Source organism: Solanum verrucosum, unplaced genomic scaffold, assembly GCF_900185275.1.
Source record: "Solanum verrucosum unplaced genomic scaffold, falcon-dt-bn FXZP01000101.1, whole genome shotgun sequence".
NCBI classification, from domain to species: Eukaryota; Viridiplantae; Streptophyta; class Magnoliopsida; order Solanales; family Solanaceae; genus Solanum; species Solanum verrucosum.
The window spans coordinates 2985628-3057716 of NW_026020111.1; the positions used below are offsets into that span (position 1 = coordinate 2985628).

The 72089-nt window shown below is 35.6% G+C and overlaps 3 protein-coding genes across 3 annotated transcripts; all 3 read left to right on the top strand.

The window, feature by feature from the left end:
* The first annotated feature begins 11983 nt into the window (after positions 1 to 11983).
* LOC125825542 (chloroplast envelope quinone oxidoreductase homolog) lies at positions 11984 to 17143 on the top strand. Its single transcript, XM_049504872.1, has 4 exons — positions 11984 to 12049; positions 14980 to 15121; positions 15950 to 16041; positions 16463 to 17143. The coding sequence occupies exons 1-4, from the start codon at positions 11984 to 11986 to the stop codon at positions 17141 to 17143; spliced, it is 981 nt and encodes a 326-aa protein (XP_049360829.1).
* An 8721-nt stretch (positions 17144 to 25864) lies between these two features.
* LOC125825543 (chloroplast envelope quinone oxidoreductase homolog) lies at positions 25865 to 26937 on the top strand. Its single transcript, XM_049504874.1, has 3 exons — positions 25865 to 25870; positions 26196 to 26383; positions 26475 to 26937. Exons 1-3 carry the CDS (start codon positions 25865 to 25867, stop codon positions 26935 to 26937), a joined length of 657 nt encoding a protein of 218 aa, XP_049360831.1.
* A 9552-nt stretch (positions 26938 to 36489) lies between these two features.
* Positions 36490 to 36999, top strand: LOC125825544 (ethylene-responsive transcription factor 4-like). Its single transcript, XM_049504875.1, has one exon. It carries the CDS (start codon positions 36490 to 36492, stop codon positions 36997 to 36999), a length of 510 nt encoding a protein of 169 aa, XP_049360832.1.
* The last annotated feature ends 35090 nt before the right edge of the window (positions 37000 to 72089 follow it).

The window sequence follows — 72089 nt, forward strand, 5'->3', positions numbered from 1 at the left end:
CCTAATGTTTGTAGTCTCTCGAAAAAAGTACAAACGTCTTCATACTGATCCGCAATACTCCACTAGACTCATTTTGGTACAACGAGATCAACAAACCTATGGCTATGATACTAACTTTGTCAAGACCCAATCCACCGTGATTTGCACCCACAGTAACCCTCCGATGGGAGAACCATTATTACAACTGAGCTAAACAATACTAACCAAAAGACAGACATTTAGAGATGTGGAAACGAGTTTAAATATCAATTTAAAAGTTGAGTTCCCATAAAATCAGTAAGTTACCAAAAACAAATATACACAAGCGGAAATTCAACCCTAAGAACCTAAAAGTCGTTGCACCAAAACATCAAACTAAACGGTCTAAGATAAGGGGATGCAACCCCAGAAAAACTAAACATAAAGTAAGAGTCTGAAAGTCTAAGCCCAAAGGAAATGAACTAAGATCCTAGATGAATCCATGGTAGCCTGAAGGAACTGACTCACCCTTGAACTCAACAAGTTAGTGATCTCCTAACTGAGGTCTCTTAACAGCAACCTGAAAATGCCCTATACTCAACAAAGAAAAAACAAGTGCAGTATCAGTACACAAACAATGGTGTACTGGTAGGATCACGCGACTATTCTAGTAAGTGAGACATTCACAAGTTAGTACAACATAGTAACCCACACATATACAAAAAGAATAACAATTTACCAGTTCATGCCTAATATATTAGTTTCACAATATCAATATCAAATATAACAATCAATGATAGTCCTCTCATGGAACCCACATTCAAACTGTTAGTGTGTCGAAATGTGACACCCGATCCAATAATGTGTCAGAACGTGACACCCAATCTAATATGTGTTGGAACGTGACACCCGATCCAATTATGTGTCGAAATGTGACACCCCATCCAAACAGCCACAATCACAAACACAATAAGCATCATAATGAATAATTTACACATGTGTATCGTATAATCAGGTAACAAGTTCATTGCATTTTATGAAATTACAATAAGTCTTTTCATTAGATTCATTTCATATTTCTCTATTCACATACAAGCATGAATACAATGGAGCAATTAACAGGCATATATAACAGAAACGGGAAATCAAACCATCACCTACCTCGAAACTACGCTTGAACACTCTAAAGAAACTTTAGCTTTCCCTATCCGGAGTCTCTCAGCTTGTTCTTGATCTAAAAAAAGTAATTAATGCAAAGGATCAATAATAGTGGCCTAGATTACCCGGATTATATCCAAGCACTAATCCTTGGACAATCCCATGATCCTAACACCCAACTAGGGCATTTCTACCATTAAATTCAAGCCAAAACCCTCCCCCAATGATAAATAACAAGGATTCTAAGTTCTAAGAATCAATTTATGAATTAAAGGAGTAATTAATTTACCTTTTGCATGAGAATTAGTGAAAAACCAGAAGAAATATCCCTAGATCATCCTTTTGCTCTCCAAGAATGAAGTTTGTAGAATAATAATGTTTTTGGGACTTTTCCCTTCTTTACTCACAATTGGCCTGCCATAGAGGCCCTGCCATGGAGGAAATAATCCCGCCGTGGCGGGTTTCATGGAGACATAGACTCGAAATTTGTGTTCTAAGTCCCAACTTCACAACACACCCTCAAACCTCGATGTTCTAAAACCACCATTTCATGCTAAGATCAATTATGAGAGTTCTACCCACCCAAATTCGATTTGGTAAAGCTGTACATGCTTCTGATCATCTTGACTATCCACTCAAATCATTAAATTCATAATAAAATCCTCCATCAATTACCAGATTATCCTAGACCTCACCTAACTCAGATTTTGTCAAAGTCTGGCCTAGACTTGAAATTTTTAAGTTACTAGTCAGAAGTTTTTTGGCCCAAATTCCTTCCCCATTGCCTTATCTATAACATCGGGAAAAGGTCATTACATTTTTATGTGATAGAAAGAGTGGGAACATGTGATTTTTTGACACTTATGCAACTAAACTTAAGATATGGTTCTAAGCGCCTACGTACCTCAGTGAAGAGGATCAAGTCATAACGTAGTTCACCGAGATTTTTTTTAGGTGTATCATACACAATTTATACTCTTGCGGCCTAGGTTTGACATGAAGTTTAGGCTCATACCTTAAGGAGCATTTTAACTTGGAGATCTAGCTCAAATTTGAAGAGATTTGTGACATACAGTTTAAGCTCGTGTTTCAAGGAGCATTTATGTAACTCTTCGGAATCAAGAAATCTAGAAAAGGAATGAAGTGAGAGGTCACCAGCCCATAACTGAACCATGACACCTCTCATGGAGACCTTCACGGGCCGTGAAGGGCACCACAACTCGTGGACCCTTCCAGTACTTGGCCAAGTAAAGCTCCCCTCCCACAAACCCTTAAACGACTCGTGGTGAGGCTCATGCCCCATGGTGGTGGCCATGAAGAGGAGGCAGAATCCACCCAAAGGCTAGTCTTCTCCCCTAGACGGGTCGTGGAGAGCCATACAACTTGCTAGGGTGGTCATAGAAGGGTAAAGCCACAAGGGACCCCTCCCCAAGCCACTGTTCCAGGGTCACGACTGCCCAGACGGCTCGTGACAGACTCCATCCGGAGGTTCACGTCAGCTGTAAGTCAAGGTCAGTTGGTCTTTTCCTAGTTATTTTATCTTGACACTATGTCGTTTTGCCCTTACCTAGGACCCCTTTATAAGTACTTTTAACCCTAATATTCCCCAATTAAAATCATTCTATCAAATTTACAAAAGAAGATCAAGTTTTTTCCTCCCAAATATTTCTCTCTCTAGAAAGCTTGAAGAAGAAGGGTTCAACCTAGGGTTTCAAGTCAAGTCTCCAATTCCTCCATTGAATTTGAGCAATTGGCATTGAGGTATGATAGTTTTCATCCATGGATTCCTTCCATCTATGAAGTGTCACGACCTAGGTTTACCCCCTAGATGTAACAAGGTGTACAAGACCCCCGAGAGGCCTCATACTAGCCACTTAGCATATCATAACATAAAGTAATAGAAGAGTGAGGAAATTTAAAATATATTCCAATACAATCAAAGTCTCTTAAGAAGAATACCTAGTACATACACATCATTTTTTTCATACCTCACTTATGGGAATGAAAGTAAAGTGGATATGTTATTAGTGTCGTATAATTAATGTAGTTTTTCGTCTATCAAATAAAAAAACTCATTAACGCATTAGTTGACATAACTAAATAAATAAGTCAGCAATATAAGTTAAAATAATCGTTAAGTTGTACGTACTTTGCCGTCAAATTGTTGTCGAAACCCTAGTACCTATTTTCCGATGGTAATGGCCATCTCGGCCGGTTCCCAACCTCCTACTGAGGTTGGTCAACCAGCTTTGTTTGCAAAACCTGTGATGTCGTATGCGGGGTCATTGAAACCAACTGCCATTAGTGTTAAACCATTATCTTTGAAGCCAATATCTTATCTACATGGGGAACCAATAGTGATGTGGGAACAAGATGAAATAGATCAGATGATTGTTAATGAAAATTTGGAATATGCAGTAGTGGGCAAATTCTCTTATGGATGGCCTAATATTCAAGATCTAAGGAAATTGATTCCTAAGCAATGTGAACTCAAGGGAGAATGCAAGATTGGATTGCTCAGCAATAGACATGTCCTCATTAGAGAAACTTTATTAGGAGATTATGTGCATCTTTTTATCTAAACCAGCTTTCTACATTACACAGAGAAATTGGTCTTTTCCTATGAGGACATTGAAGTGGGATCCAATGTTTGATCCAGAAGAAGAGACGACTACAACAATTGCATGGATATCCTTTCTATCGCTCCCACCTAATTTATTTGTAAAGGAATTAGTATTTTCATTAGCAACGGTAGTGGGTAAACCTTTATAGGTTGACATGGCAACAAGAAACTAGACGAGACCAAGTTGCGCTAGAGTCAAGGTAAAGGTGGACTTGCTAGGTGAATTCCCTAAAAGAATCAATATAGGCATGAAAAAAACTAATGGGGAGATAATGGAGAAGTGGGTAAGAACAAAATATGACTACGTGCCAAAATATTGTAAGACATGTATGCTACAAGGACATGATGAGCAACAATGTTTTGTGGAACATCCAGAATTATACCAAAAGAAGGAGAAGTTTAATATGGAGGTAGACATCGGAAAAGATAAAGGTAGCACACAAAGAGAATTGGGCTAAGCTAGATAAAGGTAGGGACAAGCTGGAAGAAAGAAATACCTTTCATCAAAAGGAGAAGAGGAATATGATTGATGAATATAAAAATAAAAAGGGGGGATGGCGGAAGCAGTCAGAGAAAGTATGGGCAAAAGTGGATATCCCTACGGGGAATAAATTTGGGGCGTTGGAGAATGAAGCTAATGAAGAGGAAGTGATTGAGAGCCCTGAAGAAAGAGAAGGTCAGGTCAGATTGCTGACAAGCAAATTGCACAAGTAGAAAAAGAATTAGTATTAAAGGGGGTTGAAGGTTCCTCGAGGAAACAATATAAAGGGACATCATCAGGAGAACATGGTAGTCATACGACCAAAGTGATAGTGAAATCTATGCATACACCATTACATATTGGGGACCATATAGAAGGATCTAGCAGGGGTGTTGACTCCAACTATGTTGACAGAGTTAATGTGCAGGAGAATGGATTAGAGGAACAACAAGTGAAGACAAGTGTAGCAAGGAGTGATGAGGTAATGAAGGAAAAAGAAGTAGAACCAAGATTAAAAAAAACCCTAGATATAGAGATCCAACATAGAAGGGAAACAAAAGAGTAGGATACCATGGAGTATAATATTCAGCAAATCAGAAAGGCAGGGGATTTATCTCCAAGGTACACAAATAGTTTGAAGACTAAAAGAGGAAGACAGATTGTTCCTCTCCAAGTCAAAACAAGGAGCAGTAAAGACAAATACTCACTCAGTGATCAATGATTGAAAAGGCATTATTTTGGAACATTAGATCAGTCAACACTCAAAATTCTTTTGGGAGATTGATGGATCTCAATAGAAGACATCAATATGCATTTGTAGCTCTAATGGAACCATTTCAGGATCCTTCGGAGCTAGATCAATACAAAAGGAACTTAGGTTTTAATAATGCTTTGGACAACTGTTCAGGGAAGATTTGGATTTTTTGGAGGGATGACTAGGAAGACACATTGGTTATGACTCTATACAACACATATCTATGAGATTCTGTAAGAACGATAATTTTTTCAAAATCTCATCAGTATATGCTAGATTTAATGCATTGGATATGCTGGAGCTATGGGACGAGTTAGAAAGTATTGCGGATGATTGTCAAGTACCCTGGATGGTTGGGGTGATTTTAATGTTGTGCTTAATGAGGAGGAAAAATTGGGGGGGGGGGGGGGGTTAGATTTCACTCAATTGGAGGCTACTATTAGCAATTGTGCCTTGACAGAGGTAAAATTTTTTGGAAGTAAATACATTTGGTGGAATGGACGAATAGAAGAAGCATGCATTTTTAAGAGATTGGATAGAATTCTTGTGAATGCGTATTTTTGCGGTGGAATTTCCAGCTAGTGAAGTTCATCATTTAATTAGACAGGGTTCAGATCATGCTCCGCTTCATATGATTTGTGATATTAAAGAAGAATCTATTGTCAAACCATTTCGATTTCTGAATTTTTGGACTAAACACCATCAATTCAAGGAGATTGTACAATAACATTGGAAGGCGGACTTTGTAGGCAGCCCATTTTTGGAAGTTCATGCCAAAATGAAACGGGTAAAGAGAGCTCTAGCTAATTGGAGTAGGGAGGCCTTTGGTAATATTTTCCAGTAAATTTTTACCATTGAGGATTTTTATTAGGGTTAAGGAAGCTCAATTAGAGATTTTTCCTACAACTAATAATAGGGAAGAACTGAACAAGACGGAGGCAGATTTGAGGAGGTATCTCAAGACTGAAGAAAATTATTGAAAGAAGAAAGCAGGGATAAAATGGTTGGTGGATGGAGATGGAAACACCAAAGTTTTTCATGCTTATGTTAAAGGAAGAAGGAAGAAATTATTATTGACACAAATATGTAATGAGCAAGGGGAGGTGGTGAAGACAAAACATCAAATAGGGGATGCAACCGTGCATTTCTTCTCTGAGCAGTTTAAGGCAGAGGAGACGTCTCAAGAATACTCAATGTTGAAGCATATTCCAAAACTGATCACAGAAGAGGAAAATCATGAGACGAGGAAACTTCCAACTCAAGAGGAGACAAAAAGAATGGTATTTGAACTAAATAGAGATAGTGTGAGTGGACCAGACGGCTTTTCAGGATTGTTCTTCCAATCTTGTTGAGAAATCATAGGGGTTGATATTACTAGATTAGTAACTGCATTCTTTTGTGGGCATACAATGAAATTTTTTATCACTCATACTAATCTAATTTTACTACCCAAGAAGGAGGACGTTGACAATTTTTTAGACATGAGGACAATAAGTTTGAGTTCCTTTATCAACAAGATTATATCAATAATGGTGCATGACAGAATAATGGAGGTGTTACCTAAATTTATATCTCCTACCCAATTGGGATTTGTTAAGGGTAGGAATATAACTAAAAATGTACTATTGGCACAAGAAATAATCAGGGATATTCAAAGGAGGAATCAACATATTAATGTGGTGGTAAAGCTAGACATGGCTAAGGCATATGATAGAGTGTATTGGGTCTTCCTAACTAAGGTTTTGCAAAAAAATTGGTTTCTTGAAGGTTGTTATTGAAATGGTGTAGAGACTCATCTCTAGTAATTGGTATTCAGTTCTCATTAATGGTCAGTCGAATGGATTTTTTCAGTCTTCTAGGGGTCTTAAACAAGGAGATCCTTTGTCCCCCTACATTATTTATTATTACAACAAAAGTCCTGGCTAGAGGCATAGACACATTGCACAGTGATAGAAAGTATAAAGGGTATGGTATGCCAAAATGGAGTCCAGAAATAAACCATTTATCCTATGCAGATAACACCATATTATTTTGTTCAGGAGACATAACATCAGTGATTAAGATGATGACAATGCTTAGAGATTATGAAAAGGTTTCTGGTCAAATGATAAACAAGGCTAAGAGTTCTTTCTATCTCCATGACAAGACCCCACTAATAGTAGCTATCCGGATGAGAAAACTGACCGAAATAAGACAAGGAAATTTCCCTTTCACTTACTTGGGGTGCCTTGTGTTTTATGGAAGAAAGGTCAATAACTACTTCAAAGAGTTTGTAAGGAAAGCTCCTTAATGTGGTAGAATAGACTCTTATCCTTTGGAGGTAAATACATTTTGATTAGTCATGTTCTTTAATCATTACCTGTGTACCTTCTCTCTACTATGAATCTCCTCAAGAAGGTGATCGAATAGTTGCATCATATTTTTGTAAGGTTTTTTTAGGGAAATACTGGCCAGACTAAGGGTAAACATTGGGTGTCATGGGATGACATGTGTTTTCCTAAGGCAGAAGGAGACTTGGAATTTCGATACATGATGTTAATAATGCCCTTTTTGCTAAATTAAGGTGGAAGTTCAGGGTATCTACGTCTTTATGGAGTAACTACATGTCCAATAAATACTGTAAAAAACTTCACCCTACAGTAGTTAGGAATTCAGGTTCCTCTCATGTTTGGAGGAAATTATTGAAAGTAAGAGAAGCGGTGGAGCATGACATTTGGTGGCAATTAAAAGCAGGGAACTCGAGTTTTTGGTATGACAACTGGACAAAACAAGGAGCACTACTTTTCACAGAAGAAGAAACAGCGAGAGAGCAGGAAATAGAGGTGAAGGAATATATGGATAATGGAAGCTGGAAGATGGAGAAACTACAAGAACATGTTTCAGAGGAAATGCTAGATCACATCGTGAAGAACATCCAGCCTAACACTGATGCCCTAAATGATAAGCCATGGTGGATGGGGAATTCAACCGGAGTTTTTTCTGTCAAGTCAGCCTATCACATTTTAAGGAAGAAAAGGGAATCTTTAGAATGGATGAGCGACATTTAGTTGTTTCGCCCGTCAAGGAGAATGAGAACAAGCTCAGTCCGATTTCTTCTTCGAAGATACCTAGTAGCTTGTAAGCTAAACATACCCATATAAAGTCTTTAAGATGTTCATTCTGATTTTCAAGAGATAGATCATCGAATAAACCCTTCATATCCAGTAAATGCAACATCGTGCTGCTGATGTTGAAAGTAGCATTTTCCATCATGGTGGAGGTCTAACGGCCCCATCATGGCCCATTTGAAAAGTAGCCTCAGCTACTAACTCATGATCTTGTTTGTCACCCATTTCAAAGTTCAACATTTATCGCCTGAATGTTCTTTCTACTTTGGGATCAAGGGAGATTCATGGCTTTTAGTATAAACCATAAATTGTGTAAAATCCTACAATGCACAAAAATAACAATCAATGTAATTTAAAAAAATAAATGTTTTCTAATGAATTTCTACAAGTTATAAGACTCTAAACTGCACTCTCTCACAACAGAGTCAGAATTTTAATATTACCCAAATTACACTTTTTATGGAGTTAAAAAGACCGATGCAAAATACATTAACCTAAATAGGTTAAGGTCAAATTCCAAAAAGAGTATACTAGAGTTTACTTATAATTTGCTATTGAGATTCAAGAAAGTAACTATTTTGAGAGAATTAGGGGTTTGTAATTATGACTAATTAACTAACTATTTAGTTTTTATCAATAAAGAAGATGAACTAGGGTTACAGTTCTTAGATATCAAAACTCTAATTGATGTTTTACTATCCATTCATTTAGGTGTGTTCATTATGCAAAACAGAAGAATCTATCAGTCTTATAAAGCCTCTTGTCCCAATTAAGAGAATATCGCCCTAAGTCTTTCTCAGACACTTGCTTGTCGAATTAATTTGTTCATTCGCCAAAATTCCCACGTTAACTATCTTATCTCGGTCTCAAATTATTAGATGGTGGTTGGTAATATTGAATCTATGTTATTGAACATTTTTATCTAATATGTACCTCTATGGTCAAACACGTCAGAATATTGATGATTTTCTTTATTAATGATTGTCAATCATATTTTAAGAAATTGTTAAGTATGAAAGGATCTTAATACACAATGATCACCTCGTTATGACTATATATTTTATTATACGACATTAATCATCATCATCCCTAATCTAAGTTTCATAACCTTAGTTATGAATTTATCTACTCATAACTAGTGTAAAATAATAAATAGAATAAATTAAACTACTAGAATTCATGAGTATAAAAAAGAATAAAAGAAACATTTGATTAAAACAACATTTGCAACCGAATCTTATTCTTTCCACAATAATTGTATTACTTATAAAACAAATCCTAAAAACTAAGAACAATAAGCTCTATTCTATAATTCTAAGTCCTAATAGTTATTCTAAATTTATTCCCCTTAAAAACGTCACACACACTGGCACGCACACACACAAGGAAAAAATATAATCTCGATTGGACTTTGCATTGAATGGGTCAGACCCAATTGGACAGACAAGGGGGTCGTGATGTGAGAGGCATTGTGAGGAGCCTAGCCCCGTGTTCTAAATTTTCCCTCTTTTTATTGCTTCTCTGAAGTTAAGTTCACAAAAGATGCAGCGTGAGACTCATCTCATGGTCTATTCTAGAGCTATTTTTCCTCCATTTTAGTCTGATTTACTTCGGCTTATGTTTCAATCCATCATATAGGTCTTTTCTTGCTGTCATTGACCTCAAATCAACCTAATTATCCCCATTAGCTAATAAAATCATATCATTAATAAACACAAGGATATTCACAAAAGTATACTAGAAACTAAGCTAAAATATGAATAAAGTATGGTGCTTGAATACGTCAATACACCCCAGATCATTGCCATTAATTTATTAGTAGTGATATAGTAGATGATAAAATATATAGAGTTTCGTTTATGGTGCTTGTTTACTTATACAGTAGATGATTTAGTGTATAGAGTTTAAGCTTATACACAAAGGATTAAATCATCGATTCTTATAAGTATAAAGTTTTTTTGTTCACAATATAAGATGGAAATTGGACATGTCATCGGTACGATTGTAGCACAAGATTATATGTAGTTTATCTTGATTATGGGAATGGTATAGTTCCAACTTCTTGTGCTAGTGCATTTTGTATGTATTGAACGGGACCGAGAGAGATAGTTGTTTTAGACTGACTGACAAAAGCAATTCTCTAAACTATTAAATGTACTTATAGTCTTAATCTTGATATAACTATTATGATCTGTATATGTTAATCATCGTTTTGATTTATTAAAAGGTGAGATTCTAAGATGGGTCAATATTCTTGGTAGATTGGATGATGATAATATATATTGGAGAAATAATAAGTTAGTTGATGGAATCCATGTCTCGATATAGAGATTGATGATATGCCTTTTTGAGAAGCTTAAAAGTTTTCATCGTGTCAAACCTTGCAAGTGGATTTAAGAATCTGACACATGAAATAAGTTAAGCAATGCTCTAAAGGAAATTGATCATTGAATTAAGTTCGTCAATAATTTAATTTATTGATTAGTATCTGTAATCTTAACATTGGGAATTACATATGTGTCTAATGGGGAATTTCGAAATATAAATAGAGGAGTGCAATTACAAATTTCTAGTGGAATGATTTGTAATATAAATTCAAATTAATTATGGTAAGAATAATTCAAATTAATTATTTGGAATTATTTTCATAATAGGAGGCCTCGGTAATTAATTTTGTGGTCCCTACCGTACCCATATTTATCTAGAACTCAGAATTTATTGTAAAGGGAAAAATGAGAAGTATGTGTCTTTCTCTATTCTAAGGAAAGGGAGAAGTATGTATCTTTCTATGTTCTAAGGCAAGGGAGAAGTATATCACTTTTTCTATTTTAAGGAAAGGAAGAAGGACATGACTTTTTCTTTTCTAAGGAAAGAGAGATGTACATGTCTTTCTATTCTAAGGAAAGACATGGTATTCCTTTTCCTTGGACTAAGAAGAAATCTCTATAAATAGGGATTCTTCTAACCCTTGAAGAAAAATGTTTTTTTCCATAAAATACTTGTCCACCCAAGTATTGAGAGGGTTCGGAAGTGAACTTAGGATCACTGTAGAAGACCGTAGAACTGTGGTCTAGTTTGTGGACTAGCTTATGAATTTGCTTGAAGTTTCTAGCATGTCGACTAGCTTGTGGATTCACTTGAAGGTATCGGTTCACGCTTCAAGAGGTAATTCTGAAATTAAATTCAGAAAGTTTATATGCCCTAACATGATTGTACTTGTTCTAGTATAAACAATGTGTTGTCTATTATTCATGTAAGTTGTATGATTATGGAATGATTCCGCTGTGCATATAGTTTTCCATCACATAATCTAAGAAAAAAATTGGACAAGTCATTGATATGATGTAGTACAAGATTAAATATAATTTGTTTTGATTATGAAAACAATATAGTTCCAAATCATAAATATACTCTTTAATAATTACTAAAATAAAATTTTAATTACAATATTATTTTGTATTAAATTATATTTATTTATTTTGTCTTATATTTATCATATTTAGAGAGTTGAAACAGAGTGTACTTTAATTTTTTTTTTAAATAATAATTTTTATTATTTTTTTCTCAATTTATATGATTTAAATTTTCTTAATTAATTATATAAAAAAAAAAGACACATTACTGAATTAGATAACAAAAGTTCTAACTTTGTATAAGTCGAACTTTACGGTGTTACGGAAATAGTATTTACTAATGATGTTGATGGACAAACGGGTTCAGTAGACGACCACTCATCTTGGATTTTGCATTATTATTAGGAGAATAGTCATGGATAGGCCGCGTTTGCCCCAATAGATACACTCTATGCTACCGCCGATTCACATGTATTTCTTCCAATCTTATCTAGCAGCCTCGACCGTTTTTCTCCAATTTCAGAGAGACTTAAAATTGGCGAATCTTATATGGCTGGGAAAGTTATGCATGTTGTTCAATACGACTCTTATGGCAGCGGAGCCGCGGGATTGAAGGTATTTTCACCTTTCGCTTTGCAAAACAACTTGCTTCCCTTTTTTTGTTCTTTATTTCATATCATTCTTTGGGACGTCATTGCGGAGAGAGCTTATTGTAATTGGTTCATTTCTCATTAGAAGAAAATTGCAGAAATAGTTGTTTGAAGATCAGTCTCTCTAACCTATTTTAGTGGCCGTTTCCCATTGTACTGTTGAATCATACGTATGTCATTAGAAATCAGAATTCTTCTATTGTATTCTTCAAACTGAAATACTATATAAAATTGGCTGGAGGCTTGAATTTATCTGATGTCATGAAAAATAATACTAATTTGATCATTTAACTAGCAATACGAAACTTTTTTATTTTGGGGAGGGGTATGTGAAGGTCACAATTAGGACATAGTTGATAAGCGAAGATGATATTAGCCATGAATTAAAAATTATAAAATTTTAAGGAAAAATTACAGAAATCCCACTTTTAGTTTACTTATTACCATTATCCCCTATAAGTTTTGCAAATCTCCAAAATTCCTCATTTTCGCGCATCAGATTAATGTATCAACGCTTATATTATTGTATCTCGCGCATCAGATTAGTGTATCATGTATAAAATGTAATGTATCTTACTTAGCGATTAATGTATCTCGCGCATCAGATTAATGTATCAACGCTTATATTATTGTATCCGTTTGAGGAATTTCTGTAATTATAAACTTTTAAGGAATATATTGTAATTTTGCCTTAAAAGTATGTCATTTTACCCTCTCTTTTTTTTACCGTGGTCTAATTCACAGGATACTGACACCTCCTACCAACCATTTTCTTGTTTGGAAATTAAGCATTTGCTTCAAATGTTTAGATAATATAGTTTTGGGAAAAGGTGGTTAAAAATACCCCTTATTGGTTGACTATGTCCTTATCATTAAAATGAAGTTATTCTTACCCACCCCGTTACTAATTTCATCATTTGTGCCCCTCAATTGGATGAAAAGCTCCAAATCAACAAAAATTACCCAATTTTAACCCAACCCGACCCACTTAATCATAAAACTCATTTCTTTTACCCAAATCAACTTTGTTTTCCACCACCAACACCTCCACTTAAACCACCACAAAAGCGACCACCAGCACCTCCACTTAAACCACCACAAAAGTGACCACTTATGCCATTATGGTCCATTAAGAGGTTGACCAAGTCAAAAACAAGAATAACCAAGTCTATTTTCTGCTTCACTTGTATATAGTTGAACATCATAATGTGAAGGTACAAGAGTTAACGGAAAAGGCATAAGTCTTAAAAGCTCTTGATTTTCCAGCTTACCATAATTCTTAAGCAGATAAAAAAGCAATGAGAAAAGAAATAGGATTATGGTAATTGGCAGTTTGGTAAAGCTGGAAGAAATCTCTATAACAAATGTTACTAGTATCTCTTAGATGATAGTGATCCCTTCCGAGCAATTTGAGATACAACTTTTCATTTGAATGTGTTTGTTTACACGTCTCTATCCTGGTAAAACAGTATAATCAACTACTTCTGTGCCTCAACACTAAACTAGTTGAAGTTTCCCATGTGAGACATCTGCTGCTATTCTACTCACACAGTTAAATCACTCCTCTGTAAATATCAGCTCTCTCTTTTATCAAGTTAAGGTGTAACAGGCTACTCATATGCTGAACTTCTACTGTTGCTAAGGCAGTCATTAGGAAATAGTAAAGTTTGGCTAGTTTTTGGCTTAAAACATCCTTTAAGTATGACAACACATTAAAGTACATCCTCAGAATACTTTTGTGAACAAAAAACATCCTTCTTGTTTGCTAAATTAAACAATTTTCACCCCGCTGTTACTCAACACCTACTAAACTAATGGAACCAAATATTCCCGTGAGACCCACATGACTTCGTAAGCCTCCCCAAAACTTTTCTTCTTCTTTTGTTGTTTGATTGTTGCCATTGGAAATAAACAGATCCAGCCCAGACTCCCTCCCAAATTAAGAAACTTTCACTTTCTTTATTTGGAGGTAGAAGCTTTCCTAAGAACCCTTCAAGAACAACATTGAGAAAGACTACATATATTATCTAAAAACCAGTAAGTATGAGCTTAATAGTACTGTTTAATAACATAAACCAGAAGGGAGATGTAGCTTATGAAAGATTTTGAATTTTTTCTAGTCTTTTCCAATGTACCACAAAAAAATAATAGAAGGAAGGTTGATGTTACAAAGCCAAACCTTAAGGTAGGTCTCTGAAAATGTGTCATAACTACAATTTAATTTTGAAAAGTCTTTCATGACATTTTTGTTTAGGTAGCGTGTCTTGTAGCGTTGAGAGTATCATTATTTCTAGAAGAGAGCTTGCTTGGAAATAACTTTTAAATTGAGCACTAGCAAGGTGCTAGCTTGGAAGTAAATTTTAAATTGAGCGTTAGTTTGAGGAAAAAGAAGATAAAGAAAAAAAAAAGAACAACTCCACAAATCATGGGAGGTCTTTCTCCTAGGTGATTACCCATATTTAAGTAATTATTATCCTCAAATTGGTCATCTGAGTAGAAAAACTTAGTGTAGTACATAAAATTTTTATTTAATGTTCAGTGAGTAAAGTGTTTCTTTGTGACCATTTGGTTTTGATTCTTAAACGTAAATATAGCTCTTGATTTTTACATTATGATTCCACGAAATTGAACTTTCAAAGACTTGTCTATGTCTGTAAAAGAGAAGAAGGCTTATACTATGTGATCAGATGGACGTTATTGCTTTTATTTAGGATACTGAAAATTTATGTTTGAGTTATTATTGCAGTTATTTGTCATATTATCTTGTGTTATTCCTTTTTGCTGTAATTTGTTTTAAACACTTCCGCTAATGAGGCTGCTCTATACTCAGTAGTAGAAACAGTTCTTCTAATATTAAAACCTTTTTGATTGTGTGCACGTCTTTGCTTTTTGCAGTATGTGGAAGTTCCTGTGCCTACTCCGAAGAAGGACGAGGTCTTGCTAAAACTGGAGGCAACAAACACAAATCCTATTGACTGGAAAATTCAGAAGGGCATGCTTCGTCCACTTCTTCCTACCAAGTTTCCTTTTATTCCTAGTAAGTTAAATCATCAATTACATCTAGACATTTTGTTAGAATTTCCTTGCGTGCTTTTTGGTTTTGGTTGCAGTCGCCTTGTGTTCCATGTTTTCAAAATGTTTTCCGCATCTGCCTTAGTATGAGGATCTCTGTCTAAGTATTCTCAAATACTGTATTATGTATACTACCTATCAAAATCATCTCCTTTGACAAGTTAATATAGTTTCTTCTTCTTGTTTCTTTTTCTAGACTCTAGGCTGATATAATAGAAAATTTCTTTTGGGTGGGGCATGGATATTCCTACATTGAGAAATTCTTTCTGGCTCTTTAGGTTATGCAAGGCTGACACACACATCTAGAATCCCTATTAACTTAGGGAACTGATAGAGTTGGTAAAAAGGAATATATAGAAGCTATTCTGCTATACTAATATAAATTTGTAAACTGGAATAGGAGATGGCATCAGTGTAAAGTATCTGAGAGATCGAGAATGGTAACATATCAAGGTGAATAATTTAATTGGCAAAGGATTTGTGGCCATAAAGTTGTTAGAAATGGAATTTAATTTGCTTGTGTGGCATTTAATGAGTGAGTGGATTTGAACTTGTTTTTTGAAAATTAAAAGGAACTTAAGTTTGAGACTACCAGTAAGATCAACTTCGCTCAATAACATCAACTGTTGTTAATGGTAATTTACTCAAATAGGAAGTTAATTAACAGACGAAGACATCAAGAGTTCAAGAAAGCTTGGCCATTATCTTTATGGAGTAATTGCCCAAATGCATTGTAATATGCATTTTATTCTTGTTGGTTTACGGTTCTCTAAACTGATTTTGGTTGTAACAGCTATCGACGTGGGAGGAGAGGTTGTAGAGGTAGGATCTAATGTAAAAAGTTTCAAGGCCGGTGACAAGGTTGTGGCTATGCTCAATGCCCTGGTTGGTCCAATTCTTTTCAAATATTTTATTTTCGCTACATCTCTCTTACATTTTGGAGCTTGGTTGAAACTTAATAGGTGAGGGACCTGCTCAGGGTTAGCATTCGTTTTCCATGGATGTTGTTTTTGTTTCTATTCGCTATCTGTATGGTTCAATGCTACTTAGTTTTGTTTTTAGCTTACTTTTGGGGGCCAAGTCTCCTCATTCAAACCCTCCTCTCCATGGGACTACAGTAGTTTTCCAACTGACTTGAATCCTAACCGTTTGGTTGGAAGTGGAGGCACCATGGGTAGAGCAACCTGCTCATCTTAACTTCGTAGTATTCCTCCTCATTAACTAAATCATTTTACTTTGAATAGTCATGTGGTAATATTGTGTTCTATACTTTACGATTGATGGATTTTCATGAGCTTTGATACAGAATGGAGGTGGATTGGCTGAATATGCGGTGGCTAATGAGAGTTTGACTGTTCCAAGACCTGCGGAAGTATCAACTGCAGAAGGTGCAGGTCTTACAGCTCTTCAGGCCCTTGTCAATCCTGCTGAGGTTAAGCTCGATGGAATTGGACCACGAAAGAACATTTTAGTTACGGCTGCCTCGGGTGGTGTCGGTCACTATGCTGTTCAATTGGCAAAACTTGGTAACACCCATGTTACTGCCACCTGTGGAGCGTGCAACATTGATTTTGTGAAGAGCTTAGGAGCAGATGAGGTTCTTGATTACAAGACCCCAGAGGGAGCAACGCTTAAGAGTCCATCAGGCCCAAAATATGATGCAGTGATTCACTACACAATAGGCATCCCTTGGTCTACCTTTGAGCCTAATTTAAGTTCTAGCGGAAAGGTCATCGATATAACTCCTGGAGTTAGTGCCATGTGGACCTTTGTAGTAAAGAAATTGACCTTCTCAAAGAAGCAGTTGGTGCCACTGGTTTTAATTCCCAAGAAGGAGAACCTGGAATTGATTGTTGGGCTTGTGAAGGAAGGGAAACTTAAAACAGTAATTGACTCCAAATTTCCTCTGAGCAAGGCTGATGATGCTTGGATCAGGAGTATTGATGGACATGCGACCGGAAAGATTGTTGTGGAGCCACTACTTTAGATCCTAATTACTAGGAATGCCATTACTTTTTAACATTACTTTTTGTACCACATTCGGCTATCGAATACATGTATCATAAGCCGTTAGATACATGAAAGTGGTGAAACTTTAAGATACAAAGGAAGAAATTGATGAAGAAGATGAAGTTTACGATACTCAAATATATGTGGTGAAAATCACAATATTGTTGAGACATTCGGGTTCATTGATCTTTGAAATCGAATACGAAAATTATAGAAGGAAATAAGCTACACCCTTTAATTCAAAGTAATAAATTGTGTATCTCGACTTTCAAAATCGATAAATACATGTATCTCGCAAGTAATGATACATGTATCTCAAGGACGAAATATTCAAAACTTTAAGATACAAAGAAAGGAATTGATAAAGAATATGACGTTTACATTACTCAGATACATGAAAGTGGTGAAAATCGAGATACATTAGAATACGAGTGAAAAAAGGAACAAAATGTAAATGACTGTCTTGGAAGGAATATGGTAAGTCCTGAAACAATATCATTTGGCATGCATTGTTTCTGCCATAGTTCTCAATTCCTGAGAGATTTCTGAGAATGATGGCCTCTCAGATCAGGGCCCTAACAACTCTCCATTAGCGTTTTTCATTCAAGATCACACCATGGTGATTATCAAGAATTAGTTATGAATTTAGAACATGCAAACATGTATTGAGTTGGTCAAGGAAGAAATGGAAAAGGTGAATATGCGTGAATTACATAGGGGGTGGGGGTTAGATACATATGGGTAATGGGATTGGGGAGGAAAACAACTGGTGTGATGTGAGAGAAAAAATTTTTGAATTGTTAGTATCTCATTAGTTTAGGAGATTAAACTTTAAGATAATTATTCATTGTCATATTTAAGGAATTTGTGTATCAGATTTAACTTTTTGAAATACATGGTATAATTATTTAAAAGTGGTATTACATGTACAAAAAAAAAATTAAACTAAAGATAAAATATGTATATATGGTAGGGAAGTTTGTCATATTAAGTAGTTTTTCCTTAAAATAAATTCTAAAGTTAATTTTTAAAAACCATTATATCTCATTCTCTAGACCTTATATAGACTCGATCCAATTGACCAAAAAATATCACTCCTCTTTTACTCTGTCATGACAGATTTGAGTCGGATTTGAATAAAATAGTAATTGAGTTTTTTTTTAGTCAGGTCAAACAAAAGTAAAAAAAATAGGTCAAGCAACTTTTTAAAGTCACACGATATTTTTGAAATTAGTAATTAATTTCTTTTTAATTCAATTTGCTAACAAAAACGTAAATATACACATGAAATTATGCATACACCATATATTAGGCAATATTTAATCCATACTTTTCAATCATTAAGTCCAGAATTACCCCTCCATTGAACTCTCTGGTTATGAGGAAGATACCCAAATCTCTGAGCTTCGTAAAACAGAAAATTTTTACTCAAAATTTCACCATAATTTTGCCCAGCTAATGCTACTGGAAGAACAAGAATAATCACAAAAATTGAAAGGTTTTTCAATGAACTGAGAGAAGAATTTTGAATCTCAAAAAAATTTCGACAATTTTAAATAAAAATTGAGAGGATCCTCAAACAATTGTATAGGGATAAAACAACACTTGTCTCTGTAATGTATCGAATCTTCAGATTTTCCTCAACTCATCGATCTTCAAGCTACAATGATTGATTCAACTCATCTCTCTTTCTCATATTCTTGAATCTCTCAATAAAATAGAGATATTCATGATGTATCAACTCAATTTTTCAATGATTTTGAATCGAAATTGAAAAGATTTTTGACAATTTGGGAGAAGAAATTTGAAATTTGAATTTTTTGAAGTTGTTTTCCTTTGGGAGAGATTGATTAGCAGTGACAATAAAGTAATTGCGTAATTTATGAATTTGATATTTAATTTTACATTTCTTTTCCCTTTTAAGCGCAACAGAAAAGATTTTGTTCCCTTTTTTAGCGCAACAGAATGATTCTTCTTGTATCAGAATTAATGTATCCGGATGGTGACTTATGTATCTGAAAGGTACAAATTTTAAGGGATTATTGTAATTAGAATAAAAGTAGGGATATGATGTAATTTACTCCTTACACTATGTGATTTATGTAAGTTATCAATTTTTTAACCATAACAAAGTTAGGGATACAAACCCCTTTTCCCTTAAAAATAAAATAAAAGTTATTATCTAGAAGCAACGATTAGTGAAAATCTGAGATGGGTTCATTTTTGTACCATATGCTTATGTAAAGGTTGTGAAGCCACTTTTTTAGTGAAGGTACACAATAAGAGGCGAATCTAGGATTTCAAGAAAACGGGTGCACCATTATTTTAAAGAAAAGATCAAACAATTTATAATAACAATAACTAAGCGATTTTTTTTTTGTTAGTTTGTTTATTAAAAAGAGGAATCATAAAAAAAAATTACCTAAACCCTTGACAATGATGATTTTTCTAGATTCTTGACTTGAAGTTGGAGACTTGGAGTTCTTTGTGTGGAAAATAAAAGGCAAATTTAGAGAGAGAAGAAAAATATTTTTGGAACTTGAAAAGTGGGTGAGAAGGAAACTTTTGAAGTCTTTTGACTTTAGAACTTTAGAATTTTGCTTCTTTTTTTTTTGAAAAATGTGTATTTTTAGTTAATAAAAAAAATGAAGCAAATTGTGGCTGGTTTGGATCAAACTTGAAACTTTGATGTTAAAATCTGGCTGTCAAACTAGTGAACCATCCAACGACTTTGAGAATGGGTTCCACAAGTTATTATTTAATATTTCTTTAATAATTATACAAGTAATATATCTAGTTTAGTTGGATGACCACGGGTGATGAGTCCACGATTTGGACTCTTTTAGGGCTTTATTTTGATAGATTTAGCGTCCTCAAATGCATATTTTGTCTCAAGAACTGATGAAAACCCTTGAGTTTCAGGTATTTGAAGTTAGAGACTAAGCATGGACACTATTAGGCAGAAAGGAACAAGACAGCTGAAAAGAACGAAGAACAAACAGCTTGAGGATTGCCTAAGCCATTAGGCGAGTCGCCAAAGGGCTATGGTCTCGCCTAATGTTCCAGTGTGCCAAGCTCTGAAGGAGAAAATCGAGTCGGCGAGTTACCGAACGATTCCATGATGCAGTACTCCATCGCCCGATGTTACAGAACTTGAAGTTGCTGAAGGACAATGCAGAAAGGCGATGAACTAGACCAAAGGGCGGATCGCCGAATGGATCGGCGATCCCGACTAACTCCGCCGAGTGATCCTTCGCAGCACACTTTTTGACAATTATAAATACCTGTTTGAATATTTAGTTTAGTATCAAGTTTTACATTTCAGAACTCAATTTTAGAATTATTCAGTTTTAGAACTTAGTTTTTGGAGACAATTTTCCTTAGCTTTGAAGAGTTGAAGATTTCCATTTTCTAAGCAATTAGAAGTGGGTATTGAAGATTCTTCATCCTTGACGTGTGTAAAGAGAATATTTATCATACCCATTTGATGGAAACACTTTTCGGTATCGATTTCTATCTCTTTACTATGTCTGACTAAAACCCCAATTCTTGGGATGTGATTATGTGAATATGGGTTGAATTTACTGTTGGGTATTGCTTATAGATAGTTATTTTGCTATTTAAAGGTGATTTCTTTCAGTAGTTGTGTTTGAATTTAATGGGGTTGTAGTTGCAAATACAATTTTATCTTTGTGTTTTTGACTTGCTCGAGAGAGGTTGTAAAACCAAAATTACTGAATCGATAGTCTATGGTTATTGGATTGTCGTAGGTTCAGCTCGAGAGAGTGAATCCTAAACCCTCTCCCACACATTCAGCTCGAGAGAGTGAATGGACTAAGGCGAAGGCTGCGCTTCATTGCCGCTTATCGGTGTTCGAGAGAAATCGATTTGATTCGGGGTAAATTATTCGAGAGAAAATTTACCCCCACTAAAGTCTAGCCTAGTTACCAATTTACAACAATTTACTATAAATAGCATTTACCGGTTGTTTATTTTAGTCCATATTCCTATCACATCCCAAAAATCCCATCTCCATATTTGCATTTTCGTTTTAGTTGTCATTTTAGTTGATAATTGCTTACAAAACCCCCTTTGATAATTGACACTTGTGTCACCTTTTAATTTATTATGTTTTTCTTCGTAAATGTCTATAGCTATGATTAACTTGAACACATTTTTTCTTTTCTATTGATTCTCACTTACAAACCGCTCCCTTGGGACTCGACCCCAATTCACTAGTTGGGTTATATTACTATTAAACGACCGTGGACATTTAGTATTGGATGAAGCACCCGGATACGTCAAATCAACGGGTTCTGGTGACCCAATTTTTATACATAAATTCGCCCTTGTACACAATAGAGTTGTTTGAAGGTTCACTTTAGCCAATTGCATCACTTCATTTAGATGAGATTTATAGAAATACCCCTCTGTCAACTAGCAGACATATTGACAGAGAGGAGCCGGCCTTATTGACATTTATTAGATAGTACTAGATATTAGGTGCCCGCGCCAGTGCGGGCCCAATGTATGTTAATTTTTTATCTCAATTTATGTGACACAAATGGAATTTGAAGAGTCAACTAAATTTTTTGTATGTGTTCTTTTAAAAAATATTTTAAATTGTTAATTTATGTGATTTATAGTACCTTTTATGTCATTTTCAAATAATGCATGTTAGACCTTCTGTTCCATTTTATGTGACACAAGTGATTTTAAGAAAGTCAACGAAATTTCTTGTATGATTCTCATATATTTTTAGTTTTCATTTTTACCGTAATTTATAGTACTTTTTATGTTATTTTAAAACAATATATTTAACTTTGTTTCGATATGGAATTAGAGAGTCAACCAAATTTCATATGAATTTTAACTGCGTTTTTTTAAAAAAATATCTTAAATTGTTACATTGTTATTTTAAGCTCTTTTTTATGTAATTTTTGAAATATATAACAAATTAAAAATTAAAACGAAGAAAGTACTAAAGTTTTCAAATCATTTTATTTCTATATTAAAATGTTTAAATCTTTAAAACCCCACATATATGCACCAACTAATATAAGGAAGACAAAAGAATTCTTTATATATATATATATATATATATATGAAAGCTCTTTCTAATAATACCACATATATATTTCATTTTTAAAATATGACTCACTCCATTTTGATTTATATGAATTGTTTTTTTAATTTCATTTAAAAAGAAAATAACCTCTAAATTTTTTTTTTATATAGCATATTTAAGATCATAAAATTAAAAAATATTTTGATATATTTTAAATTTAAGACCACAAAATTTAAATATACATATAAATTTTAATTTTAATTGACTTCCACCATATTATACTTGATATATAACTATTAAGAGCTAACTGTAATTATAATTTATTTATTTTGGTATAACAGAGACGTATCATTTCCGAACATATCCACTGGGATAAGAGGAGGGTGAGACTGTAATTAATGGGAAAAACTGTTTTTAAAATTTAAATTTACAAAAAGAATAAATAAATTTGGAATTTCGTATGCAAATTATGTGGGTTATTAATATTTTGTATTGGGTGATGCGTTGAGTAATAGTTTGTTGGAGTTTTAATTTTCTGTTAGACAAGATGCATTAAAGCGAAGAACAAGTGGTTACGGAAGTAGTATTTACTCATCTTGGGTTTTGCAGTTTTTTTAAGAGAATAGTTGGCCGCGTGTGCCCCGATCGACACACTCTATGGTACCGCCGATTCACATGTATATATTCCAATTTCAGAGAGACTTGAAATTGGTGAATTTGATATGGCTGGGAAGGTTATGCGTGCTGTTCAATACGACTCTTATGGCGGCAGAGCTGTTGCCTTGAAGGTATTTTCACCTTCCAAACAACTTGCATTCTATTCTCTTTTTTTTTTTTTTCATACTAGTCATGGAAACGTGCATTGCACGTTTGTCCCCTAATTAACATTAGAAAAGTTAATTTATATCGGTAAGTTTAAAGCTAAGTCCTTTTGTATGTAAGTTTGACATAAGAATATAACTATACACAAAATATAGCATGTAAATCTTGTGTCAGATGTTGGAGGTTTGATGTTTTTAAAAATAAATCTTTTATTATATCAGAGGAATTAATATATTTTAATTACTAAACATAAGTTTTAATAATCAAAAAAGAAATTGGCGATAAAAAAATACGTATAAAGAAAAATATTACAAAATATCTAGGCGCTGTACCATCAAATTTATAGAAAAAATTACAAGTTCAAATGGAAAACAAAGAAAAGTAAATAAAGACATGACATCCATAATAAAAGACATCACATTAAAATATATAGACAAAAATACTGTTATACTAATTGAATTACATTTTGTTAGAAGTCGACTTGCTATAGACAAAATGTATCATATGTATAAAAAACTATAATCATAAAAAGTAAAAATAAAAAGATAAACAGAAAATAAAGCATGAATATGTTAAGAATAAAGATACACTATATTTCTTGAACTATATATTAAAGGATCTATATATAAAAAAAATAAAATATGAATTCTAATACAATAAAATTCAATGTAACATTTAGTCATCTTTTTTACTTTACATTATTTTTTATTTTATTTTTACTTTTGCACTAATTTTTGTACCTCTATGTAATAATTAAGTACATGAATTTTCTAAATATTTGAGATTACATATAAAAAGGAAAAGTACAAACATGTTGTTTTAAAAAGATAAATGATTATCAAACAACGAAGAAGACATAATTATTACTCCATGTTTATCAAATACTTACTCTTTTACGGGTCTAGTACTTGTGAAAATATACTATAGGATTTTACATGCTTACCCTCAAAACAATTAATAATAAATATAAATTGTGATTAGCTTTATTATATTTTATATCCTAAAGATAGAAGAAATGAAGAATACAAAAATATAGTAATCAATTACGAAGTTATATTTAAAAACTCAAAAAGATGGAGATATGAAAAATAAAAATTCACTTACAACTTCATATTGAAGAATATTCATCTTGTAACTATGATAATTTACATATTTCTCGACAAAAAGAAGATGAATATGCATGAAAAATTAAAGAATACTACTAATAAATAAAAAGTAAAAATTCTTATAATTACAAATTGGTAATGAAAAATTTACAACTGATGTAGACTAATCTAATGTAGAATGCAAGATGATCAAAAACTTGAATAAAAGAAGGAAATATAAATAATGTGGTGTGAGTGTCTTTGATATACTCTTCATTACCCCCACTTATCTTACAAATTAAAATTGAAAGGTTATTAGACTCTTCATTACCCACATTTAATTAGTACATGAATATGTGATTGCATTAAGATCTTGTTTGATGCATGAATTAAAATATAACTATTAATTAATATATTTAATTAATTAAATAGATATTATTTTAGGGATAAAATAAGAGCAAAATAGTAATCTAACTTTGAGGTTAAGAGCTGAGTAACTATGTTTATGGAGTAGTATTATATTGTGTCCACGTCTTTGCTTCTTGCAGCATGTGGAAGTTCCTGTGCCTACTCCAAAGAGGGATGAGGTGTTGGTAAAAGTGGAGGCTACAAGCATAAATCCTATTGACTGGAAAATTCAAAAGGGCATGCTTCGTCCGCTTCTTCCTACCAAGTTTCCTTTAATTCCTAGTAAGTTAAATCATCTAAACATTTTGTTAGAATTTCCTTGCACTGTGTTTTTAGTGCTTTTTGGTTTTGGTTGCAGTCGCCTTGTTTTCCAAATGTTTTTTGCATCAGCCTTAGTATGAGGATCTCTGTCTAAGTATTCTCAAACACTTTATTATATGTATACTACCTATCAAAAATCATCTCCTTTGACAAGTTAATATAGTTTTTTCTTTTCTAGACCCTAGCTGATATGATAGAGAATTTCTTTTGGGTGGGACATGGATGTTCCTACATTGAGAAACTATTTCATACCAAAAAAATGAAAATACTTGGCTGTTAGGTTATTGCAAGGCTGACATTACATACACATGATCTAGAATCCCTATTAACTCAGGGAACTAATAGAGTTGGTAGAAAGGAACATATATACTAATATAGATTTGTAAACTGGAATAGAAGACGTCATCAGTGTAAAGTATCTGAGAGATCGAGAATGATAACATAAACACTTTGTACGTACTATGCATTTTATTCTTGTTGGTTTACGGTTCTCTAAACTGATTTTGGTTGTAACAGCTATCGACATGGGAGGAGAGGTTGTAGACAGAGGCGTATGCAGGAGGGGGTCACCGGGTTCACGTGAACCCATGCTCCCCTCCTGAAATCATATATAGTAGTGTTATATTTTTAAATTTTTTGTTAAATATAGGTGTGTGAACCCACAATCGAAGTATCATATAATGGAATGATGATTGGGTGCACCTCTCAGTGACATTAGAAATTTGAATTTTATGTTTATCTTGTACTATTTTTCTTTTTAAAATTAGGTAACACCTCTCTAAGTTATTATTGGTAGCATTTTTGGCGTTATAATTAATTAATCATTTCAATTTTGGACCTATAGATTTAAAATTTTAATTGTTTTCAACGATACGAAACTAAGTGTCAAGCCAATTAGATTCACCTTTTCACAATAGTGCACTGTGCACCCATCATTCCAAAATCCTGGATACGCCTCTGGTTGTAGAGGTGGGATCTAACGTAAAAAGTTTCAATGCCGGTGACAAGGTTGTGGATATGCTCAATGTCCTGGTTGGTCCAATATTTTCGCTACATCTCTCTTACATTTTGGAGCTGCTTAGGGTTTACATTCGTTTTCCATGGATGTTGTTTTTATTTCTTATTATCTGCTGCCTGTATGGTTCAATGATACTTGTTTTTCTTTTGGGGGCCGAGTCCCCTCATCAAACTTGAATCCTAACCATTTGGTTGGAAGTGGAGTCTTAACTTTGTAGTATTCCTCATTAGCTAAATCATTTTACTTTGAATAGTAATATGGTGTTCTATCCTTTATGATTGATGGATCTTCATGAGCTTTGTTTCAGAATGGAGGTGGATTGGCTGAATATGTGGTGGCTAATGAGAGTTTGACTGTTCCAAGACCCGCCGAAGTATCAGCTGCAGAAGGTGCAGGTCTTACAGCTCTTCAGGCCCTTATCAATCCTGCAGAGGTTAAGCTCGATGGAACTGGACCTCGAAAGAGCATTCTAGCTAGTTACGGCTGCCTCGGGTGGTATGGGTCACTATGCTGTTCAATTGGTAAAACTTGGTAACACCCATGTTACTGCCACGTGTGGAGCCCGTAACATTGATTTTGTGAAGAGCTTAGGAGCAGACGATGTTCTTGATTACAAAACCCCAGAGGGAGCAGCTCTTAAGAGTCCATCAGGCCAAAAATATGATGCAGTGATTCACTGCACAACAGGCATCCCTTGGTCTACCTTTGAGCCTAATTTAAGTTCGAGCGGAAAGGTCATTGATATAACTCCTGGAGTTAGTGCCATGTGGACCTTTGCAATAAAGAAATTGACCTTCTCAAAGAAGCAGTTTGTGCCACTGCATTTAATTCCCAAGAAGGAGAACCTGGAATTGATTGTTGGGCTTCTGAAGGAAGGGAAACTTAAAACAGTGATTGACTCCAAATTTCCTCTGAGCAAGGCTGAAGATGCTTGGAGCAAGAGTAGTGATGGACATGCAACCGGTCATTTACCTTGTATGCTTGTGCAGTTTGTCATCTGGCTTTTCCCTTCCATAATGTCGTTCGATTTTGTTTTCTTTGCATTTTGACAGTTATTCAGTTGAATTGAAATTATTGATCTCTAAGGGAAAAAGGACAAATATACCCCCGAACTATCGTAAATGGTATTCAGATACTCTCCGTTATACAACCTCAGCCTCTCCTCTACTAAATAATAAGCCTCAGATGGGAGGGGTGTTCTATATGTTTAAAAGGTACCAAGCTCCAGAGATGTTGTTGTTGGGATATATACTATTTAACCATATGTTAAGAAATAATAGTTAATATAGAATAAATATTTGCTCAATTTTAATAGATCATATATTCATTTATGGTGTCTATTTACTTATATAGTAGATGATTTAGTGGGTAGAGTTTTAGCTTATACACAGAAGATTAAATCATCAGTTCTTATAAGTATAAAGTTTTTTGTTCACAATCTAGGATGGAAATTGGACATGCCATCGGTACGATTGTAGCACAAGATTATATGTAATTTATCTTGATTATGGGAATGGTATATTTCCAACTTCTTGTGCTAGTACATTTTTTATGTATTGAACGAGTCCAAGTAGAGATAGATGTTTTAGACTGGCTGACAAAAACATATTTTCTAAACTATTAAATGTAGTTATATTCTTAATCCTGATATAACTATTATGATCTGTATATATTAATTATCGTTTTGATTCATTAAAAGGTGAGATTCTGAGATGAGTAAATATGTCTGGTAGATTGGATGATAATAATAATAAGTTAGTTGATGAAATTAATGTCTCGTTATAGAGATTGATTGATATGCCTTTTTGAGAAACTTATAAGTTTTTATCGTGTCAAACCTTGCAAGTGGATTTATGAATCCGACACATGAAATAAGTTAAGTAGTGCTCTAAAGGAAATTAATCATTGAATTAAATTCGTCAGTAATTTAATTTATTGATTAGTATCTGTAATCTTAACATGGGGAATTACATAAGTGTTTAATGGGAAATTTTGAAATATAAATAGAAGAGTGCAATTACGAATTTCTAGTGGAATGATTTGTAATTTATTAGGGTAAGAATAATTCAAATTAATTATTTGGAATTATTTTCATAATAGGAAGCCTTGGTAATTAATTATTGGTCCCTATAGTGCCCATATTTAACTAGAATTCAGAATCCTATTTCTAAAGGAAAAAGGGGAGACATGCGTTAGTTTTCTAATAAAAAGAAAACTAGCGTGTATTTTTCGATTGATGAAAAATAACGTGTGTTTTGGTTCTCCTCTTTGGACTGGGAAGAAATCTCTATAATTAGGGATTCTTCTAACCCTAGAAAGATGATTAGTTTTCTATATGATACTTGCACGCCCAAGTATTGAGAGAGTTCGGATGTGAACTTGGGATCATTGTAGAAGATCATAGTTGCTCTCTATCTTGTGATTCACTTGAAGGTCTGTCTAATTCATTTGAAAGTATCTGCTCACGCTACAAGAGGTATTTATCGAGTCAAATTTCAGCAAGTTTATATGTTCTAGAATTATTATGTGTTCTAGCATAAACGGTATTGGTTATCTATTATTCATGTAAGCAGTAAAATTTTTAGTATTCTTCCGTTGTGCATATAGTTTTCCAACAATTGGTATCAAGAGCCACGCTTGCATCTAAATAGATAATCTAATTTAGTTATACATATGATCGATTATGTATATGACATCGGTTTTTATTCGTTTATAACGTATAAGAAGAAAACAAGTTTAATATGATTCATGTCCTCTAGTGGGGTGGTAATTCTGTTTGCCACCAAGGGAGGTCTTGATTTGTGTTTTGGTAACTTGAATTTGTTTGAATTGTGCCTGTAAACACAGTGACCCTGAATAGTTATTACGGGCCGATTAGTCCACTGATTTATTCTCTTAGGCTACAAAATTGACTTTATTGTCATTTTTTTTTATGAGCGACAAATCTAATGCAATAATCGTTCCTTCATGGTTTAATTATATGGGCATTATTATTTCGTTACTCACGTTATATAATATTGTATAATTAAGAATTTATGATTAGTAAATATTAACTGTTAAAGTGGATTATTTATTTGGAATCATTGAAAAGTCTTAAAGTATTATATATACGAAATTATGTCAATACATGAATTGAGAATTATGATTAATAAATAGGATTTACAAAAGTGATTTATTTATTTGAGTCATTATAATATCCTCAATGTTTCATGTATAAATTGTCCTAAGTGAATACTAGTGGTAAACTTGAATGGAGATTTACCTTTAGATACTAGTGAAAATTAATTCATGAGAAGAGATATTAAAGGTTTTCACCGGTCTAAAAAGGGAGAAATATAATATCTTGGATTCTCAAGTGTATTAATCGAAAGGACAATTTGCGATAAAAAGATGATGTGTGTTTTAGCCAATGGAAGGACACAATATATGCCTTGTGCTCATGAGATAATTATTAAAAGAGAATGAAAATTTGAATCATGTTATTTTAATCTTTAACTGTGCCTAAAACGGTTATTTTTCAAACTTGATCATAGTATAGGTGGTCATGAATTTTATAATCTCCGATTGACTTGAAGTTTGATGGTTCTATCGAAAATTGTTTAGATGAGTTTAGGTAGTTTGTCGGATTAAAATTTGATTTGAATATATGATAAAATCATTCTTTTATGTCAATTATGTTTATGTTAAATTTGGAACATGATTGCACAGGGTTATCTAACATGAATTGATATAAGAATGAAGGTCATATTGTTTTAGTTCCTAAAGATACTTAAACTACTTGAATTTGAATTTGGTCATAGCTTTGAAAATAAAGATTCTTTATAGGTTCCAATTGACCTGAAATTTGGTAAGTCCATTGAAAACGGCCTAGTAAGAAATACTCATTGTTATGTGGTTATGATTCTTTGAGATCGTTAAAATGATTTTAAAGTTGTTCTTTGAAATTAAAATGTGATTTAGTATGAATGACATCCTTTATATTGGTTTTATTTATGTTATATATGGTACATGATTACACATGATGAATTAACATAAATTGATATACATAAAGGATGTAGATCTGATTATTTTTCCTCAAGTTGTTTGAATCTGAATTTGATCAAAGCTTTGGAGATAAATATTATTTTTGAACTCCGATTGATCTGAAATTCGATAGGTTCATCAGAAACGATCGAATTTAAAATACTCATTGTTATGAAGTGAGTTGGCAATTTGAGGTCGTTTAGATAATGATTTTAGATATTTCTTGTATGTTGAAAATTAATTTTAATGAAAAATTACTCGACTATGATATAGTGGTGATAGACATTGTTCTCTATGGCATTCATGACTAAATTTTAGTGAAGTATTAAGTTCATGTGTTGGCTTAGACCTTCCTCCATATCGGATGAAATTAATACAAGTCATTAAAATTTAATCTCTAGTTTTGATTATCTATATTGGCTCTCCCTATCTGGGTAATATATGATTGGATCAACGGATCTAGGGATAATGATATTCACTTGACCTAATTTAACATATACTCTCCATCTGAGTTGGCTTTTGTTTTACATTTATTAGAGTGAATATCTGACACCAGATATGTATATTGTATGAGTAGCTATTTTTTCATTAAATTTATTGTTCAAGATGCATGGATATCTATGTGGTGTGTTTTGAATTTTAGTATTCAATGCATTCATAAACATGCTGATTTTTGGAAAATAGTATTCAGATAAAGTAAATAGTTTTTAGAATTTTGTTCTTTGTTTTTGATTTGTGAGTCTATTTCACAAATGATGATATGTGTCATGCGATAAGAATTTTTGAACGGGAAAATTTTAAATTCTATTTTGACCATATAACGTTTTAACCAAATTGATCATAGTTTTGAAATTCGAAAAAAAAAGAACTCTGATTGATCTGAAATTTGGTAGATTCATAAGAACGACCTAGTAATTTTTTTTTTTTTTTTGGGATCGTTATATGAGTTTTTGGTCATATTTGATTAAATAGTAGTGAAGTAATAGTTTTATGTGCTGGCTTAGACCTTCCTCCCTATCGGATGAAATTGATACAAGTCACTATGTATTTAATCGTCTAGTTTTGATAATTTGCATTAACTCTCCTAAACTGAGTAATATAGGATTGGATCAATGTAACTAGAGGATTTTCACTTGACTTAAACTAACAGTAGACTCTCCATCTGAGTTAGGTCTGCATAAGTTTATGGAGTGAATAATCGATCATTGTACATGTGTATTGCATGATTAGTTCTCCAATCCCATCGATTGGCTATTCGAGATGCATGGCTATATATGTATAAATGAGCCCTGAATTTTGTTATTTGGGATTATTCGAAATATTATGATCTATTTAAAGTATTATATATCATATTCTCAATAGACTTTACGCACCCACTTAGTACTACTTAAGCTTTTCTTTTGGTAGAGATAAAGATATTAATTCAAAGAATACATTGTACATGTACCTTATGTTAGAAGGAATTATTTTTAGTTTCTAACTAGATAAGAGATGAGTGTTTAATATATTTGTTTGTAACTCTCCTATAATTATGAATATTTTATTTCTTGTGGTATATTGATGCGTGATTCTTTTAGTAGTATTATCTCTCATGAATTGAATTATATTAATTTGTCTCATAAGAAAAAATATCTTTTAAATTGAATGAAACTTATCTGTACATTAGTGTCTAAGTCATTTATTCTGAATAGAATTTCGAGGTTGGTTAATGGATGAACATAACGGTTCATTGAAAGTGAAGTCACTACCAACATGTGAGTCTTGTTTAGAAGAAAAAATGACTGAGAGACCTTTCCTCTTAAAAAGAAAAAAGACGTAGTGATAAGTCATAATTAATCTATTCTGATTTGTGTAGTAAATGAGCATTTAGGCAAGAGGTGAATTTGAGTTTTCTGAGTTTTCAAGAAGGTTACTCATGATTGGAATATATTTTTTGATGTTTTGTAAGTCTAAGTGTCTTGATAAACTCAAAATATTTAAGACACATGAAAATAGCATCATGAAAAATATATAAAATCACTGCAATCTGATTGTAGTGACGTAAACCTCTCTGCAAAGCTCATAAGTCATTTATCTTATAGAATAATTGCATTTCAATTGTGTACACCAGACACTCTATAAATGATTGGTGTAGAAGAGAAAAGAAGTAGACTCTTATGAAGATGATAAGATTAATTATTGACTTATTATTAGTTATTTTGTTTCTTTTGGGATAGGTTCTAATAGCCACATATCACATTTTGAATTCAATTTCTTTCAAATCAGTACCTTGAACAACTATAGAACTAATTAGATTTGACGTAAGTCTAATATGTGACATGTTCAAATATAGGATTGTCCAGCACATGTGCTGAGTGGGAGAATAAAAAAATTGAAATTAAGAACGGAATGTGTGTGTTAATTGGATATCCTAAAGAATGAAACAAGGTTTATTATAGTGTCCTAAAGAAAATAAGGCAATTGTTAACACAACTATCTGATTTCTAGAAAAGGATCATTTAGTAAACCGTGTTCCTAGAAGTAAACTAGTTTTACAGAAATTGAACAAAGAAATAACAAATAAGTCAATTGTAAATGCAGACGCTCAAAAACATCTAATCGGTATGTCAGAAATGACGTTCCATTGCATTTAAGTAGTGGAAGAAACGTTAATAGACATAAGAAAACTACTACCTCAAGTAGTGGAAGTGATGTTGAGCAAATTGAAGAACACTACATGACAGGTTGTTAATATTTCAATATTGAAAGATTTTGAAGAAAATATTAAGACTCGAGATCATGAAAGTGTGATTATGTAGTAGTGCTTAGTCGTAGTGGGAGAATCATAGCGAAGATTGATTTGATTTGTATGCTTGAGAGAACTTTTATGATAGATCTCCTAAAAAGAAGTATACTCTTGGAAAGTTTCATGAGAAGCTCTATCAAGATCTAGTATAAAATCGATTGTTACGACGAAGCACTACTAGACAAAATTGCATGAGAAAATAACTTGTAAATTTCTTTTGATAAGAAATAAAGGAATGCTTGTGAAAGTTGTAAATGCATAGTTAAGAGTCTAAGTGGGAGATTGTTAGGGTATATACTATTAATCATGTGTTTAGACATAGTGTTCTAACAATTTTCAAGATTAAATATCTAAGTGGAAGATTGTTAGGGTATATACTATTTAACCATGCATTTAGATATAGTATATTATAACAATTGTGATGGTTAAAAGTCTAAGTGGGAGATTGTTGGGATATATACTATTAACCATATGTTAAGAAATAATATTTAATATAGAATAAATATTTGCTCAATTTTAATAGATCATATATTCGTTTATGGTGTCTATTTACTTATATAGTAGATGATTTAGTGTGTAGAGTTTTAACTTATACACGGAAGATTAAATCATTAGTTCTTATAAGTATAAAGTTTTTGTTCACAATCTAGGATGAAAATTGGACATGCCATCGATACGATTGTAGCACAAGATTATATGTAATTTATCTTGATTATGGGAATGGTATATTTCCAACTTCTTGTGCTAGTGCATTTTTTATGTATTGAACAGGACCGAGTAGAGATAGATGTTTTAGACTGGCTGACAAAAACATATTTTCTAAACTATTAAATGTACTTATATTCTTAATCTTGATATAACTATTATGATCTGTATATATTAATTATCGTTTTGATTTATTAAAATGTGAGATTCTGAGATGAGTTAATATGTCTGGTAGATTGGATGATAATAATATATATTGGTGAAATAATAAGTTTGTTGATGAAATTCATGTCTCGTTATAGAGATTGATTGATATGCCATTTTAAAAAACTTATAAATTTTCATTGTGTCAAACCTTGCAAGTGGATTTATGAATCCGGCACATGAAATAAGTTAAGTAGTGCTCTAAAGGAAATTAATCATTGAATTAAATTCGTCAGTAATTTAATTTATTGATTAGTATCTGTAATCTTAACATGGGGAATTACATAAGTGTTTAATGGGGAATTTTGAAATATAAATAGAGGAGTGCAATTACGAATTTGTAGTGTAATGATTTGTAATTTATTATGGTAAGAATAATTCAAATTAATTATTTGGAATTATTTCCATTATAGGAAGCCTCGGTAATTAATTATGTGGTCACCTACAGTGCTCGTATTTAACTAGAATTCAGAATCCTATTCTAAAGGGAAAAGGGGAGACATGTGTTAGTTTTCTTATAAAAAGAAAACTAGTGTGTATTTTTCGATTGATGAAAAATAACGTGTGTTTTGGTTCTCCTCTTTGGATTGGGAAGAAATCTCTATAATTAGGGATTCTTCTACCCTAGAAAGATGATTAGTTTTCTATATGATACTTGCACGCCCAAGCATTGAGAGAGTTCGGATGTGAACTTGGGATCATTGTAGAAGATCATAGTTACTCTCTATCTTGTGATTCACTTGAAGATCTGTCTAATTCGTTTGAAAGTATCTGCTCACGCTACAAGAGGTATTTATCGAGTCAAATTTCAGCAAGTTTATATGTTCTAGAATGATTATGTGTTCTAGCATAAACGGTATTGATTATCTATTATTCATGTAAGCAGTAAAATTTTTAGTATTCTTCCGTTGTGCATATAGTTTCCAACACTTTCACGTGTCACCTTTCTTATTTTTAAATCAATAATATCAATATCATTCCATAAGTGGACTAATAAATCATTGTTACTAAAGATTATGTTGTAATTAGACTAATAAATTTCATTTTTAGTTATTTACTTACCATGAAAACAATTTTTGGTTAGTAAAAATGGTGAACTTGAAGAGAATTCTCTTGTCAAAATTCAGGTACGTATTATTAGCTTTTAGGTAACTAGTAAATAGTTAGAGTAATAACTACCCATTAGTTAATTGTTGAATAATTATTTTTTCAATACGGTTTTTCGGATAACTATTTAATTAAAATTATATTTGGTTTCTATGTATGATTGTAATTGATATGCCAAAAATTGTAGCTAAATGTATTTTGTATATAAATATATCAATACAAAATTGTTTCTATTTATAAAATTATGTAGTCTTAAAAACTTTTTACTTGTCGATTTTTGAAAATTTGTCTAAATTAAGATTATTTTTTCATGTTTATGATTGTTAAGTAATGAATTTCCTTTCATTAACATGTTTTTAATGCATCTTATTTTATTGGGAAAATGTATAAGTACCCCCCAGCCTATGCCCGAAATCTCAGAGACACACCTAACCTTTACTAAGGTCCTATTACCCCTCTGAACTTATTTTATATATAATTTCCTACCTCTTTTTGGCATACGTGGCACTATCCTTGAAAAAATAGTCAACACGCGCTGGACCCACAAGATAGTGCCACGTAGGCCAAAAAGGGGTATAAAATTATATATGAAATAAGTTCGGGGGGGGGGGGGGGGGTTAATAGGACCTTAGTAAAGGTTAGGTGTGTCTCTGGAATTTTGGACATAGATTGGGGGGATATGCATTTTCCCTATTTTATTTGACCCTTGAATTTTTTTATATAAAAAATCAATTATTTGTTGGCTATTGCATTATTCCTAAAACTTTTTTAATATATAACAAGCACAATTAATAATTTATGTTAGCTTATTATAATATATAAATCACGTTTTTAGTCGTTTAGTTAACTATTTTCTGATACGTGCATGTATGACCTAAAAAGAAATAGATAGTCTATTGATTATATAATAACAACGCAAAACGACATACTTTTTATTAAACTAAAATAACGATTAATTTACGGCGCCAACTAAATTAACGATTATATTTTTCGTGTACGTATAATACGTAGTTTACTTACACATAAACTAAATATTCTATTTCTGAAAAATATTAAATCGATAAAACCTTGCTTTTAACCTATCGACTACAAAATGAAAAAATATTTTTGAATCAAACTATTGAAGAAAGATATTTTTATTTAATTGTGTATACTAAATTTAAGAATATTTAAATCATTTTTGGAAGAATAAAAGGGACGAATTAAATTGCCAAAGGAAAAGATTTTAGCTTTTTTGTGAGTGGGTGGGACGTGGCCCGTTATGAAATAGAAAAAGACAATTGGACACACAATTTCACAAGACTAGAAAGATACAAATGTATATTTACCACTCTCCACGTAAGATGAAAATTCCGCTTGTTTTTAAAAGTTATTTTAACAACTCACAAATCCCTTGAAAATTATTTATATAAACCACTCCTCCTTTTCCTTCTCTATTCACAAAAAAAATAAATTCCTTGAAAGTGTCTATATAAATCACTTTTCTTTTTTCTTATTTATTCACCCATTCTTCTATTCACATAAAAAAAAATAATCTTCAGAGACGTCTATACAAATCACTCCTCTTCTTCCTTCTTTGTTCACTCATTCTTCTCTTCACAAAAAAATAAAATAAAATATTCTTGAGAGACCTCTATACACAAATCACTCTCCTCCTTCCTTCTCTGTTCACTCATTCTTCTTTTCACAAAAACGATTTCTTGAGAGACATCTATATAACTCACTTTAACTCACTCTTTTCTATTTCTTCTTGTTTTTTTTTAAATTTATTTTTAAGATGACACAAAACAATAATATCAACGTTGCAGTTCCCTCCGGTGAAATGCGTTATAAGTGTGTGAGGAAGCTTCCCACAGGGAGCTACATAGCTGAGATCAAAGTTACTAGCCAGAAAAGATTTGTGTGGCTTGGAACCTTTGATACATCGGAGGAAGCTGCTAGGGCTTATGATGCAGCTGCCCGATGGTATCTCCGCCCACGGACAGTCATTAATTTTCCTCCAATAATTAATCATAATGACGTCAAAAGAACCAGAAATTATCTTCAAAAGCTTAATCGTAAGGATGTCATGATCAATTATGCCAACAACACTTCTGCATCGTCTTCTGGATCAGGCGGAACTCTGATGCCAAATCAGAGTTTTGATCAGGAATTTCGTCGTTTTACAATGATTACTGGAGCTTCTGTTATGATGTCAATGGTCCGAGATAGAAGCATATTAGAGGCTTTAATGAGAGAACTGCTGGATTGGTGTACATTATGCCGCAGTGAACTTGAATCTCTTTAAAGAGAGCGAGATATATGCGCCTCAGCCTAAAGATTTGTTTATTCATTTTTGTCATTTTATTTTCAACTGTAATATTTCGTATTTGTGGTATATTACACTAACAAATTGTATGGATGATTTATCTCTTTCTTGGTTATATTGCACATGCTTGGCTTTTGTCCTAGATCTTTTACCACATTATCCCAGATCGGTTCAGGATTATGGGTTCCTTTTCTATCAGATAAGAAGGATTGTAGCACAAAATATACTTCTAAGTAATTGTCCCGTAGATCCTATATCTATCTATATGAAGAAGAAATCATGTAAAGAAGGGGATTCTTATTTGTACAAATGTTACTTCGAGCTTGGAACGAGCATGACGAGATTAACCATACTTATTTATCTATTGAGTTCTGTCGGATCGGCCGCTCAAGATCTTTGGTCTTTATATGGACCCAATGAAAAAAATTGGATCACTTCTTATGGATTCTTTGAGAATGATTCTGATCTAGTTCATGGCCTATTAGCAGTAGAAGATGCTCTGGTGGGATTTTCACAGACATAAAAAGATTGCAATCAATTTGATAATCATTGAGTGACATTGCTTCTTCGGCCCGAACTAAGGAATCCCTTAGATATGGTGCAAAAAGGCTCTTGGTCTATTCTTGATCAAAGATTTCTATGAAAAATATGAATCAGGGTTTGAAGATCTCTATTTTGTAATTTCAGTGGTTTGCTCTATAAAGTATATTCTACTGACAAATTGAACTTTTTTTTGTTTGAACCTTCTCTACTTCAAAAAACTTTCTAAAAAAGGTTCGTGTAAGCGTGATCCAGTATCCTTCGTCTTTATATAATCAGAGAATCAAACTCGTACTCTAGTTACAATAAACAACACGGCTAGTCTTGAGTTGGTGGCCTATTGTTTGCAGTTGTTTTAAGTTTGCAATTACTTTTGGAATAGACCACTTTTTCTGCAATCAGTTTCTTGACTCATATTTTAAAAGGTTTACAATTGACAGAAATAACCAGTCGATTGTTATTATTAGTGTGCCATGTCAATTTGAACGGAGTTAATACTTGGTAAACATATAGCAAAGAATGACAACTTTTTAAGGCATCTATTGTATAATACTATTTTGTCACTTAATGGTGACTTATGTGCACAACCTATAACTTTTGATAGGATAATTCTCCTCTAGTACAGAGATTGTTTATTAAGAAGGTGCAAAAGCTTTTGAAGGAACATAAGATTCCTTGTAGATATGCATGTGCATTTCCATTTGCTGCCACAGACTCTTCAGAAGATCTCCAACAAATTGTAGGTTTTTATTAAAATTTTTGTTTCTTCTTACTTTGTCAGTTTTTTTCCTTCTTCTGACACTGTCCTTTTTTCCCTCTTTAAGTCTTTGAAATACATTGGTGTTATGTAACTTATGTGCACAACCAACACAGATATGTGGGCCGTTGGTGCAATACTTGCTGAACTTTACACTTTGTGCCCAATTTTCCCTGGTGAAAGGTGCTTTCATGACCCATATTTTGGTTATGTGAATGTGATATGCCACATTCTTTTGTTTGGAGTTTAGACTCGTTTTACGTCATATATAATTTGTCTGCTTGTTGCTTTCTTGGAAACTTAAAGAGATACTGATATATTTGGAAGTATAATCTAATAGTCAATTATAGGGGTGGCAAGGGGATAGGGACAGGGACTGTGGGATGGGACGAAGGGGGACGGGACTGGACGGGGGACGCCTTGGCCGGGATTCGGCCGGGACCGGGATTGGCGGGACAAAAATACGTCCCATCCGTCCCACTATATATACGGGATGGGACGGGGTTTGGCGGGATGGGACGGGACGTGAGATTTTTTAAATTTTTTTATATGTTTATATATTTGTATTGAAATTATATGTTATTGAATAACATTTTTAGTTTATTTGATTTTCAATAACATTTTTAGCTAATAAAAAATGCTTAAGTTTTCAAATTTCAAATTTCAAACTTGAAAGTTCAAATTTGTATTTTAAATATTTTAAAGTAATTTAAACTTGAAATTTCAAATTTCAATTTTTAAATTAAGTATTTTAAAGTTAGTTTAGTATATATGTAAATATGTATGTATATATTAAAATTAAAATGCAAGACAATAGTTGTATAAAAAAGACTTGAATAAAACCTTCAAATTTATTCAATTAAACTTAGAAGTTACAATTTACAAATATTAGTGGAGTAACTTAGGGGTGTGCAAAAACCGAACCGACCGATAAACCGAACCGATAAAAGTGTTATTGGTTTATTGTTATTGGGTTATTGGATTAACGGTTATTTAATGGTTTTACAAAAAAAAATTATTGGGTTATTGGTTCCTTATTGGTTTTTTAATAGTGGGTTATTGGGTTAACCGATAACCCATTAAGAATATAATTATTTACTATTTTAATTTTTAGCTATACATATATATAATATATTAAACAAAAAATATTAATATAATTAGTAGCATATTAGACTAAAAATATAAAAACCCTACACAATAATTAACATTACTTAACAGTTAACTCTCCTCTCAGCTTTTAGTTATTTAACCTTTAGGTTCTACGGAGTATTACTTGTTTACTTTAATTAGTTTATAATTGACTAATATTAGCTTTTGCATGATTGAAAAAAAGTGCAATTTGATTAACGAAATTCAGATTGTGTTTTTTTAAAAAATAAAAATAAAGTAAGAACTTCATTTAGTTGGGTTTTTTCTTTATATATGATTTACCATAAGCATGGCCTCATTTGCTACTGTTTTGACTCTTGTCTATGATTTGATTTTATTTGATTCCCATTATTGCATAAAGGGGACCTCATTTTATATATTATGGTGATCGAAAATTGACCAAGACTTTGTTGTGATGACCAAAATACAACATGTTGGTCCCTGTTGTCCCGTTTGTGATGATTATTTCGATGTATGCGTATCACGTCAAATTATTGGATAAGTCATATATTTGTTTTGAAATCATTTTCTTATTGGTTAAACCGAAAACCGAAAACCGAACCGTTAAAGACCTAAAACCGATAAACCGAAAACCGAACCGTTAAAGACCTAAAATCGATAAACTGAAAACCGATAACAAATATCTTATTGGTTTAGCATATTCAAAAACCGAAAACCGATAAACCGAACCGACCGATACACACCCTTAGAGTAACTAATCTACGCAGCCACCTTCAAGGAATGGTTCTTTTTCAATAAGTTCTCATATGTAAAACTAATATTTGTTAAACATATTAGAGGAGTAATTAATTTACGCAGCCACCTTCTAGGAAGGGTTTTGTTTCAATTAGTTCTCGGATGTAATCTAATATTTGTATTCTCCTTTAAAATTCAATTCTAATTATCGTATCATATCGACGGTAACATCCTCCGGTGTTGGCAAACTTGCTAGAAACTCTTGTGACTCTAATTCATCGTCACTAGATCCAATTACCACATTAATCCAAGCTTCTTGTTTGGAACTTAACTTTGGCAAATTATAATTCCTCCTCTCGGCATTGACGTAGTCTTTAAATAAAACTGATTTTTATCAAACTTTCTTCCGCCAATGAATGTCTATGATCGCCAAGTTGAAACCTTGCCGCACTAAAAGCAGCCTCTGATGCAACTGATGAAGCTTCAATAGCTAGAACATCACGAATCATTTTTCTCAGAATTGGAAATGCAACGCTCCGTCTCCTCCACCATGCTAATATTTCTACATTGCCATCATCGTCGTCCACTGTTTCTAAAGACTGATTAAGATATTCTTCAAAATCATCACGGTTAGTAGGATTAAGACCAAGAAAACCTCGCATAAAACTATTAATTCGATCTTTAGTCTTAGGATTAGAACTTTGACCAACTTCTCCTTTAGTATTTCTTATATTTCTATATTTTTCATACAAAATTTTTGCTTCTACTTTTATGCTAGACTTAAACATTTCACAAGTTGAAATTTCTTCCGGTAAAAATTTTAAGGTATCATAAAAAGAACAAGTCCCTGCACACCTCGTAATTTATATTGAGGGTTAAGTAAAGTAGAAGTGAAACAAATTTGAGGAAAAGGAAAAATTATTTTAAAAATTTTTCAATCATACATTCAATTGCAACTCTAAATTTTTCAACTTTTTTATATTTAGAAAATTGAATTGTAATAGCACAAATATTTATTAATACTGATGAAATAGTAGGATAATAAATTTCAGAAAACATGGTTGTAGCATAATAAAAAAGTCTTAAAAATTCCAATAGTTCTTTAGTTTCTTCCCAATCTTCTTAATAAATTCTATCTAATGGGTCAACATTATGAGCATTAAAATCATTTGTGTCACGCCCCGAGCTACCTCGAGACGCGGACACGGGACCTAGGACCACAAGTGATCCCAAGCTAACCCTGCTGGCATGATCATGAGCATACTAAAGATAATAAATTGATGCCGAAGCTAAATCATAAATAAATCTGAAAAGATGGGAAATACCCATATACTATAGCTGAATATATCAAATCTGAGAGTTTAATACAAAAGGAATATCAAACTCAAAACACTAAGCTGAATCTAACTATGTCTGAAATAAGCCTCTAAACTGACTAGAAATGTTGGGACATGCCCCAACTAGATCTAGCAAAACTGAAACTAAAGACTAAAAGCGATAAAGATAAACATGTCACTAGTCCTCGAAGAATGAGGACTCACCACTGATCCTGCTGAACTGAAGATCGGGAACCGATCTAAGCGTGATCTGGATATTGAGAACCTGAACCTACATCACGAGAAGATGTAGCGCACGTATGCGTCAGTACTTGAAAGGTACTGAGCATGCAGGATAGAGTAAAGCTGAAAGAACATATAACTGAACAAAGCAATAAAGCAATGAAATAATCTGAACATGATATAGATACTGAATACTGAGCTAACTGAATGCAATGACCAATTTATAACATGCTGAGACTGAATACTGACTGTACTGATACATGGTCAATGCAATAGAATCTGACTGAACTGTGGGAGCTACTAATAACCGACATAAAACCACATGAGCTAAATGTGGAGTCCGATGTATATGCCCCATCGAGAGGACCCAATATACCCTGCCAGAGGTATAGAGGCATGCTGGCGTGATCACTAAACTGATGTTGCCCACAGAGGGGACTTACACCTACGTGGCTCGTAGTTCTGGGACTATATGGGTACGCTGAAACCCTAGTCCAACTCGGTATTATGCTACTCCCAATGAATTAAGTGGTTAACTAGTTATGACTGAATTTCTGTAAATACTGGATAGCTCGAAACTGAACATGCAAACTGCGAATGTAACAATTAATCTAATAATGATGCATTCATAAACTGAGGCATGTATAACTGAATACTGAAATATCTGACCTAGCATGTGTAATTCAAGAACTAAAGAAATACATAGCTAGGGTTCTGAAATTCATGCGATAAACTGAGAAATAACATGATAATCTGATTTGGAACATCTAAATAACTAATTCATGATGATCTGCTATAATTCTAGAAACCCTAGGTCTGTTCATAATCATGTAATCAAGAATCTGACTGAATTCTAGGGACCTAATGGGCGAAAGGAACCCACTAGTGAAATCCCACATACCTGGTGACGAATTCCATGGAGAAATCTTTCGATTTCGGGGCTGGAACTGATGGAACCTTGCTGCGTTCTTGAACTAGGGTTCTTGACCTTTTTCTCCCTTCTTGCTTCTAATTTTCTAAGTTTTGATTAATGAATTTGATTTAGGTAAGTTTTAGTTATGTTTCTAGGCTTAAACTAATTAAAACCTCATAATTTAGGGTCTAAACGACGTATCTTAGGGGTTAAACGAAATAGGAAAAGACCAAAAGACTCCTGAATTAATTGTTGTCGGAGTGATCGACGGAATGGACTGACGGTCCGTCAATCAATCGACGGTCCGTCGATTGGGTCCGTAGGTCGAGTCTGCCCGACAGGGCTTCACTAAAACGGGCATAACTTTTTACTCGGAGGTCAGAATTTAGCAAACTCGGTGGCCTTGGAAAAATAATTCAATTATCTATCTAACCATAGGTCATGGGAAACAATTCATTTTGTTCTAAAAGTTATGACCATCTGAAGTTGACCCATCAGAATTTTCAGCTATCTGGCTGCTAACCTTCGATCTACGGTCAGACCTACGGACCGTGGATCGAATGACGGTCCGTGCTGGTCAACCGTAGTTCAGGACTGAAGCTGGGCTTTTGGGGCATCGATCCACGGACACGAACTACGGTCCGTGACTTGACTTACGGACCGTAAGTCCGGCCGTGGGTCAACACTTAGCCAAATTTTCTGACTGAGTTCTGGGGAAGTTTTCTGTCACGAACCACGGACCGTGAGTCCATCTACGGTCCGTGGATGGTGTCCGTGAGTGCCACCTGTAACACCAGAAATCTGAAATCTCTATTTTCGGATACGGGGTGTTACATTATCTCCCCCTTGAGAACATTCGTCCTCGAATGAAGACTAAACTAGATGAAAAGGAGGGAGAGGGCTGCAATCCCTACCACTAAACGCTGAAAACTGAATTTCTGACTGAACTGAGTTCCAAGAACATGCAAATACGCTGAAAATGCAAGTACAAACTGAAGGAACATGATTCTAAGACTGAATTTTCGCATGAATGACTGAAAAACTGACGAGGAACTATTACCTCAAGCTGGAATGGAATCGGAAGGAAAGAGGTGAGGATACTTGGACTTCATGGCTGCTTCTGCTTCCCAAGTAGCTCCCTCTACTGACTGACTCCTCCACAAAACCTTGACTGAAGCGACTTCTTTATTTCTTAACCTTTTAACCTGACGATCGAGAATCTCAACTGGTACATCCTCATAAGAAAGACTATCTTTCACGGCCACACTCTTTAATGGCACTATGGATGCTGGATCACCCACACACTTCTTCAGAAGAGAAATGTGAAAGACTGGATGCACTGCTGCTAAGTCTGCTGGCAACTCTAACTCATAAGCCACTTTAACAATCTTTTTCAAGATCCGGTAAGGGCCTACATATCTGGGACTCAGCTTCCCTTTCTTGCCAAATCTCATCACCCCTTTCATAGGTGACACTTTCAAGAAAACCCAATCATCAACTTGGAACTCTAGTTCCCTTCTTCTCACATCTGCATAAGACTTCTGGCGACTCTGAGCAGTCTTGAGTCTATCCCTAATGAGTTGCACTTTCTCCATAGTATCAAGGACTGAATCTGGTCCTATCAAGGCTGCTTCACCTACTTCAAACCAACCAACTGGAGATCTACATCTACGCCCATATAATGCCTCATAAGGGGCCATCTGAATGCTGGAATGGTAACTATTGTTGTAGGCGAACTCAATCAGAGGAAGGTGATCATCCCAACTACCCTTGAAGTCGATCACACAAGCTCTCAACATGTCCTCTAAGGTCTGAATGGTACGCTCTGCCTGACCATCCGTCTGCGGATGAAATGCTGTGCTAAGATTAACCTGAGTACCAAGACCTTTCTGAAATGACTTCCAAAAATGAGATGTAAACTGAGGACCTCTATTTGAGATGATAGACAAAGGAACTCCATGCAACCTCACAATCTCATTAATGTAAAGCTTGGCGTAATCCTCCGCCGAATCTGTAGTCTTGACCGCCAAAAAGCGAGAAAACATAGTAACCCTATCAACAATCACCTAAATGGAGTCATGTTGTCTGCGAGTACGAGGTAAACCTGTGATGAAGTCCATGTTGATCACTTCCCACTTCCAAGTAGGAATGTCAATCTCTTGAGTCATACCTCCTGGTTTCTGATGTTCTACCTTTACTTGCTGGCAATTGGGGCACTTAGCCACAAAATCTGCTATATCTCTTTTCATGCCATTCCACCAATAGACTTCCCGCAGATCGCGATACATCTTAGTGGCGCCTGGATGAATAGAATATCTGGAATTGTGGGCTTCTGCGAGAATATGCTGTCTCAATTCACCCACATCAGGAACACACAATCTACCTTGATAGCGAAGTACACCATCTCCCCCTTGGGAGAAAACCTCCACTCTCTGATTGTGGACTGCACCCTTAAGTTCAAGCAAGATTGGATCACTATCTTGCATTTCCTTAACCTCTACTACCAAAGAAGATTATGCCCCATTCTGAACCGTTACACCACCATCTGATATGCTCATAAGACAAACTCCTAGGCGAGCAAGTCTGTGAACATCCTTTGCTAGCTCTCTCCTTTCTTCCTCAACATGTGCTACACTACCCATGGATAGTCTGCTAAGGGCATCTGCTACTACATTGGCCTTACCAGGATGGTAATGCACACTCATATCATAATCTTTGAGGAACTCTAACCATCTTCTCTGGCGAAGATTCAACTCTTTCTGGGTGAACACATATTGAAGGCTCTTATGGTCTGTGAACACATCTACATGAACACCATACAAGTAATGTCTCCAAATCTTAAGTGCAAACACCACTGCTGCTAGCTCGAGGTCATGAGTTGGATAATTCTTCTCATGTACCTTAATGTCTCCAAATCTTAAGTGCAAACACCACTGCTGCTAGCTCGAGGTCATGAGTTGGATAATTCTTCTCATGTACCTTAAGCTGTCTAGAAGCATAAGCTATAACCTTACCTCGCTGCATCAACACACAACCTAGGCCGACTCTGGATGCATCACAATAGATCACCTAACCATCTGAACCCTCTGGTAGAGTCAAGAAAGGAGCTGTAGTCAACCTAATTTTCAGTTCTGCAAAGCTTTTCTCACAATCATCTGACCATTGGAACTTAACCTTTTCCTGAGTTAACTTAGTCAATGGAGAGGCTATGGATGAAAATCCTTCCACAAACCGTCTGTAATAGCCTGCTAGAACCAAGAAACTTCTGATATCTGTAGCAGAGGTAGGTCTGGGCCATTGTTTCACTGCTTCTATCTTCTGGGAATCTACTCGAATTCCTTCACTAGACACAATATGCCCAAGGAAGGCAACTGATTGTAACCAAAACTCACACTTGTTAAATTTTGCAAATAACTGGCGATCTTTGAGAGTTTGCAAAACAACTCTCAAATGACCTGCATGTTCTTCCTCATTCCTAGAGTAAATGAGGATATCATCAATAAAGACGATAACGAACAAGTCCAAATACTGCTTGAACACTCTGTTCATCAAATCCATGAAAGCTGCAGGAGCATTGGTTAGTCCAAATGACATAACTACAAATTCATAATGACCATACCGAGTCCTGAAGGCTGTCTTTGGAATGTCACTATCTCTGACTCTAAGCTGATGATAACCTGATCTGAGGTCTATCTTTGAGAAATGACTAGCACCCTGAAGTTGGTCAAACAAGTCATCAATCCTGGGGATAGGATACTTATTCTTGATTGTGACTTTGTTCAACTGCCTATAGTCAATACACATTCTGAGAGAACCATCTTTCTTCTTCACGAACAACACTGGTGCGCCCCATGGCGAAATACTAGGTCTAATGAAGCCCTTATCTAGAAGGTCTTTCAACTGCTCTTTCAATTCCTTAAGCTCAGCTGGAGCCATTCTGTAAGGAGGGATAGAGATAGGCTGGGTATCTGGAAGGAGATCAATTCCAAAGTCTATTTCCCTTTCGGGAGGAACTCCAGGAAGATCTTCTGGGAGCACTTCTGGAAACTCACTGACTACAGGAACTGACTCAAGAGTTGGGGATTCGGAACTAGAACTAGAATCCTTAACCCGAACTAGATGATAGAGATAACCCTTAGAGATCATCTTTCTGGCCTTAAGGTAAGAAATGAATCGACCCATAGGCGCTAAGCTACTACCCTTCCATTCTAGAATTGGTTCGTCTGGAAACTGAAAACGAACAATCCTAGTTCTACAATCGACTGAGGCATAACATGAATGTAACCAATCCATGCCTAAAATGACATCGAAGTCTACCATTTCTAACTCTACAAGATCTGCTGAGGTGACTTTCTGAGAGGCTGTGACAGGGCAATTTCTGTATACCCGTCTATCTATAATTGGGTCACTGATTGGAGTAGAGACTGAGAAGGCTTCTGAAAGAGTTTCTGGACTAACACTGAATTGGACTGCTATGTAAGGAGTTACAAAAGACAAAGTAGCCCCTGGATCTAACAATGCATAAACATCAAGATCAAAGACTCGTAACGTACCAGTGACTACATCAGGAGAATCTTCCTGGTCTTGACGAGCCTGAAGAGCATAGAGCCTGTTTTGGCGCTGTCCGCCACCAGTACCAGAAGAGTTACCCTGCTGAGTCGGGCGACCTGTTGGTGCTGCTGAAGTTGTAGACTAAGCTCTACCATTATTTCCTCCTTGACCTTGTCTTGAAGGACAATCCTTCAATCTATGACCAGACTGGCCACACCCAAAGCATCCTTCCTTACCTGCAAGGCACTTGCCCGGATGGTTCCTACTACATTTCGGGCAAGTTGGGTAGGTTTTGGTGCCTGAAACACTACCTTGAGACTTAGAGCCTGACGCCCTACCTTTCTGATCATTACGGAGCCTGGGGAATGGAACACTAGCTGATGAAGGGGCTGGAGTCGAAGACTTCTGCTGAAAATGCGAGCGGTTTCCACCACCCGATTTCTGGTGGGAATACTCGTAGTTACCTGTTCTTGCTTTCTTAGTCTCCTTAGCCTGTTCCCTAAGCTTATCACCCTCAACCTGCTGAGCATGAGTTATGAGCCTAGAGATGTTCTTATCTCCCAACAACATAGCATTCCTGCACTCTGTTTTCACTAAGTCTGACACTCCATAGAGAAACTTATTCATCTGAGCCCTGGAATCAACAACCATGTGAGGAGCATACCTGGAGAGTTGGTTAAACTTCAGCCCATACTCTTGGACAGTCATGTTACCCTGCCTCAAGTTCATAAATTCCTGGGCCCTTGCTTCTCTCAACTCTATAGGGAAAAACCTGTCCAAAAAGGTTTCCCTGAAACAATCCCAAGTAATGGGAGCGGCATCTGTACCCATGTTCTCCTTCCACTGAGTATACCAGATATGAGCTACATCCTTAAGTTGGTAAGATGCTAACTCAACCTGATCATTCCCAGTGACTTGCATCACCTCAAAGATCTTCTTGATCTCATCCAAGAAATTCTGGGGATCTTCACCAGTCTGTGACCCTAAGAACTCTGGAGGATTCATCCTAACAAAGTCACGGACCCTTGCTGCTGCTGATCCACCATTTGCATTCACAGGAGCTTGAACCCGCTGATTGTTCTGGTTAGCGACACTCTGAGCCAACATCTGAATGACATTCCTGAATTCAGCATTTGAGACTTCCTGATCTGGAACTGGAGGAGCTGCGTTTGCGTTCCTGGCATTCGCATTCCTGACATAAGCTCTATGAGGAGGCATGATCACTGAAACGTAGAATGTCGAGTTAGAATGGAATTAGATCATACCTTACGCACGATAAGAGTAACAAGAAAATGAAGATTTTTCCTAAAGACACTTTGTAGCCTCCCTCTCATTAGATGTGGTGCGCACTACACACCCATGAAAATGACTCTACCTAGTGCGGCTTTTCAGACATCCTAGGACACTTAAACCTAATGCTCTGATACCAAGTTTGTCACGCCTCGAGCTACCCCCGAGACGCGGACACGGGACCTAGGACCACAAGTGATCCCAAGCTAACCCTGCTGGCATGATCATGAGCATACTAAAGATAATAAATTGATGCCGAAGCTAAATCATAAATAAATCTGAAAAGATGGGGAATACCCATATACTATAGCTGAATATATCAAATCTGAGATTTAATACAAAAGGAATATCAAACTCAAAACACTAAGCTGAATCTAACTATGTCTGAAATAAGCCTCTAAACTGACTAGAAATGTTGGGACATGCCCCAACTAGATCTAGCAAAACTGAAACTAAAGACTAAAAGCGATAAAGATAAACATGTCACTAGTCCTCGAAGAATGAGGACTCACCACTGATCCTGCTGAACTGAAGATCGAGAACCGATCTAAGCGTGATCTGGATACTGAGAACCTGAACCTTTATCACGAGAAGATGTAGCGCACGTATGCGTCAGTACTTGAAAGGTACTGAGCATGCAGGATAGAGTAAAGATGAAAGAACATATAACTGAATAAAGCAATAAAGCAATGAAATAATCTGAACATGATATAGATACTGAATACTGAGCTAACTGAATGCAATGACCAATTTATAACATGCTGAGACTGAATACTGACTGTACTGATACATGGTCAATACAATAGAATCTGACTGAACTGTGGGAGCTACTAATAACCGACATAAAACCACATGAGCTAAATGTGGAGTCTGATGTATACGCCCCATCGAGAGGACCCAATATACCCTGCCAGAGGTATAGAGGCATGCTGGCGTGATCACTAAACTGATGTTGCCCACAGAGGGGACTTACACCTACGTGGCTCGTAGTTCTGGGACTATATGGGTACGCTGAAAACCTAGTCCAACTCGGTATTATGCTACTCCCAATGAATTAAGTGGTTAACTAGTTATGACTGAATTTCTGTAAATACTGGATAGCTCGAAACTGAACATGCAAACTGCGAATGCAACAATTAATCTAATAATGATGCATTCATAAACTGAGGCATGTATAACTGAATACTGAAATATCTGACCTAGCATGTGTAATTCAAGAACTAAAGAAATACATAGCTAGGGTTCTGAAATTCATGCGATAAACTGAGAAATAATATGATAATCTGATTTGGAACATCTAAATAACTAATTCATGATGATCTGCTATAATTCTAGAAACCCTAGGTCTGTTCATAATCATGTAATCAAGAATCTGACTGAATTCTAGGGACCTAATGGGCGAAAGGAACCCCTAGTGAAATCCCACATACCTGGTGACGAATTCCACGGAGAAATCTTTCGATTTCGGGGCTGGAACTGATGGAACCTTGCTGCGTTCTTGAACTAGGGTTCTTGACCTTTTTCTCCCTTCTTGCTTCTAATTTTCTAAGTTTTGATTAATGAATTTGATTTAGGTAAGTTTTAGTTATGTTTCTAGGCTTAAACTAATTAAAACCTCATGATTTAGGGTCTAAACGACGTATCTTAGGGGTTAAACGAAATAGGAAAAGACCAAAAGACCCCTGAATTAATAGCTATCGGAGTGATCGACGGAATGGACTGACGGTCCGTCAATCAATCGACGGTCTGTCGATTGGGTCCGTAGGTTGAGTCTGCCCGACAGGGCTTCACTAAAACGGGCATAACTTTTTACTCGGAGGTCGGAATTTAGCAAACTCGGTGGCGTTGGAAAAATAATTCAATTATCTATCTAACCATAGGTCATGGGACACATAATTCATTTTTTTCTAAGAGTTATGACCATCTGAAGTTGACCCATCAGAATTTTCAGCTATCTGGCTGCTAACCTTCGATCTACGGTCAGACCTACAGACCGTGGATCGAATGACGGTCCGTGCTGGTCAACCGTAGTTCAGGACTGAAGCTGGGCTTTTGGGGCATCTATCCACGAACACGAACTACGGTCCGTGACCTGACTTACGGACCGTAAGTCCGGCCGTGGGTCAACACTTAGCCAAATTTTCTGACTGAGTTCTGGGGAAGTTTTCTGTCACGAACCACGGACCGTGAGTCCATCTACGGTCCGTGGATGGTGTCCGTGAGTGCCACCTGTAACACCAGAAATCTGAAATCTCTATTTTCGGATACGGGGTGTTACAATTTGTACGGGTCCTTTATATTCGTAAGCAACTGAAAGCATTTCATAAAAAGAATTCCACCTTGTTTTAATATGTCTTGGAACTTTTCTTGGTGGCATTTCACATAGTACACAACGCTCATTAAGTTCCCTAATTCTAGCAACTCTGTGAGCATAAAAAATCCATGCAACAACATATTCAATTTTCATACAACCACAATCAAATAATGAAATACCATCTTGTACAACTAAATTTAATACATGTGCAACACATCTAACATGAAAAACATTAACATCAACTAGACATAATCTAGTATTTAACAGACTAGCAGCGTTTGTATTATTAGATGCATTATCTAATGCGACAGACATTACTTTATCTCAAAGCATGTAATAATTTAAAACACTCAAAATATTTGAAGCTAAATATGCACCCATTTTTTTCTCTACACATTCTTTATAACTTAATATTCTTTTTTTGCAAATTCCAGTTATGATCAATCCAATGTGCTGTAATAGTTAAATAATCATGTCCATTAACACTACGACCCATGTCCGAAGTTATAGACACTCTACAATCTAATATGCTAAACAAACAACGAAGAAATTGACAATGTTTACCTTGATATAAAAAAACATTAGCTTTAACAATATTTCTAGAAACACCTTTAAAAGAAGGATTATAAGTTTGTTGAATATATTCAATAAAACCGAGATGTAAAGGAAAACTATAAGGCAAACCACAAACATAAACCATCTTAGCTAAATTTTTGCAATATCTATCCTTATTATATTTACTTTGTGTTAGTGGACCACTGGGGTTAGAAGGATCTAATGTTCCTTGAACCATGTTAGAAGCCCCTACCGAATGATTAACATTAATATCAACATCATTAAGTTGAATTCCTTTTTTTCTATCGGCTAAAGCTTTAGCTTCTTTATATTCAATCGGCACAGAAGATAACAAATGTCTATTTAAGCTCCCCGTCCCACCTTGACCTCCTCCTTGTTTATGTTTAAAAGGTTGCTTACACTTATTACAAATAACAATATAATTTTCCTTATCGAAAGTCATAAATTGCCACACAACAAAAGTTTTAGGGCGTTGATACTTCACCTTCTCCATTGCAGGAGGTATAAGGGGGGGGGGGGGCGTCCACAATTTTGCTCCGTTGAATTTGTAGTTTCAGTTGGAAGTTCCGTCACCGGACTAGTAGGTGTTTCTTCTAATTCTTCTTCTCCTGAATCAACTTCTACTTCTTCACCTGAATTTTCATCAAGATTAGAATTCATATTACCATAACGTTGTTCTAAAATTTCATGATCGAGTTGAATATTTGAATCAATATCATAAGAAGTATCATCAACATAAGTAGAATCATTTGTATTAAATCTAACTCTAGACATTGATTTAGAAGAAGTATCACCACATTTACTTTTATTTTTTTCCTTACTACTTTTTTTATTAAAATTAAATAATTTACTAATGGTGCTTGGTTCATTCTCTTTTCCTTTATTGGTATCTTTTTTGCTAGAACTCATATTTAATTATATGTAAAGTGTAATATAAAAAAAATAATAACACAAAAATTAATGGCAAAAAATAAAATAAAAATATTATGAAACGAATGTACCAAACGTCTGAGTTAATAGCAGACGTTATAACTGATTCTTGAAGATTGTAGTTTGTTGTAACTTGTAATTTGGAACTCCAATACTTGTTAGCAAATATGAGAATTATTATATATATTATGATACAATATGAGAATTAAATGAAATAAAAAATTAAGACTTAAGAATGAGAGGATATAGAAAATAGATGAGAGAATAGATGATTTTGTAAGAAATAATGAAGGATAGAGAGGTATTTATAGTATCAAAAATGGGTTAAAGTGTATTTATTATAACTTGAGGGTTTAAATTAAAGTATTAAAAGTAGGGGGTGGTAGGGGGTGTTGGGGAAGTGAAAAAGGTGAATAATCCGTTGGGGGGGCCCACTAGCCGTTGCCCCAACAGATATAATTCAAAAAATAAAAATAAAAATAAAATAAGGGGATCTCGCGAAACCGGCCGGTTCAGCCTGGCCGGGTCGATCGGGACCAAAGGGTGAACCGGCCCCTAACCGGTCCCCTAACCGGTCCCCTATCCTGAAATCCCCCCAACCCGCAAAATCATACGGGACTGGGTCCGGCGAGACGGGTCTCGAGCCGATCGCGGGCCAACCCGATCCCCTTGCCATCCCTAGTCAATTGCCCAGATATTTTTAAAGATTCTTTTTTTTGCTAGGAAATTGAAGCTTGATTTATTTAAATTTCAAGTCCAATTATCTAGAGAATTTGAATATTAAGTCAAATTATTTGCAGAACTGTTCATCTTAGAGCTTTCTAATCTTCTTTTCCTATGGCCAGTGAAACTGATCAGTTGTATATGATAAGCTGCATTCTTGGACCACCAGATTGGACTATCCTCCAGAAGTGAGAAGTGCTTCATGAGTGCTCGATATAAGAAATTTAAATGTAAGTGTAGCTTGAACCTATTACAAGTTTCCTGCCATTTTCATGTGATCTCTCTCACTGGCACACATTGGTAGAGCTAGGGTACTCAAAGGGAGTTCATCCGAACTCCTTCCGACAAAAAAATACTTTATGTATATATAGTAGATGTTGAATTTCCTTGACTTCTTTGTAATGCTTACTTTTTTATATTTTGGATTCCTGGTCTACCACATGCTAATGTGTGCACTAATGCATTGAGTTCTTTCCTTTTGTTATTATCTTTTCTTTGTGGCAGGCTGTACCAGCCAATCTGTCTGATATCATTCCCAATGCAAGCTTAGAAGCTATTGATTTGATTAAGGTGGTTCTTTGCGATATTTCCTATAACTGCCAATTTTCTCATGAAATAGACATAATAAATGATTTCTGCTCTCATACCATAACAACTCTGCTCTTGGGACTCTTTAAGGAGGCTAACTGCTGAATGCTTGCAGCATCCATTTTTCCATGTAAAATATTTCTCTTATTTGTCATTTGCTTACTCCAATAGAAATTTCTAAGTGTCATGATTGGCATCTTTCCATAATGGCTTGAATAAGATACTGCTTGCTAATAAATAGGTTGGTGAGTGGAAATTTGTCACTAGAGGATCCATTGCAGCTGAAGTTAAGTGATGGTGGGTAAGAACTCATAAAATATTATTACAATTAGTGTTATCTTCTACAAATCTTGAGTTGAGCCTCTGGGACTTTGGGAGACAAAAAGATGACTGTTCTCTTGATTTGACTTTGGCAGCTAAACCACGTCCATCTAGCTTGGGTATGAGTTATACTTTTGATTATTCTTGTTACTTGCAGGACAGTAAGTTTCCATTTCTACTTTTTCATGATACCTTTTGCAGCTATGAAAGATATATGTGTGCATAGTTATATTCATATATATATATGTGCAACTGACATCTGCCAATGACAATTATTTGTTTGCATTTACATGTCTGCCTAAAACTCAACTTGTTACAAAAGTTGCAGTTGATGTTAATCCTGGGTCTCATCATAACTGATACATTTTTCCTGATGTGTCTTTTAAGTGATACCTACACCCCATGCTCCCTCAAAGAAAATAGATGAAAATTTCCAAGTATAGAGAGTTATACAAATGAAACACCCTTAAGGAAATAAACTATCATTGTCATTAGAAATAACTTTTATTTCGAGTGACTTCTTGATCATTTTTGTCTCAAGTAAGGACAAAGGAGTGCTGTCGTCGACTAGTTTATCTTGCTTTAATATTCAAGTTTTTCTGTTGTTCTACTTTCTGTTTTTACTTGTAGCTTTCTTTAAAGTATTCACCTTGACAATGTTATGCAAATTTTCTTCCTGCGGAAATGATAAGTAGAACTCTGGGCACAAGAATGGTGAGTTGTATTGGGTTTTCTTTTCTCAGTATCTTTACTCACTATTTTAGGGTTTTCTTTCCACTGTACTCTGAGAACAAAGAAGTTATATTGTCCTGTGTGGTTTTGGCGACAAATGGCAGGATGTGTTGTTCAATTCAGGTTTTCAGGATCACTTACAACAATTAGGTAGGTTATACACATTTCTGGATAGCTCTAAAATCTAATGGGACTTGTTCTTGCTGAATATAACCCCATCTGGACATTTGTGGGTTCTGTTTTCTAAGTTTTTGAGACCATCATATTCAATGTTATGCATTTAAATTTTTCACAGTTTTATGGTCATTGCTCTGATCTCCTGATCATCATCAAACCTCTATGCCAGTGGATTCTTCAGTCATTATCATTCAGGTCAGGTGCTAAAATTGGGTCAATTGTTTAACGAAATATTGTATATCGAGTATGGTAAAGGAATATATCCTGCTTCTCTTTAAACAAATTCCTGGGAATCTGAACTTGTAAAAGGTCCATTGCATGTAAACACCAGTATTGTATCAATTTGCTTGTTCCCTTTGTTTCAGCTCAGTATTAAGGGTGGTGTTGAGGATGCGAGCTGGTTAATATTTGTTCAGAATACTAGATTTTGTTTGTGGGGTGGAAAAGGCATAAAGCTTAGAAGATTACATTGAAAAAGTAAAAGAGGATTTTCAAAATGCATGAAAATTTTCTAATTTGTGAAAAGTGGACAACATTTTGGAATAATCCTAAAGGACAGTAGGCTAAGTATTTCCTACAGAGAGAGTAATAAAATTGCCCTCCAACTCTCATTCACATCCTAAACATTCAAGCTCAGGTGCCTGTTATAAAAAAAAGTGAATGCTAGAAGATTTTGTCTTACTCACCGTACATATCAACACGAGTGTAAAATTGACTGGTTGAGTCAACTTGAACATGTTAAAATAGATTGAGTCTTGAGTTGGTTCCATCAAAAGTTTGATTGATTACTTTGTAAAGATAAGCGGAGGCAAATACTTAAAGAAATGACAAAGTACTTTCTAAAGGAAAAAAATGAGATTGGTCAAAATGAATCAAGTGATTTGGGATGGGTAAGTTTACTCTTTCAAAACCTTTAGGATGTCAAATATGTGGTTGGGCCAACTGGGTAGAGCTTGCTCCGATCAATATTGGTTTAGCAATAAAGCAATATTTACCTACCGACACAAGTAACCGAAAATCGAAAATCCCTTAATTCAACATTGAAATAGACAACATAAATAAGACTTCTATTTTTAATGAAATTATTATAACTGTAGTAGTATCTTTTGTTCATGCTATATAATAAAGGTTCTCGTATTTAAAGCGGACATTAAAAGTTGTACGTACTACTTTAAACCGCTTTCTTTAAAGTAGGAAGTTGTATTTATTCAAGTAGTAGATGGATATTAAAAGTTATTGTAATTGTGTAGACAGTAGATGCACACAATTAATTCCTTTTCATGTTTCATCAACTCAATTCCGCAAACAACTGGCAGAGTTTCAGAATCAGTAGGATTCTCCGTGACATCGTTGCAGTCTTGTAACGACCGGCTTCCGTCATTATAAAAAATCCATCGGGGAAATTTTTTGGATTAGAAAACTTTTTCGTAGTAGCTTGAAATCCTCCAACCTAGTCTAGATTTGAGCGAAATCGGAGTCAGTAAGGTCTAGGGAAATCTGGTAACAATTGGGTGATCTAATTATAATTTTGATCACATGAGTAGATAGCTAAGACGTTAAGGAACCCGTACGACTTTACGAAATTGAATTCGGGCGAGTAGAACTCCCGGAATCGAGCTTAGCGTGAGAGGGTAGTTTCTAAGTGTCATGGGACGAAGGTGTGTTGTGAAATGATTTGGAAATTCTTTATTTATCTCTCTGTTCCGTGCAAACCGCTGCGATGGGATTTTGTGCCGCCAGGGCGGGGACGCTGTAGCGGGGTGAGTACCGCTGTGGCGGGACAGACACGACTTCAGTCGGAAATAAACCCCAAAATCATTTTATTCTGCACTTTTCGACTTTGAGAGCTAGGAGATGACCCCAGGCGAGTTCTTGACCGTTTTTCACAATTCTTAAGGCTAAATGTAAAGTTTTAACTCCCCGAATCCATTTTTCGATCCGTAGAATGTAAACTAGTGGGTAATTATCGATGGGGGAGGGTTTTATTCTTGAAATTATGGTGGAAAAAGCCCTAATTTAGATATTGGAATCATGGGTTTGATCTAGGGTTGATAGTCTTGACTTTAATCCGGGTAATTAGACATCGTTTATTGATTCTCGTGTTATTATGATTGTTTGTAGACCAAGAACAAGCGGAAATAATCCGAAAAAGGGAAGGATCAAGTTTCTTAGGGGATTCAAGCTTTGTTTGAGGTAGGTGATTGTTGTGATTTCATGTTGTGTGATGTATGCTTGTTCTGGCTTCATTATAATACATGTATGTAAATGTTGCATTATTGATCACAGTAATTGTAAATGAGGATAGATGAATGATGAATGCCATGAATCATGACTTGATTGTATGATTTGGGAATATACTTGTGATTGTGATTGTGACATGTTGAATGGATCGGGTGTTGTGTTCGGGCACACTAACTTGGATCAGTTGCCACGTTCCGGCATAAACATTGGATCGGGTACCACGAATCGGTATACTAACAATTTGGATTTGGGTTCCATGAGAGAACCATTGACTTGATATAACTGTGTAATTGAGAATTATGAACTTGATCGTTATTCGTAAATGATATTGATATTGTATATGTTCGGTGCATGCATGTTATTATTATGTTGTAATGGCTTATGTATATTGAACTTTGTGGGATAGCCGCGTGATCCTACCAGTACACTGTGGCTGTGTATTGATACTGTACTTGCTCTTTCTTTGTTGAGTACAAGACATCTTCAAGTGGCTATTGACAAACCTTACTTAGAAGATCAATGATCAATCGAATTCAAGGGTGAGCCAGTTCTTCCGGACTGCCATGAGTTCTCTTTTCGCTTATGTCCACATTTTCGGACTTAGACTAGTTCCTTAGATTACTTATGTTTAAGTATGGGGTTGTAGCCCTTCGTGTTTAGACTTATGGTTGAACCTTAGATGTTTTGGTACATTGACTTTCAGGTTCTAGGTGTGATTTCTCATTGTTTGGTTGTTAGACTTTTGAGTTGGAGTTTATGGGAACTCCTTATTTCTTTTCCTAAGAATTTAAACCTATTTCCGTATCTTTAAATGCCTTAGTATTTTGGTTGAGTTGTTAGTTTGGGTTGTAGTAATGGATCTCCCACCGGAGGGTTAGTGTGGGTGCCACTCACGACGGTTTGGGTTGTGACACATCTTGGATCACTTTTTTCTGAACATGTCTTCCTCCTTCCAACAGAGACATTGCGATTGAGCTACTAATTCATTTGTTGGTGTGAAAAAATAAGTGATTTATAGGGAATACAATTGTTATCTGTAAAAGTTATTGCCCACATACAAATCAAAATTTACTTTTGAAGGACCATCACAATTCACAAGCACTATTTTAAACTTTCAAAGTTTTTTCTTTTGAAAAGTAGATGATTCATGCCCCTTGTGTGGCTTTGCTGGTGTAATATATACACGAATTAAGCCGGACTCTGGTTTCAGGTGCTCGTAAAACATCAAGGACGAGGACAGAGGTGTGAAACTCCCATTCTTCTTCTTTAATAAAAGATGTACTAGTAAAGACCAGTTTGATTTTAGCATATATGCTTATTTGGCCACAACCTTGAAAAGAAATTATGTGACCTTAATAGTGCTTTGTATTTTTTTTAATAATGCTTTGTATATATCTATTAAGGAATGTGAAAATATTGTGTAATACTTCCTCCGTCCATCTTTACTGATCCATTATACTATAAATAGTTGTCAAACGATATTTGCCCATTTTGGAAAATCAAGAGATAATTAATCTTTTGGTGTCTATTTTACCCTTCCTATAACTATTTAATACATTTTCCAAATTATTAAATTTAATATATTCAAAGGGTAATATAGTAATATTATCCTATTATTTATTGTTTCTTAATGGGTGTGTCAACTGTCTGGTGAGATACTTGCAACAGATTCAATTATCAATGGTTATAATGTTGTTAGAGGTAAATTTAGTTCAAATCGTTTGGTCCAATCTTTTCCACCAGATTAGATTAAGTTGTCAAAATAGTTCATTTGAATTAGTCAAGTTAGTTACATCTTACTTGTATTTAAGTTGATGTTACGATTGAATAAAATAATTCAAGTTTGCTTTGACTCTCAATCCTTTTATGGTTTCAGAACCCCTCTAAAACTCTCACGAGTCGATCCAATTTGATTTTTCTTTCTCTCCTCTTCAAAAACATGGTTGTACTTGCTACTACCAGTGACGGTGTTGTTGCAGTCCCGAGTCCCGACTACCACTCATGTGGTACAGTTTAATCCAGATGCCCAATTACCGATCAAACTGCAAGGTAACCTCAACTTTGCGACCTGGAAGGTGGAGCTAGTGATGCTACTCAACTGTGGTTGTGTACTGATACTGTACTTGCTCTTTCTTTGTTGAGTATAGGGCATCTTCAAGCGACTATTGTCAGACCTCGCTTAGAAGATCAATGATCCATCAAATTCAAAGGTGAGCCAGTTTGTCCGGGCTGTCATGAGTTCTCTTTTCGCTTATGTAACACCTCACTTTTTGAAAGAACTAGAAAGACTTGGAATTTGAAAGAAATCATTTTTTTTAAATAATCAAATTTGGAAAGTTTGACAAAGTTAAGCTAAGTATGAGTTTTGGTTAAAATTACCATAACTCCTAGCTCAGGATGAGTTAGGTGTGTTACCAGATACCATAGGAAATATCTTTGAATTATCTTTCCAACGCCACCGAGTTTGCTCAGTTTCGAGTTTGTATGAGGGAGATATGTCCATTCGAAGTTGGGCTGTCTAGATAAGGAAAGTCAAAACCAAATTTTAGAAGGGTACTATGGTATTTTCACTACACAATTAATTAAGCTCGTTTTTGATAATTAAGTTGGGGACAAAACTAATTTAGGGTTTCGAGAGAAGAGAAAAGAAGAGGAGAAAAGAGGAGAGGATCAAGGCGTTTGTCGAGGTTCTTGAGTTTTGTCGCAGATTTTTGCCATGGGTTTGATCCCTAAGAGGTATGCAAGCTTCCATAGTGTTGAGTTTGTTCACCCATATGCCAATCATATTAATTTCAGCGTTAAATTCGTTCTAGAAAGATGAAGGTTTGATTTTCTTGAATTGTGTTCTTGAAATTGACTTTCATTTTTGAGTTAAGATGAGATTGATGAGTTCTTGAGGAAATCGAGTCGATTTTAGAGTTGTGTTTGATTAGATTATTGGGTACATGTATTGTGTATTTGAATTTAAAGAGAAATTGAGAAAAATAATCGAATTTAGGTGAATTGGGGTTAGAAAACGAGGAAGAAAAAAATCAGACGAGGAACAAGTACCGGGTCCGTGCCTCAGACTTGTTCCTTTAGTGTAAAAATTTTCTCTCCGCGTCGCGGACTCCACTGTTTCAAAAGTTATTTCGACCAAACATTTTAATTCATCTCCGTGTTACGGATTTGCTCTCCAGACAATGTTTTTCAATCGATTCTCATGTTTAACTATCTAAAAACACTCATAAACATCCCGAGACCTTTCCTATCATAAATCACAACCTTGAATTCATAAATCTAATTCAAGGTAGAGTTAAGAGTTAAGTTTTTTGAGAATTCTTTCGAACATTCTAAGAAAGTCCCTTTGAGTCCTTTGTGGAGTCTTCTACAACTTCTAGTAACTTGTTTCAAGACTCGGGCAAGTGAGTATGAGAATGAGGAGAATGCATTCATGAGTCTACTTTATCATCACAATATCCTTCATATCATGAACCATATCTCTTGAATTCATAATTCACATTCAAGAGAGAGTTAAGAGTAGAGTTTCAAGAAAATCATTGAGTTCAATTGTGAATCCTTTGAGATCACCTATCGATTTGAGCTATGTTTTGAGGAAGTAAGTATAAGAATGAGAAGATTCGAATACATAAGTTCCATATTGTTATGTAGACCCTCGAGTCGAGTCGTTCATACCCATAAATTCTGCATGAACTCCATAAGTTGAGTATCTTTGAGAAGAGTAGTATATTCAAGTTCTAAGTCTTAAGTATTGAATTCCTAACCCTTCTGAGATGATATTCCTAATCATGAAACTATTACATGTTACCCATGAAGTTCTTAAGTTGAGTAGTTCATGCTCGTAATTTCGCATGAACCATATGAGTCGAGAAATCTTGAGATGAGGAGTATCATTGAGTCATTGAGTTGAGTTGTGCATGCCCATAATTTTGCATGAACCTTATGCGTTGAGCATTCTTGAAATAAGTAGTATCATTGAAGTTCTTGAGTTCTGAGTTGTTGAGTTTCGAGTATCGAGTTCTTTGTATGGTTATTGAAAACCTTGAATTGAGTCGTTCACGTCCATCATTCGACATGAACCCTATTTTGAGAAGTATTTTACAACTTTTTCTAAACTTGTTTTAAGACTTCAACACTTGAGTTGAAAAAAAGTAGATTCGAGTTCATTTTCTTAAAATGATATATGGGAACTAGGTATTCCCGAGAGTAAATGTTTTCACATTTTAAAAGAGTAGGAAACTGAGATTTCCAAAAGAGTATTGAGCAATTGAGTAACATCTATTTTTAGAGAAAGATTTTGAGTAATAATCTCAAACCACAGAAAGAGTTATATATTTTTTTTAAACATATGTGCTGAGTATATTTTGGGAGATGTATTGAGCATCGATATGTGGATGAGTTTAGATAACTCAAGTCTCCATAAACCATGTATCCGACGTGGGTAGAAAGGGTCATACTTTTTAGATGATTCCTTAGTGGATTTAGCACAGACTAGTGGATCCACTTAGTTGAGAGGTCTTATACCTTGGCAAAGTAAAGGACAGTTCTGGCAGCGTGGGTGAGACGATGTGTCATCACATAGCTGATAGTGATGGTTGTGGGTTAGAGATACTCCCACAGAGTTATATTTTATTTTTATATACACATTGAGTATTATTGTATTTTCCAATACATTTAGTTTCTATCTACAGTTTTACAGCTTTCCATAAATATTGCATCTTTTACTATTGCTTTATCCTTGAGTATTTCGAGTTAGGTATCTTGAGTTGAGTATCTAGAGTTGAGTACCTTCGAGTTGACTATCTTGAGTTGAGTACCTTGAATTGATCTGTGCTTCACTGTGTCGAGTACCATATTGTTGAGTTTCACTGAGTTGATAACCTTATTACTGAGTTGAATATCTTATCCTTCAGTACTTCTGAGTTGAGTAAGTTTGAGTAGTTTTGAGTATTCTTAAGTATTCCTTAAGAGGAGTAAGTTTGAAAAGAGGTCAGTATGTTTCCTTTTTGTTATCAAGTTCAAGCTTATGTTATGCTTTAGAATTCCCCTTACATGCTCGTACATTCCACGTACTGAGCCATTTGGCCTACATCGTTTCATGATGCAGATACATATATTCAGGATCAACAACGGGAGCTTCGTTGATACCACATGGGGTTCAAATTAGCTATGGTGAGCCTCCTTGCTTTCGGAGGGTTCCACTTGTACTTTCAATTATATCAATTGTTAAGATGTCATAGGTCTTGTCTCGACTTCCATCTTTATTATTTAGAGGCTTCATAGATAGATTGTAGAGTTTCAGAAGTCTATTAATTTATTTTACTAAATGTTTTAAACACTTAAGTTGCCTATTTTATGGCGAGTTGAATTATTTATTTTTATTCAGAGTTTTTCATTTGAGTTAAAGCTTTGTAATTGAGTTTCATGAATTTTTATTCAGTTTTTAAGCTTTTGCATGCTTAAGTTAGTATTCCGCTTGTAGTCAGCCAGGATGAGGGTTCTCTTGGGGACCAACAATGGTTCTTGAGTGCCGCCCACGTCCAAGGTGTAGACTCGGGTCGTGATAGCTTATGTCCACATTTGCGTACTTAGAGTAGTTCCTTATATTTCTTATGTTTAAGTATGGAGTTGTACCCCTTCTTGTTTAGACTTATGGTTAAACCTTAGATGTTTTGGTACATTGACTTTCAGGTTCTAGATGTTATTCCACATTGTTTGGTTGTTAGATTTTTGAGTTGGAGTTTATGGGAACTCTCTATTTCTTTTCCTTTACATTTAAACCTGCTTCCGTATCTTTAAATGCCTTAGTATTTTGATTGAGTTGTTAGTTTGGGTTGTAGTAAGGGTTCTCCCACTGGAGGGTTAGTGTGAATGCCACTCACGACGGTCTGGGTCGTGATAAAGTTACTATCAGATCCCTAGGTTCGTTGATCTAGATGTTCCAAAACAAGTCTAATCGAGTCTTACAGAATGGTACAGAGACTTCTGTACTTTTCTTCAAGAGGCTATACGACTTTAGGAAATTTCTCTCTTTTCTCGTCTCCTTTTGTACTATAACTTGATTCCAATTGGTATCTGGTGATTCCAATTGGTATCTAATCTTCTTCACTCTTGTGTCTGTAGATGGTTAACACTAGATTCAACGACGTCAGGCCCGTAGCTCCTGTCAACGCTCTAGCTAAGGAATCTGTAACAAGAGGTTGCGATCGAGGCAGGGGTAGAGGAAGAGCTAGGGGTAGAGGCCGAGGAAGGGTGGCTCCCAGAAATGAGGCCCTTCATGTGCACCATGAAGAGGCAGAGGAGAATGTTGGACAAAAGGAAGAAGTTCAGGCTGAGACTATAGGTATTCCTCCCTTAGATCTTAGCTCAACAAATTATGTCGTTCTTGAAAGGATTGGTTGGTCCTGGAGTGCTTCCATCTGTTCAAGCAACTCATGCTCCCGCCAGTCCCTCTATTACTATCACTGTCCCAAAAGTGGGTGGAACTGTAGGTACTGATGCTTTATTCCGTCCTTTGTTGGGTCCTGTTATGACTGGTAATGAGTATGAGATGTTGACTAAGTTCTTGAAGTTGAAACCGCCTGTGTTCCATGGTTCAGAGAGTGAGGACTCCTATGAGTTCATCCTAGATTTCTATGAAAGGCTTCATAAGTTGGGAATTGTCCATCCGTATGGAGTTGAGTTTGTGACTTTTCAGCTTCAAGGTGAGGCTAAGCAGTGGTTGATAGCTAATGTGGAATGCAGATATTCAGTTTTACCCCCACTCACTTGGACCCAGTTTCATGTTATGTCCTTGGAGAAATATGTACACCAGACTTTGAGAGATCGTAAAAAGGATGAGTTCATGACTTTCGAGCAAGGTGGTATGTTTGTGGCTCCTTATGAGGCCAAGTTCCATGCTTTGTTTAGATATGCTACGCAATTGGTGTCTACTGAGGAAGAGAGGATCCGCTAATTTCTTAAGGGACTTAATTCTGAGTTGCAGGTATTGTCTATTTATATGACCTAGGAAAAAACTTCAATGAGGTGACAGACTTTGTGAAGAAAGTGGGGGGAGGGGGTAAGGTGAGATGGTCAGACTAAGGCATTGTCTAAGAAAGCCAAAAATTCAGGCAACTTTCAGGGATCTTACTCCAAAGGGTTCAGGGAGGCCAACACTTTCAGCCTGGCTAATCAGTCCGCTACGCCCGCTTCTACATGTAATTACTCTAAAACTCTACCTCAAAATTTGATTCAGGATAGCCAAGCTGCCCATTTGGTGGGCAGCAGGCCATCTTTTGATCGTATATGTTACAAGTATGGAGAACCTGGGCATATGAGGAGAGATTGTCCCCACCCGCGCATGTTGGATTCCACTCAACAGCAGTCTAGAGTAGTGGTACCCTTAGGAAATGGTAATAATGGTCAAGGGCGTCCACAAGGTGGGCGAGGAGGAAATCAGCGAGGTCGCGGAGGTAGAGGAAATGGTAACGCAGGCAGGGGAACAGTGCTGCCAGGCAGGGAAGTCACCTGTCACGATGATAGGGCGCACTGTTATACCTTTCCGGGCAAGATCGAGGTAGAGGCATCTGACACAGTGATCATATGTACTATTCTTGTTTGTGACCAGATGGCTACTGTGTTATTTGATCAGGGTTCTACTTAGTTTTATGTGTCTGTGCTATTTGCCTCAGAATTTAATATGAATTGTGAAATACTTGATGCCCCTATCGATGTTTCTACCCAGTTGGAGAGTCTGTCATAGTCACCCATTTTTATCGTGCTTGTCTTATTTTATTTATAGGTTTTTAGACTTGGGCTGATTTGGTAATTGTGGGTATGACTGACTTTGATATAATCTTAGGCATGACTTGGTTGTCCCCCTATTATGATGTGCTTAATTGTAATACTAAGTCTGTAACTCTAGAAATTTTGGGAAGGGAAAAGTTAGAGTGGGAAGAGGTGTACAAGCCTAAGCAAGCTAAGATCATATCCTCTATTCGGGCTAGGAAATTGGCAGGGTAGGGCTGTTTGGATCATATTCGGGATGTTGAGGTTGAGTCTCCATCTATTGAGTCTATCCCCGTGGTGTCAGAATTTAAGAAGTGTTTCCTACTTATTTGCCTGGTATGCCTCCGGATAGAGATATAGATCTCTGCATTGATTTAGAACCTTATACTCATCCCATTTCCATCCCTCCCTATCGCATCGCTCCATAAGAATTAAGAGAGAAGAACTTCTTGATAAAGGATTTATTCGTCCTAGCGGTTCCCCATAGGGTGCCTCATTTTTGTTTGTTAAGAAAAAATATGGTAGTATGAGGATGTGTATAGATTACCGGCAATTGAATAGGGTCACCATTTGAAACAAGTACCCATTGCCTTAAATAGATGATCTTTTTGACCAACTGAAAGGTGCATCAGTTTTCTCTAAGATTGATCTAAGGTCTGGTTACCATCAGTTAAAGATTAGGCCTAGGAATGTGCCCAAGATGGCATTTAGAACCTGCTATGGGCACTACGAGTTTCTATTTATGTCATTTGGATTGACTAATGCTCCTTCAACTTTTATGAGTTTGATGAATGGTGTGTTCAAACCATTTGTTGATTCGTTTGTTATAGTCTTTATTGATGACTTTTTGGTCTATTCGAAAAGTGAGGAAGATCATGCCGACCATCTTCGTATTGTTCTGGGTGTTCTTGGGAAACAAAAGTTGTATGCGAAATTTTCTAAGTGTGATTTTGGTTGACTTCAGTTGCATTTTTGGGGCATGTATTTTCAAACGAAAGGGTAATGGTAGATCCCCAAAAGATTGAGGCGGTTAAGAATTGGGTTTGACCTAACTCTGTGACGGAAGTTAGGAGTTTTGTGGGGCTCACTAGTTACCATCATCGATTTGTGAAGAACTTTGCTTCTATTGCGACACACTTGACAAATTTGACCAAAAAGGAGATACCATTTGAATGGACTTAAAAATGCGAGGAGAGCTTCCAAAAGCTCAAGACTCTTTTGACCACAACACCTATTCTAACACTACCGGTGGAAGGTAAAGATTTTATAGTTTGTTGTGGTGCTTCATATTCTAGTTTGGGTGCGGTGTTGATGCAAGATAAGAATGTCTCAGCTTGTGCATAGCTGCAGTTGAAGGTCCATAAGTGGAATTATCCAACACAAGATTTGGAGTTGGCAGCGATAGTGTTTGATCTTAAGATTTCTACCCCGATTGAATTATTTGGGCCCAATGGCGACATTATCTTTATGATGTCAAGTGTGAGGTGTTTACTGATCATCGTAATTTGAAGTATGTGTTCACTCAAAAGGATCTGAAGTTGAGACAGAGAAGGTGGATAGAGTTACTTAAGAATTATGACGTCACCATTTAATACCATCCGGATAAGGCTAATGTAGTGACAGATGCTTTGAGTTGAAAAGCGGAGTATGGGCAGTCTAGCTTGCTTGAGTGTATCTAAGCGACCTTTGGCTTAGGAAATTAAGACCTTGGAATCTAAGTTCATGCAGTTAGGAATCTCAGAGAAAGGTGGGGTGTTAGCTAGCATTGACGTAATGGCCACGTTCATTGAGGAGATCAAGGCCAAACAATTTGAGGATGAAAATTTGAATGAGCTGAGAAACCATACTATGAATGGTAAGGCACAAAAGGCCACTCTTGATGCGGAAGGTGTGCTCAGTTTTAAAGGAAGAATTTGTGTTCCTCAAGTTGATGACTTGATTCAGATATTGTTTACAGAATCCCATGGTTCGCGATATTCCATTCATCCAGGTGTGACCAAGATGTACCGCATTTTGAAGCAAATTTATTGGTGGACGGGCATGAAGAAAGACATAGCAGAGTTTGTGGCTAAGTTTCAAAATTGCCAACAAGTAAAGTATGAACACCAAAGGCCTGCAGGGTTGCTTAAGAGAATGCCAATTCCGGAATGGAAGTGGGAATGATAGCCATGGACTTTGTGGTTGGTCTTCCCAAGACTTTGGGAAAGTTTGATTCTATTTGGGTAGTGATCGATAGATTGACTTAAGTCAGCCCATTTTATTTCGGTAAGAATAGATTATAATGCTGAACAATTGGCTAAGGTTTATGTGAAAGAGATAGTAAGGTTGGATGGGGTGCCCCTTTCTATCATCTCAGACCATGGTACGCAATTCACATCCAAATTTTGGAGAAGTTTACATGATGAATTAGGCACACAACTCACTTTTAGTACAAATTTCCATCCACAGACGGATGGACAGTCAGAGATGACTATTCAAGTGTTAGAAGACATGTTGAGGGCATGTGTGATTGATTTGGAGGGAATTGGGATAAGTTCTTACTTTTGTGTAAGTTCTCCTATAATAATAGTTATCACTCCAGCATTGATATTGCACCATTAGAGGTGCTTTCTGGGAGGAGATGTAGATCACTCATAGGATGGTTTGAGGCTGGAGATGTGAAACCTTTAGGGGTTAATTTAGTGAAAGATGCTCAACATAAAGTGAGGAGCATCTAAGCTAAGCTTTTAACGGCCCAGGGTAGACCAAACAATTATGCAGACGATAAGGCAAGAGACATGGCATTTCAGACGAGGGATAATGTTCTTCTTAAGGTATTACCCATGAAAGGGGTGATGAGATTTGGCAAGAAGGGCAAGCTTAGTCCTCGTTACATTGGTTCATTTGAGGTTCTTGATTGTGTAGGGCTAGTGGCTTATAGATTGGCCTTACCTCCCAACCTATCGGAAGTTCACCCGATATTTCATGTGTCCATGTTGAAGATATATTATGGTGATGGGGATTACATCATAAAATATGACTTAGTCGTGTTAGACAAAGACCTTCAGTATAAGGAGGAACCGATTGCAATTCTTGATCGTGATGTCCGAAAGCTAAGGAACAAGGATATTAAGTCCATAAAAGTTCAATGGAAGTATCGTCCAGTTGAGGAAGCATCTTGGGAAACCGAGAAGGACATGCGAGACAAGTATCCCCAGTTGTTCGTCGATTCAGCTACTACTCCACTCTTGCTTTAGCCCATATTTCCTAGTTTGTCACTCAGGGACACGTGATGGGTAAATTGGTATCTATTGTAAGGACCACCTTCCGTCATTATGGAAAATCCATTGGGGAAAAAATTTGGGCTAGAAAACTTTTTCGTAGTAACTTGGAATTTCCCAACTTAGTCCAGATTTGGATGAAATCGGAGTCAGTATGGTCTAGTTAAATCTGGTAAAAATTGGGTGATCTAATTATGATTTTGATCACATGAGTAGATAGTTAAAACATTAAGGAACCCATACGATTTTACGAAATTGAATTCTGGCGAGTATAACTCCTGGAATCGATCTTACCGTGAGAGGGTAGTTTCTGAGTGTCATTGGACAAAAGGTATGTTGTGAAATGGAGTTTGGAAATTCTTTATTTAGCACTTTGTTCTGTGCAAGCCGCTGCGGCGGGATTTAGTGCCGCCAGGGCGGGGCCGTGTAGTGGGGTGAGTACTGTTGTGGCGGAGACACGACTTAAGTAGGAAATAAACCCCAATATCATTTTATTCAGCACTTGTCAACTTTGAGAACTAGGAGACGATCCCAAACGAGTTCTTGATCATTTCTCACCATTCTTAAGGCTAAAGGTAAGGTTTTAACTCTCCAAATCCATTTTTCGATTCATAGAATGTAAACTACTGGGTAGTTATTGATGGGTGAGGGTTTTAATCTGGAAATTATGGTGGAAAAATCCCTAATTTTGATATTGGGATCATGGGTTTGTTCAAGAGTTGATAGTGTTGACTTTAATCCGGATAATTAGACATTGTTTATTGATTCCCGTGTTATTATGATTGTTTGTAGACCAAGAACAAGTGGAAGGAATCCGGAAAAGGAAGGATCAAGTTTCTTAGGGGATTCAAGCTTTGTTTAAGGTAGGCGATGATTGTGATTTCATGTTGTGTGATATATGTTTGTTCTTGCTTCATTATAATACATGTATATATGCGAATGTTGCATTATTGATCACACTAATTATAAATGAGGATAGATGAATGATGAATGCCATGATTCATGACTTGATTGTATGATTTGAGAATATACTTGTGATTGTGGTTGTGGCTTGTTGAATGGATCAGGTGTTGCTTTTCGACACACTAACTTGGATCGGTTACCATATTCTAGCATAAATATGGGATCGGTTGCCACGTTCCGGCATAAACATTGGATCGAGTACCACGAACCGGTACACTAACAATTTAGGTTTGAGTTTCGTGTGAGGACCATTGACTTGATACTGTGTAATTGAAAATTATGAACTTGATCGTTATTCGTAAATGATATTGATATTGTATATGTTTGGTGTATGCATTTTTATTATTATGTTGTAATGGCTTATGTATGTTGCACTTAGTGGGATAGCCACGTGATCCTACCAGTACACTGTGGTTGTGTACTGATACTGCACTTGCTCTTTCTTTGTTGAATACAGGGCATATTCAAGCGGCTTTTGACAGACCTCGCTTAGAAGATCAGTGATCAATCGAATTCAAGGGTTAGCTAGTTCTTTCGAGCTGCCTTGAGTTCTCTTTTCACTTATGTCCATATTTTCGGACTTAGACTAGTTCCTTAGATTTCTTATGTTAAAGTATGGGATTGTAACCCTTCGTGTTTAGACTTACGGTTGAACTTTAGATGTTTTGGTACATTGACTTTCAGCTTCTAGGTGATATTCCTCATTGTTTGGTTGTTAGACTTTTGAGTTGGAGTTTATGGGAACTCCCTATTTCTTTTCCTTAGCATTTAAACTTGTTTTCGTATCTTTAAATGCCTTAGTATTTTGGTTGAGTTGTTAGTTTGGGTTGTAGTAATGGTTTTCCCACCAGAAGGTTAGTGTGGGTGCCACTCACGACGGTCTGGGTCGTGACACATCTTGGATCACTCTTTTCTGACCATGTCTTCCTCCCTCCAGCAGAGACATTGCGGTTGAACTACTAATTCAGTTGTTGGTGTGAAAAAATAAGTGATTTATAGGGATACAGTTGTTATCTGTAAAAGTTATTGGCCACATACAAATCAAAATTTACTTTTGAAGGACCATCACAATTCACAAGCACTATTTTAAACTTTCAAAGTTTTTCTTCTGAAAAGTAGATGATTCATACCCTTTGTGTGGCTTAGCTGGTGTAATATATACATGAATTAAGCTTGACTCTAGTTTCAGGTGCTCGTAAAGCATCAAGGATGAGGACAGAGTAGCTAAACTCCCATTCTTTTTCTTTAATAGAAGATATACTAGTAAAACACCAGTTTGATTTTAGCATATATTCTTATTTGGGCCACAACCTAAAAAAGAAATGATGTGACCTTAATAATGCTTTGTATTTTTTTTAAAATAATGCTTGGTATAGATCTATTAAGGAATGTGGAAATATTGTGTAATACTTCCTCCGTCCATCTTTATTTGCCCATTTTGGAAAATCAAGAGATAATAAATCTTTTGTTGTCTATTTTACCCTTCCCATTACTATTTAATACATTTCCCAAATCATTAAATCTAATATATTCAAAGGGTAATATAGTAATATTATCCTATTATTTATATTTCTTTAATGGGTGTATCAACTGTCTGTTGAGATACTTGTAGCAGATTCAATTTTTTTTTCGAACGAACCTTGAGGGGGTCAGGTGCTTAGAAACACCTCCAGGCTTTAGCAGAAATAAAACAAAAGGAGTACAAGGAGGGGGACATAAACCTTACTTCCATCTTATGGTGGTCCAAGAGTTGGTAGCCTACTAAGGAACACCTAGAGTGGAATTTAGTAGGTTCTCCAACTCTTCCCCGAATTAGAAAGGACCTATCAACTAAGCACCCATGAGAGGACTCCTCTCGATACAAAGAATCTAGGAAAACGTAAATGAGGGAGACTCTCCCTTTACAAGAAAGGAAACAACTCACTATAATCTAAATCAAAAGGACCTAGCTATAGGGAGACTCTCCCTTTACAAGCAAGGAAAGACTTAACACAAACTAAACCTAGCAAAGACTAGCTTATGCACATGACTGTGTAGTCATCAAAAAAAGGACCTGATTGTAACACCCCGTATTCAAAATAGACAAAAATGCAGATTTTGAGAAGTTGCAGTGCAACTTACGGTCACCATCCACGGACCGTAGGTCAGACCACGGCCCGTGCTGGTGGTCCGTGGTTCGCCACTGCAACCCCTCCCCAGTCAGCTCAGAAAATTGGTTAAGTCTCGACTCACGGACAGACCCACGGTCCGTAGATCAGACCACGGTCCGTGGTCTGTGTCCGTGGATCAAGACCTCCTTACCCAGCCTCTGACATGAGCTACGGTTGACCAGCACGGACCGTCGTTCGATCCACGGTCCGTAGGTCTGACCGTAGATCGAAGGTTAGCAGCCAGTTAGCTGAAAATTCTGATGGGTCAACTTCAGATGGTCATAACTTTTAGCAAAAAATGAATTATGTGTCCCATGACCTATGGTTAGATAGATAATTGAATTATCTTTCCAACGCCACCGAGTTTGCTAAATTCCAACCTCCGAGTAAAAGGTTATGCCCGTTTTAGTGAAGCCCTGTCGGGCAGACTCCATCTACGGACCCAATCGACGGACCATCGATTGATTGACGGACCGTCAGTCACTCCGACAGCAGCTAATTTAAGGGTCTTTTGGTCTTTTCCTATTTCGTTTAACCCCTAAGATACGTCGTTTAGACCCTAAATCATGAGGTTTTAATTAGTTTAAACCTAGAAACATAACTAGAACTTACCTAAGTCAAATTCATTAATCAAAACTTAGAAAATTAGAAGCAAGAAGGGAGAAAAAGGCCAAGAACCCTAGTTCAAGAACGCAGCAAGGTTCCATCAGTTCCAGCCCCGAAATCGAAAGATTTCTCCGTGGAATTCGTCACCAGGTATGTGGGATTTCACTAGTGGGTTCCTTTCGCCCATTAGGTCCCTAGAATTCAGTCAGATTCTTGATTCCATGATTATGAACAGACCTAGGGTTTCTAGAATTTGAACAGAT

What these genes read in the sequence shown, in the direction of transcription:
- LOC125825542 (XM_049504872.1), top strand. Translation starts at nt 11,984, where the DNA reads ATGGCTGGGAAAGTTATGCATGTTGTTCAATACGACTCTTATGGCAGC. An exon ending in GCGGAGCCGCGGGATTGAAG is followed by an intron (nt 12,050 to 14,979) that starts GTATTTTCACCT and finishes TGCTTTTTGCAG; the next exon opens with TATGTGGAAGTTCCTGTGCC. An exon ending in CAAGTTTCCTTTTATTCCTA is followed by an intron (nt 15,122 to 15,949) that starts GTAAGTTAAATC and finishes TGGTTGTAACAG; the next exon opens with CTATCGACGTGGGAGGAGAG.
- LOC125825543 (XM_049504874.1), top strand. An exon ending in AGTTACGGCTGCCTCGGGTG is followed by an intron (nt 26,384 to 26,474) that starts GTATGGGTCACT and finishes TTTTGTGAAGAG; the next exon opens with CTTAGGAGCAGACGATGTTC.
- LOC125825544 (XM_049504875.1), top strand. Translation starts at nt 36,490, where the DNA reads ATGACACAAAACAATAATATCAACGTTGCAGTTCCCTCCGGTGAAATG.